Raw genomic sequence first — 72,089 nt, forward strand, 5'->3', positions numbered from 1 at the left:
TGATACCATAGTGCTCTAGTTTTCCCAGAAATATGTCATGGTTAACCATATCAAATGCAGAACTCAGGTCGAGAAAAACTCCTGCTACTTTTTTCTTATTATCTAATTGGCTGACTACATCTGCAACAAAAGTACTAAGGGCCTCATTTGTTCCCTTGCCCTTTTGATACCCATATTGTCTATCACTTAAAATTTCGTTAAGTTGAAGGCGCTTTGTAAATATTTCCTTCATTACTCTCTCCAGTAGTTTTGACAATATAGGTAGAAGAGAGATTGGCGTATAATTCTTTGGGTCGGTTTTGAAACCCTTTTTGTATAATGGGAGTACTTTTGTCACCTTCAGTTGCTCTGGAAATACACAGGCCTCAAAGCACTGATTGCAGAAACTGGCAAGTGGGTCCGCAAGTATTTATATTTATTTATTTAATAAAGTGCAAGCTTACAGTACTACACCAATTCACTTACACACTAGAAAAATATATACATGTCAGAAACATTACAAAAAAACATGCAAACAGACAAAATGTCAAGGAAGATAAAATTTACAAATTCAGTCAATTAAGTAGGTACAATATTTTAGATTTATATAATGTCGACAAAGATAAAATTTACAATTCAGTCAATAACTTACAATGTTTAGAATTAAGAAAGAGTCTAGCAGTATTACATAGGTATGCTAAACTATTAGCGAACATGTCGGCATCTGCGTACTGAGCGAGCATTTAATGTAGGCTCCATAAAGCGCGAGAGGTAGGAGCGTGCCTCGCGTAGCATGTGCGAGCGGAAAGCCGCTGCAACAGGCATGGCCAGCGGCGCGGCGCTACCGCTCCGTAGACATCTTGGGGTATCCTCTTAGGAACTACCAATCCCATCCTCTCCAACACCTCTGGGCTGTCGACTCGATGATGAACGACCGAGAGATATTGAACTAAGAGTAAGAATTTCCTCCTCAGTTTAAGCGTATCCTGCCCGACCATCCCCGACACAAAGATGGAGGGATAGAGGTATGGATAGTACCCATAGGCTTTTTTTATATAACCAGCGAGCAAATTTGCGCTGTATTCTCTCCAACATTAGAGAGTACTTGTCTTCGTAAGGATCCCAGACAATAGCACCGTACTCTAATTTGCTGCGCACATATGCGTTATATAGAATTTTAGCCACTCCAACATGAAACTGTTTTCATATCCGCATAACAAATCCTTAAATTTTACTAGCCCGTTTACTAATATTAATGACATGTGTGTGAAAGTCAAATTTATCCACAAGAATTAAGCCTAAGTCGCGGATTTCGCTAACTCTCTCCAGGGTGACATCAGCTAAACTGTATTGAGTTAGGAGTGGCGAACGTTTACGTGAGAAAGTTATCACCTTACACTTATTTACATTAAAAGGTAGCCTATTTAACACACTCCACTCAGCTGCAGCATCAATATCAGCCTGCAATGCCACACTGTCAGCCACACTACTTATACCTCGGAACAGCTTCAGGTCATCAGCAAAAAGGAGGCATTTAGCAATGCGAGCTACGTCAGGCAAATCATTCACCATAAGGAGAAACAGCGTAGGCCCCAGAGTACTGCCCTGACTTACTCCAGACCGGGTGTAGTTATCCTTTGATTCAAAACCGCTCATCCTGACATACTGTTGCCGGTTGGACATGTAACTCGCGAAGAATTTTAAAAGTTTCGGCGTAAAACCAGCTAGCGCTAGTTTCCCCAACAGAATGTCGTTATCGACCAGGTCGCAGGCCTTCCTGAAATCGAAGTACGCAGCATCAACCTGGCGTCCCTCATCCATCTCTTTGCAGACATAGTCAGCGAGAGCTACGAGATTAGTTGTTGTAGACCGGGACTTACGGAAACCGTGCTGGCTTGGGTGCAGACAATCAGCCACTTGACGACTTATATGGCGGTTAAGTACCATTTCGAAGACTTTTCCGAACACTGGTAGAACTGCTATAGGTCTAAAAGAGGTAACATCAGTGTCCGAACCTCCCATAGGAACTGGCGTAACTCTGGTGGTTTTCCAACAATTTGGGTATCTGGATTGATTTAATGAAAGGTTGTACAAGTGCAACAAAGGAGTCATTAAGGCAGAGGCACAATCTTTAGCAAAAATACAGGGATACCATCTGGCCCTCCAGATGAGCGAGCACTTAATAGCCATCATGAAGTCAGTCTCACAAACAAAGGGAATTGAGATCGACCTTGAGTCGCTCGAGCTGAAGTACTTAGCGAAGGCATCCGCAGCACCCTGCCCACTCACTATCTCAACATCAAAACGAAAAGAGTCATTACCGTGATGTCGTTCCCTTTTTTTGTCCTTAACGTAATCCCAAAACTTTGCCGGACAATAATTCACAATACTATTTTGGAGATTAATTATGTGTTGCTTATAAGTTTTATCAATTAAGTATCTCACGTGCGCTCTATAATATTTAAACAAATGTCTATTGAAATCTTTGCCCTCACTCCTGAATCGCTTCAAAGGGAAATATTTGAGTTTGATGTAATGTATAATCTCTTTAGTGTACCATTTTGGATAAACGTATTTGGAATGGTATCTAGAGCGTTTTTTTAGGGGAACAAAACTATTGATGCAGGAGTAAAGTTTGGCATAGAACATTTCAGCAGCAATATCGACATTATTGGCGTCTAAGAGATCGGTCCAATCAATAGCAGAAAGGGCCAAATACAGTGATTCATAGTCTGCCTTACGCCAGTCCCAGTCTGGACAGGAACTAGCGCGCGGGCACGGTGCCACCACCGGCAGCGGCGAACGTATGCCGCACGGCAGTGTGGCTGAAACCATATGTGGCGGGTGGTATGCATCCATAGGAACTAACATTTCATCAACTCCCGCGTACACCGTGACTCTATTCCCATCCAGATCACTCAGCAGGAGATCCAACATACCTCCATGTTCATTCACAATGTTATACTGAGTCAGCTTACAAAAATTACAGAAAATGTCAAAGTCAGATTTTACATTAGTACTACACGAATTAAGATTAAAATCACCGAACATTATAAAACACAGATCAGGATACATACGTACTAAATTTTCAATACAAGTCAAAACATTCAAATATTGTTCGGCATTATAGCTTGGCGGCAAATATACAACATAAAAATTGAATATTCTTAAAAGTAACAATAGCAAATAACAATTCCATGTCTAGCGTCCCATCCCATCCCCCCATCGATATCAGGGGGAAAGCTCGCCGTCGCTAACAGAACTTGTCAAGAATGTTTCCGTTAACGCAATAATGTCACAACCACACTGGCTAACATTCATAAAAAAACATATCTGTTTTCGATCGCAATCCCCGAAAATTTTGATATAAAACGAAAGTTTTTTGTGCCGGGGGCGGGCCGCTGACGCGGCTGTTCCCCCGGCCCGAACGAAAGTTCTGTCGCCAATATTTGACACATATTCCTTCGGCCGGTTATTAGCTGACAGCACCAGCTCAGAGAACTTTGTGGGAACCAAGTTTAAATGACGAATAGTTCCCACGGGGCTTAAGGGATTCAACCGTACACACATCACTTTCGCAGATAGTGTTCAGATGCTCACGTACTTGCTCCGCTGTAGTACCCTCCTGGACGTAGCACAGATGCAGTTGTTGCAGACGCTCCGCGGCAGATAAGAGAGTTGTGCCGGGCGGAGCCGTGCCGCGGCAAATGCCACCTTCGGCGCCCGCTCAACCCACTGTGTGTCCGTTGACTCTGCTACCACGTCTGTGCCCACGGTCATCGCTGCCAGGATGGCTGCCACCCCCGGAAACCCTTGCGGTACCATTACGACCTTGAACTCCATCGGAGGGTGTGTTTGACATGACGTCCTTGTCACAAAACAGGACAGAGTCTCCTTCTAGGTCAGTATTTTTTACACCTTCCTGTGGGACATGTATCAAAGGGCAGCTGGCAGGCTTTTCAGGCGTGGATTTCGCTCCGTCGGAGAGTGCTTCACCTATTGCAATATCCGACCTTGAACCTGCTGGTGCGGGTTCTTCTGTTATGACAGTTTCCTCTGTTATCTGTCCCCGCTTCTTTGCCTTGTTTGCCTTCTGCTTTCGGACCCGCTTTGGACTAGGTTGCGAAGCCATCGTTTTATTCTGAAGGTCACTTATGATAAGATCTTTCGCTGCAATTTTCTCCTCGTATTCTTCAACCTTACGCTGCAAGAAAGATGTAACCATCACTTGTGCTTTTAGTTCTTGCAGTTCAAGTTTTAAATTACTGAGGTCTCGTACTTCTTTCCGCAGCTCACGAACTTCTAGGACTAGTGCAGAACAAACGGAAATGTCTTCATTTTTTGTCAATGGAGAAGGTGGTAGTATCGGGAGGAGTGGGCGAGAGCCCCGGAACATGGTGACACTATCTCTTGCCGTGTAGCCATCAATGGATTGGCGGTCACGAACTGGGGTGTGACTATTGTCTCCTCTTGGACGGGCCGATAAAGTATGTCGATATGGTCTTTTATTACCGTTATAGGATTATCATCATATCCACATGATATTTTGGGCTTTAAGGATTTAACTATCATTTTAATTTCTGCTGGATTTGTCTTCTCAAAAATCAAATCATTTTCAACTAGTGATACTTTAGTCCGTAGCAGTGATAGAGCATGATCATAGGTGGTTTTATTGTCCTTACCGTGACTAAATTTCTCTAGTGGAAGTCTTCTTATGGAAAAAATGGGAATAAAAAACAGTGACGTAGTTTAAAGCGACTGGTCAGGTAAGTGCATTGCTGATAGTACCTACTTATACCTTACACAGTAGATTAAGGAAGATTGTTGAGTGCTACCGTTCGCCAACAAACTGTCATGCAGTTTGGCGAAAAAATATGTTTAATGGATTACTGTGTATTTTTTATTGAGTAAAAAAAAATGTTTATTTATTATACGAACAAAAAAAGCCATCCTACGAGGCTATTATTAAATAAAAAACCGGACAAGTGCGAATCACTCGCCCACCGAGGGTTCCGTACTTTTTAGTATTTGTTGTTATAGCGGCAACAGAAATACATCATCTGTGAAAATTTCAACTGCCTAGCTATCACGGTTCATGAGATACAGCCTGGTGACAGACGGACGGACGGACGGACGGACAGCGGAGTCTTAGGGCGATTGTGCACTACAATGAATTTTACTGTCCGGAAGTCTGAGTTTTCATGGTCCGATATGGCATGAAAAAAACGGATGATTGGCTTGTGCACTTGTCCGTCTTTTTACTCGCAGTTGTGGCGCAGTGGCATGAAACAATACTATATACATTTAATGGCGTGCCATATCGGACCGTAAAAACTCGGACTGCCGAACAGTAAAATTCATTGTAGTGCACAATCGCCCTTAGTAATAGGGTCCCGTTTTTACCCTTTGGGTACGGAACCCTAAAAAACGAGATCCAGCGATTACTTTTTGGATTATAATCTTAATTACCATACAAAATTAACACATAAATTGTTAGAGTTCAATAAAGCTTCTCTTTATATTTATAGTATTCTATTTATACTGTTTTTATTACTATTGAACTGTAACAAAATGTTGGTGGTAACTATGTACTAGGAAAAAAAATCCCACATTTTACCATTGGTAACTCATCATCTTCCTCGCGTTATCCCGGCATTTTTGCCACGGGTCATGGGAGCCTGGGGTCCGCTTGACAACTTTTTTAGTACTTAACTAACAAATTTCGTGTCATAAGAATTGTATGTACTTATAAGAAAAAATAATGATAACCATATTGTTGGTTATTATATAAATATAAGTGATTTTGATCATATTATTATGAATATTATAAAGGCTGAGTACTGGGTACACAGAGGCTGCTTACTGGATTTTGGAGGCTGACTACTGGAGAAAAGTGCCACTTTTTGTTTAAATTTAATTAGAGATATTATAAAGAGGATTGTTATTTTTTAGATATTTTGTTTTAAAATTATGATAAACAATTGATCTAACTATGTTATTTGTTTAATTATCCGACTAATCCTGTAGAAATGCCGAACGTTCAAACTTTAAAAAGTCGTTATAAGGCTGACTACTGGTGCCTTTACCCTATGTCCGGATGTTCTCCTCTACAGGTCGCAATTCTTAACCGATTCTCGTGAAATTTTGTAACCGAATTCTATGAACCGACAATTTTTTTTTGTCGAGCCGGTTTTTGAAATTTTTTCAAAATGGAAAAGTTGTGATAGCTCGCGCTCATACAAATAGTCGTATCGGTATCCTAAGAGTGTATTCTTTTTGAGACATGTTTAGAGATTAAATGTCAAAAAATTAAAAAAATTTATTTCGCTGGTTTTGGAGGTAGTAAGATATTTAGTTTTGTATGTCCGGATGTTCTCCTCTACAGGTCGCAATTCTTAACCGATTCTCGTGAAATTTTGTAACCGATTTCTATGAACCGATATTTTTTTTTTGTCGAGCCGGTTTTTGAAAATTTTTCAAAATCGAAAAGTTGTGATAGCTCGCGCTCATACAAATAGTCGTATCGGTATCATAAGAGTGTATTCTTTTTGAGACATGTTTACAGATTAAATGTCAAAAAATTCAGAAAATTTATTTCGCTGGTTTTGGAGGTTAATAAGATATTTAGTTTTTACTTGAGAATGAGTAGCTAAATTTCGTCACCTTAAGTAAGAATCATCATGGCGTATTTTGCAAACGTTCGCTTTTTTTGTTTGCACAGAAGGTCTGGGTTCGATCCCCAGTAATTATATGCTGGGATATAACTTTTTGTATTTTTTTTACACTTTTCGTATTGTTTTTTTTTTATTTACTATATTTTCATCGTGCCCAATAAGATATGCTCGCGAGGTTTACAGCTCACAGAGCCACTAGTTTTAGATTCTTATCAATAGGCATCGATCGAATCATCGAGAGTTTTCATCGCACGGTAAGACGTTAGCGAGCTATGTAGTCTACATTAGCAATAACATTAAACTCGTATTAATTCCTACACATACTCATTCATTTATTTAATTCTAAAATGCCTTTTAGCAGTTGTAATTAAAAATCGAATTCAAATTTTAATAAAATTATTTTTCTATTAGATTACAAACTCATAGCTTTTATTATTTTAACATACAACTAGTACCGAATACACAAACCTACCAACTTATTTTAAGATACATATTGTTTTTTTATAAAACGTAATAGGTAATACTGTAATACCTCTGTTTATTACTACATAAATACTATGATAAATAAAATGTAATATAATCTGCAGTAATTAATTTACTTATATACCTAGCCGATATGTCTCATCGAAGTCTATTGCCTAGATAATAAGAGTGACGTCAGGTGACTTACTAGGCTACCAGAAGCAAGTGAGTGGTTAGATATTGACAAACTACAATAAAAATAATTCAATTCCTCTTGGGGCCCATGGTGCGAAAGGAACTAGATAAAACCTACTTAGACATTTAATGGCCTAACTCTCAGTTGGTTTTTGGACCCAGGTTCCATACAAAGATGCCCATGGTCCTTTGTCCTGGTTATCTATATGCTTAGGCGGAAAATGTTATCATGCCCATAAGAATTCTCATTAAATTTTCTTTTAAAACATTTTACAATAAGATTTAGACTCTTAATAATGTCAATTACTTACTTGGCTTATAGGGAATTAAAGCAAATACGATTAGCTCTAATATCAATTTGATCTTATTTATATAAAAACAGCCAAACCGTCGAATAAAAAAAATAAAACTTAAACAACGTTTGCTGTAGAAAAGTATGTATGAACAATTTTGCCATCACAAACTACGCTAGAAAGACGTATTTGCTAATTCTTATTTTTTATGCTTTTTTTGTGTTACATCTAAGAATAGCATATATTTTTAAGAAAATAAGTAAACTCTATATCAATATAATTAGCAATTTACCTCTAATCTTAGGTTAACCTAAATGTATTGTCCTAAGAGTTTTAAAAACATATTAAAAAAAAATTAGAAGTGCGAAATGTCACGGACCGTGTAGTGTAACTTCCCCGGATTTTGTGTTTTTTTTTTTAAACTTTGAAGTGATATTGCAATAATTTATATCAAATATAAAACACTAATCTCTGTTCTACAACGCTGTTTAAAAATTGTATGCATATATAACGACTTTATATAAATTTAAACAACATATATTTTGTGATCAGTTTTCGTGTCACCGCCGCGTGTAGTAATATAAACATGCGGTACTCGGTAGAAAATTATCTTTACTACTGGCTGCCTTATTAAAGTTTTTTTTAGAACAGCAACACTGTGTTGTTGTCAGGTTTGCGAATGGCTGAAGGGAGAAGTTTTGTCGAAAATTTATTATTTGTGTTCATTTGAAAAAAACGGTCAACCTTATCGCGTCACCGCCGTGTTAGAGTTTTAAAAGTAAGTTGCAGTTTCACGTTATTGTTTGTAATATAAGATATAGCTCATACATTGCAGATTAAGCTAATTATTTAACATTTGCAAAATCAAAGTAAATGTTTATGTAATGTCGAACATGTTCCAAATTATCACGACCGTGGCCTCAAAAATCTGTCACCGCCACGGACTTTTGAGTCCACGTTCGTAACATATAGACACGTGGTCGTGTCATTCTTAATTCGTTTTATTAGTTTAGAGGCACATGCACTCTTCAGAAATGCATTAGCTCAGACACATCATTTACTATTATTGCCCGACTGCCAAAGCAAAAATATGTTTTTCGCTTGTATGTGTGTATGATGTGTATCGAATTCTTTGTCACGCTCTACAGCCTTTAAAGTTTGACGGATTTCAACGTTTGAGCTGTCATTAGGTTTGTCATAGTCATAGGAGTGACTTAGGCTATGTTAAAATTACTATATATATCAAAATAGACGAGTTGGCCACCAAAATGCCGAAATGTCACGACTGAGGGACACTTTGTCATAACCGTGTTTATGTACTCATTTTATTTATCTTTCCTGAGGGTATTAAGCTTGACTATATGAATCAAAAAATTGCTTTTTGTATGTACTTTTGATATATGTAATAACTAGCTGTGCCCGCGGCTCCGCCCGCGTGGAATTCGGTCTGTGTCAGTAAGCGGCTAATTTCTAATCCTAATTTCTCTCCCTCACCCCTGGAGGCGGAACTTGAAGTAAAGTTGACTCTTGAATTACACATTGTTCGATTTTATTAAAAAAAAAACCCGAATGATGTATGAGTGTGTCGGCTATTGTCCGATTAATGCAATTTCGCAACCGCGGCGGCGCGCGAACCCGACACCTCACGTGGCAGGGTCGCCATGTGGTGCGGGAAGTTGGAGGAGCAATTAAACAAGTGAATGCTGATTAAGGACTAAAGTTTTATTCAATAAACACGTAATTTATAGCTACAAAAACAGCAAGGTTGCATTATTACTTACTTATGAACTAACTCCTTACATGTGGTGCGGGAAGTTGGAGGAGCAATTAAACAAGTGAATGCTGATTAAGGACTAAAGTTTTATTCAATAAACACGTAATTTATAGCTACAAAAACAGCAAGGTTGCATTATTACTTACTTATGAACTAACTCCTTACATCTCCCACGGAAAAGAGAAAAAAAAATTACATAAGTTTTTTTTTTTTTTTTTTTTTTACATTGGTGTAAAATAAAACTTAGTTCTATTTTTATGAACTAACAATGGTTTACCATTAATTTCTATCTCTACATTAGGTGAAAGATCTTTCAATACTTTATATGGGCCCAAGTATATACTATCTAACTTACTGCCTACTTCATTTTTTATTAAAATTAAATCATTGGGCTTATACATAATAGAACCGTTTTTCCCCCGAAGGGTAAAAAACGGATATTTAGGTTCCTGCCGAAGCTTGAACCACATTATGAGATAACACCCTTGTAACTCAGCCCTAATCAAGCGAATTCATCAACTAGTAGCGCCATCTATCGCGCTACCCAAGTACTAATGTCGACCGGTTGCCAGCGCTCGGCTGCTTTCTCTTCAGTACCACATAAGCCGGCAAGGCCCTTAGGTGTGGTTCAAGCTTCGGCAGGAACCTAAATATCCGTTTTTTACCCTTCGGGGGAAAAACGGTTCTATTTAGGTGTCCGTGCCTTCGCTTGAACCACATTATGAGACGTGTTTAAACCTCTGCCGGCGCTGGCCCGGGCGTACTGTGACTGATAATATTTAAATTTATGCAAAAATCACTTGATAAGAATATGGGCTTGAAATTTATTCCGTATTGATATACTAAAGGATTGTTTACGTCAAACCTTAACTAGATTTTCCTTATTTGTAATTACCGATAGATGAGACAATTGTTAGCACTAACTGGCAACATAAGTTATCCATTGCGACTATAAAACTACTTAACTTTTTATATAAAACAAAACTGTGTGACTATTAGTTGAAAGACTGTCCCTAAAATCATAATTAAAGACATAAGTAGGTACTTGTAGGTCGTACATATTTAAGTGTAACCACTATCTGAAGTAGTAGCTCTGATGCGTGTAACGTGAACCTCATCGAGTGAGTTTTACATTAAACCCGTCCAAACTACCTGATTCTTTCCTTACAATAGCCCACTAGGTGATAAAAAGGATTTGTTGTATGATGTAATGATATTACTACTACTTATCTACTGCTTAACACAAATAAAGCACTGCGGCCCATCCACTGTTTAAAATTCTTGTAACTAATTGGAAAAGCTTGGGTCCTCTCTGATTTATCGTATTTTCCAACAATTTAATGTAAATTGGTAAGTTGCATCATAGGCCAGATGTAATGTAATATGACTTTTAATGTGGACAAATAACCAAAGGTTTGTATAGGTACCCACTACAATACGATATTGACATTATTTAGATATTAATACATAGTTATTGACTAGGTATACCAGGTTTATTTGTTAATGGGCTATCATTACATAAGGACAACATATTCCGTAAATGTGTTCAAAATTATAAACATGATGTTCTTATTTGTGGAAGCAATTGAGATTTATTTCGAATCAAGTACTCCTCTGCCTGAAAGTAACGTCAGAAAGTGAAGAAGAAAATACAACACTTCATGATTTAATGTATGCGTTACTAACAAGTAACAACTCTCAACACCCTAGCAGTAGTTTCAACTGAGGCGATAATACATCCTTCCTTACTGATTAGTTTTAGGTGAGGGTTGCTTTAAAAAAAAAACAACCATATTAATAGTAAGCCATGAATAGATATTAATTCTTATATGAAATGGTAGGCTCCTACCTATTTTAAGTGTCAATTATGCTGCTAAATTTATTACTCCCCACAGATAACTGAAAACTTGCCAATTAGGCTGGTGCCAGGTCAACCAAGCTTCTATTATATGCTTGTCAGTCATGCAAGCGAATGTAACTAATGAACAGAATCACTGACACGAAGGTGACAATCGTATGGAGGCGATGATTATGAATTTAAAGTGATGCAGACAACTCCAGTTGTTGTGGATGGCATCTCACCATGATGTTGTGCGTAGACTGAAGATCCGTCTACCAAGTAGGATATTATAGAAGATTTTTTAATCTTTGAATAATTCCAATGCCTTCACCCATAATTTTTAGGCTAATTATAATAAAGGCTTGTAATTGTAGGTTGTTTAATGTTCACTCTTTCTGGTGGCAAGCTGATTCCCAAACTGAAGATTTTATGGTTCGCGCGCTGGTAATGGATTGTGCTTTATTGTTAGACTTAGCACGTTGTGTGAGTTTTTAATGCTTTCGTATACATACGATCTTCTAATAAGAGTGTAAAAACCTCTTGACTGACGATGAAAGACTCTTTGAGTAAGAGTAGAGGAGGTGGACCTATCCACTTTAAATTGTAGTGCAACCTTTTCAAACCAATTGCGGAACTTTCGTAACATCCAGACAGATTAAAACATTATTATTATTTGTATATTGGTCCGAACCAGTAAGTTCTTGGCATTATACCATTGCAGTGGCACAAACCACGGGTGTCTCATGATGTCATCTAATCTCAAGTGCTGCCAGCACCGGCGCGCGCGGGCGATGCTGTGGCACAATTCCTGTCAAACCTTAACACGTGTAGACGTGTTCATTACCAAATATTAATTTGATTTCTTAATTTGTACTTTGAAGCCCCAATCCGCATTAGGCCAGCGTGGGGACTATAGCCCAAGCCCTCTCGCGAGTGAGAAGTGGCCTGTGCCCAGTAGTGGGACGTATATAGGCTGAATTATTATTATTATTAATTTGTAGGTACTTTTGATTAGAAATTTAGCAATACAAGGACGTTGTATGTTGTTTATTGGCTTTCGTGCAATCAAGTTGTGTATCATTTGATGATCTTGAGGGAACCCTAGGGTTAATTAGGCATCATGATGCCCACAAATAAACAATTATTTGATAATCTAGGCCTTTCTGCGACATATTATATTCATGTCACTACCTTGACGTAATCATAGAATAAATAATAGTATGTACTATTACGACAGATTATGACCGCAAGGTGGCGCCAGCGCGAGCAGGCGTCCGTTCCATAGCGGTGCGCGGCAACTACTAGTGCTAGACACCAAAATTGGTGTGGGCCGCATGTACTTCTAGCGACGCGACGAAATCGCGGAGTGAGCTACGCCTGACGTAACGTTGATATATGTCTACTGACATCTCATATTTACTGTATTTAATGATATAAGCTTATTATCATGAATATATAAATATATGAATTGTAGTTGTCTTCACAACTAATGCTGTAATTCTATTAGCAGAGCATCTGCGTTATAATTAGGGCTTGCAAATATTCGAAACTTTCAGGTATTCGAATATTCGACTATTTCTGACGACATATTCGAATATTCGAATAATTATTCGAATATTATAAAAAATAAGAAAAAGAACGAGAAATCGGTTTATTATCGTTTTATTCAAAAGCTTATTTCACATATTGCTAAAACTAATGATATTTTGCAGAAATCCACTTAATTGACTAGATTTTATCATCCTACTATGAGATGCCCACATTTATAAAAACAAGTAAAACGCCAAAATAAGACGTATTCAATATTTCTAGATAAAACTTTTATTATAAATGCGCCGTTGAGTGAAATAATATAACTTTAATCATCTAAACCAAACCTAGGTATGTAAGAAATTTTTTTTAGTAGGTAATTATTTTCTGATTTAAATTAACTTGTAGTCACTCAGAGGCCTTAATTAATGGTCGGCTTAATTATATAATATTGGAATATTTAAGGGAAAAAGTTAGTTGACTACTGGATTATTTGTCAGCTAAAGGTGCATAGTTAGATTACCTAGTTGGGCACTTGGGCAGGTTTGGTATGATCAAATTTGAGAATTGCGATAAGTGCGGGCAAGGTTTAGTCTTAATAAACAGAATGACCCTTTAACTTAAAACTTATGCACCGTAAAAATAACATACTTTTTGATTTCGTTTTCTTTCAAATTGAGTTAGGTTTCACTGTATTCACGAAGTCTATCGAGAGGAATACAGTAAAAAAAAATATTAAAAGGAGACAGATGACAATTGCGTGCGACGTCATGCTACGTCACCACCACCACCCCTCTCACAAGCCTTTATAAGCGGGAGCACACCTCAGACCGGTCTCTTTTTCTGCACCAGCAACGTGGAGTAAGGGTTGTTTAGGGAAGCCTTTGTCAATTCTGTACATTTTTTAGATTTTAGTTATTCATTATTAAGATTAGTTTTAATGTTAAGGATCATAATTGTGTAATTTAAAATAAATAAGTCGATTTGTTTTTAATATTTTTATTTAAATCCTGGCCATCGCTAAAATCAGAAATGGGATAGTGCCTATAGCCTATCGTAGTTTTTGATTAGCAGCGAACATTGATTTAAATCTTTTTATAAATTAACAATGGCCGAAAGATCCACTCGTAATAGGGGTAGGAGTAGGCAGAATAATCAATCAGTTCCAGGAACGGACGGCCTCGAAGAGCAGCTTGGCGAAATATTGGCGCGCCTTCACGCCCTTGAGGGGGAGCGCGCCGGTGGTCCCGAGCCCGGCCAATGGAGCCACCAGCCACGTGGAGCCGGACGCCAGCCACGTGGACGCGGCCAGCCGCCTGGACATCGCTGCTCCCGGATCCAGCACGCAGGCTCCGTCGTTGACACCCGGGGCAAGTGCTAGCACCGTCGGCGAACCAAATGGGAGTTCTTCCGCAGCACCTGATGCTACTGACCGTCTCATTGGGGCCCTTACCGCATTAACTAAAGTAAGATCTAACCATTACTACATTTCAAATTTTGATCCAAGTTTGCATGACATCGATTCTTGGTGTGAAGAGGTTGAAAGAGCACGTGATATCAATCGTTGGGATGACAATGAGTGCCTTTCTAGGATAGCTAACTGTTTGAAAGGGGACGCTCGTAGTTGGCTTAACGAGTGGGTTACCAACGATCGTTCGTGGACGAACTTTAAATTCGAATTTAAACCGTTGTGCTCGCGAAGAATCGATGTTGCTAATATTTTATTTAGCGTCATGTCTACAAATTCCGACAGTTATACCACGTATGCAGAATATGCAAGACGTTCGTTACTAAGATTGAACATAGTAAAAGGTTTAAGCGACGAGTTAACGGTTGCTATTGTTATACGAGGTATAACTGATGCTCAGATTCGGGCTGCCGCGACTAACGCTCAACTATTGCCCAGAGATCTTGTCGAGTTTCTTTCTATTTATACCAAACCTAATTCAAATATTGCTCAATCATCCACACGCCAATCACGCAGTAGGCAAATTGAATCAAATAACCTAAAACGCGGTAATAATTTTAATACGCCCAATCGTGAATTAAAATGTTATTCATGTTTTGAAATAGGCCACCTGCAACGATTTTGCCCTAAACGATTTAAACAGCTTGAGGACCAGAAAAAGCCTTCTGACACTTCGTCTAATACCACTGCGAACGTTTGCTCGTTTTGTAAAAAACCGGGTCATGACGACACTGTGTGCTTTGCTAAGAAGCGATCCGAATCACGAAATTAAAACCATGTTAAGTTTTTGTCGAGAATTAACGGGTAGTTCGGACGAGTGATATTACGAATACCTACGGATATTTTGATTGACAGTAATGACAGTGACTCTCGCTTTTATTTAATCAGTATATCCGTGCTTAAATATTTCGAATACACTTTCAAGTTTTGCGCGGTATTGGCAGCAATATCGTTAGCACTAGTGGTGCAACATTCCTAGTTGAACTGTGATTACGCTTTGAATGTTTTATCTATTTATGTGTTCCCCTGAGTATAATACTAGTGTGCCCGTGATAATTGGGACAATTGCTTTGATTGGCAACTGAGTATAGCATATCTTCTGGCTTGAATGGTAAACATTACCTACGTTATTTCCTTTTTCTAATACTAACGGTAAAAAGGACGTGTTACGTGTACAATTCAGTAATCCACTACCGATCAATAGTCCGCTTACCGGGTGAGGTTATGAGAAATTTTCGCAATTATTTATAACTGTAACGACCGTTTGGTTGAGTTTTGGTTGATACGACTGTTACAGACGGGATGTAGATTGAATTGACAAGTAACATTCCTATTGATTTATAGATCATACAAAATGTCTATCGACGAGAATTTGATAGTGCACGTGACAGTTCGTGATCTATCTAGTTATTATTCACGAGTCAGTCACAGTACGCTAGCGCGCTAAAAACAGTAAAGACGCGACGGAAAAGACCATACGTGCGTTGATTACCGTGCGTTGAATGCCATTACGGTGAAAGATCGCTTTCCACTGCCTCTGATCGAGGACCACATACACCGTCTTGGTAAAAGCTTGTAGATACTTTGTTTGGATATGGCCACTAGCTTCCATCAGATAGCATTGGATAGCGATTTTGAATACCTAAAGGTCTTGTATGGCCCTTATAACGCACATATGTACACCAGCGAATAATAACAATGACACTCTCGGCTGGGTTATCAATTACCTAACTTTAAGTCGTAGGAAATCACGTCAGGTTAGGCCGAGGGAAAAATCTTTGATTGACTCTCAATGTACTACAAACGTACGTCAAATACGACAATTCTTGGGCTAGTCTGTTATTTCTGGCAATACATGCCCGAATATGCAGTTACGATGGTTTCCTGAATTTTCTTTCTGAAGTTTCTTTTTTAAATAATAACATACATAGCGCATCGTTTGATTTGTTTACATCATACTGCCTGACTCGAAAGGTTTTAAATGAGTTTCATTAATAGTCTATGCATTTCAAATATTGTTTGCCTAATGACTAAAGACGACTCTAATTTGATTTATTTTGACAATAGGATTGTTAAAGTATGTCAATTTAAGTATGCAAAATTGTTTTCCTAATAAGTACGTTTGGATATTGTTTTAGGGTTATGTTAAGAGTATAGGGCCTAGCATACATTGTATAACTCCTCAATTGCACGGTGAAAATGGACAAGTGGAGCGATACTGTAGTTGCTACATAACATGCTTCGTGGAGGTCACTAACTAAAAATCGTCTGAAGCGAATATTTAAATAAGATAGTTTTTATAATTAAAACTTCGCAGATGACTGGCAAGCTCAACTCCGAGTGCGTGGACCTTACCACGTCACGGGAGTGTGTGATCCACACGGTTGCTACAACCTGCGACTGGTGGCCCGGCTCCTACGGCAAAACACAAACTGCAGCTGAGCGTTTGTTTATTTGGCGCGAAAAATGGACACCAGAGTCATGTGCCGCCTTCTTTGACAGTGAGTAAATGAAATTGCATTCTATGTAGCTGTACATGCAAACAAGGTGCCTCTGTATTTGGTGCTACATAGATAGACACGCTAACTTGGTGCCTCTGTCCGTGTATGGTTGTTTAAGGATACGCTAACTTGGTGCCTCTGTCCGTGTTTGGTTGTTTAAGGATACGCTAACTTGGTGCCTCTGTCCGTGTTTGGTTGTTTAAGGATACGCTAACTTGGTGCCTCTGTCCGTGTTTGGTTGTTTAAGGATACGCTAACTTGGTGCCTCTGTCCGTGTTTGGTTGTTTAAGGATACGGTAACTTGGTGCCTCTGTCCGTGTATTAACATATAAGGGTTAAGCTAACTTTGTGCCTCTACCCATAAGGAGACAGTATTATTGGATAAGCAAACTAGGTGCCTCTATCCTTTTATGAGACAGACATGCAAACTAGGTGCCTCTGTCTTTCAAGTTGATTAATGAACTGTCTTTTAATTTATTTTGTTATCAATTCCAGGTGACGAGGACACTGCACCTGGCACGATCTTTGACTCAAGCGCTGAAACTGTCAGCCCACCTGCCGATGAGTCAGCCGGGTCCAACTACTAGCGCCGCACCTCCTGAACCTAACATCCAGGAGAGCCAAGCCGTAGAACGCACGAGCCGCCACCTACCATCTGCCAGTCACACAATAGAGAGCTTCGCCAGACTTATAGATAACGGCGACAATGACGTTCGTGACGCTAAAGCGCAGGAGCCTAGACGACCATGTGGTCGAGGGCGACCACGTGTCAGGAGAGGCCGTAAAAGGAGACAGATGACAATTGCGTGCGACGTCATGCTACGTCACCACCACCACCCCTCTCACAAGCCTTTATAAGCGGGAGCACACCTCAGACCGGTCTCTTTTTCTGCACCAGCAACGTGGAGTAAGGGTTGTTTAGGGAAGCCTTTGTCAATTCTGTACATTTTTTAGATTTTAGTTATTCATTATTAAGATTAGTTTTAATGTTAAGGATCATAATTGTGTAATTTAAAATAAATAAGTCGATTTGTTTTTAATATTTTTATTTAAATCCTGGCCATCGCTAAAAATATTATTTCCTTCGTATTTGGGTACCTACCATTACTCATTCACTGTAAATACCCGGAAAACACACAGAAACTGTAACTGCAGCGGATTAAATAGATTTTTTATAGTAATAAAAAATATTCGAATATTCGAAACCTGAGCGGCCGAATATTCGAATATCAAAACAGGCCGAATATTCGACAAATTCGAATATTCGAATATTCGAATTGCAAGCCCTACCTATAACCAAGACACGATGATTTTGTAGGGTACTACACCTGGAACTCTAATTGATTGCATTGACGATGACGTTTCCAATTACATGCCCTACGAGACCTGTTACAACAGTATGCTGTAAACCCTGGACTACTAGCTTTCAGCTAAGCTTATTGTATTTAGATCTGGCAATGACAGCAGAACTAGTGTTGATTTTCAGAGTAAATTGCAGGCTCTATTTAACCGGCGAACATATTTGTAGTCATGACTGTCATGAGTCACTACTGGGATCATATTTCGCTTAGATCTTGCATTTTTTCCTGAACCACCGTATGTTGTTGTTCTTTTATAAAATCACGTGAGTACTTCCTTATCTGCAAAGGAAACCTCTCATCTGGAAATCGAAAGAAGGATATTTCTGATCCGTGTTCTTTCAGAATCCGGTATCTGCTATCGGTGACTGCCTGCAAATATTTTCTACATATTACGCATGTGTGTACGGTTACGTACGTTGTACGTTTGTATGTACGTTGGCTTGCCCCGCAGTCCACATGGTTTCAAAGTTTCTGAAGTGACTTCATTTTAATTTGTCTATTTGGCGAAATTAAACAATCATCGTTTAGATGTAAAGCCGTGGACCGTGGCTATTGGTTCGACAGCTTAGTTCTCTTAGGCGGCTTCACCTTTAATTCAATTCGCGATTTTTCGAAACAGAATCAGTAACTCCACTCTAACTAAACTACCGAAAAATCTTTTCATAAATTCTTTATTTATGTACATAACTTGAAGGGCCGCCTCATCTTCTACATAGGCATAACATTTACCACTAAAGAAACCGATGTTTCACCTATTGAACAATCATGGGTAACTATGCGGATTGCCATACTAATTTAATATTTTACTAGTTGGTCCTTTTAGACATTCTGTGAAAGCACCTCCTACAAATACCGTCTGTTTCCGATAGTTATATTACCAGTAAGAGTTCATTTCCTTTGAAATTGAACTATGTAACATTTATGGTCAACGTTTTATGATGTATGATTGTTATACCAACGGCAGGTCGATTGACAACCCGCTGCTTAGATAATCTTCCGAAGTGGAGCTTGTTACTTGAATTTTGAACCTGGAAATTCCCAAGTTTCTACCTGACTGATGTGAATAGAGCACTAATTACATTATAAATGCCTTTGTCAGTTCGGTCTATTGGACGGAAGACGGAATGCGATTGAAGGTACTTGCTGTTTTCTACGTGTTAGTCTTAGTTCAGTGGTCTCTGTTTCACAGCTACATAGTAGACGATTTAAAGTAAGTAAAAGATTTCTCTTTGTAACAGGCCGCAATTTTTTAGCTAATGGTCAATATTTAGAGAGTATACAGGAGATGCTTCAGTATTCCCAAAGACACTATTAACCTGACTAGTCATTCATCATTCAAAAGAGGGATTTAGTGCGATGATTTTTCACTAATATATATGAGTATCATAAACTCTATTCTTTTCAGGTTTAGAGCCGCAATAAAGAGTTATCTCTTGTTAGCCTATGACAGAGCCGTAAATGAATTGGCATTATACTTGTATTGGTATTCCTATTCAGAAGAGAGAGTTTTAGTTTTCTTTCCTTCTTTAAGGCTAACGTCAATTTTCTTGCCTCCCCCTCTCTCTTTTTGACATAGGATCTAGTTGGGCAAAGTATAACACAAGGTTTTTCACTTTGTACTTTTCCCTTTTCACAGTTTTTTAACTGCTATTTTTCATGGCCGGTTAGTCATACAGTTTAGGATCCTCAGAATGTATATTTTTGGTTTGTTTGGTATCTCACGGGAATTGTTTGTTATCGACCCAGACCAACATTTGTACACGACCAAGACGGAAACCTTCCTTTTTCCTGGCAGGTTGAGACAATTATTGTAACTGCATTTCCTTATCAATTTCGCGCCAAACCCGCTAATAGCAATTCTGCTGCTCGTCGTTCTAAAAGGTGACACACCATTTGGTCGGCTACAATGATGATAACGCCCACTAAGTCGTGCATTGGTTCATGACCATGCAGATCTTAAATGCGAGGCCGACTGTGCAGACATCGAACGATAAAGCGACCAATAAGACGTCCGCTACCGTATTAATGGTAGACCATGAGACAACGGTTTTTGTTTAACAAGACAACATCATTTCAATGTCATTTCAGAGGACGATGCGATATCATCTCATAGGACGACGCATTAATGTCTCACGATACGACAAAATGTAGTCTTATGAAACAATGCAACGCAACGTCTATGGGACGCAATATCCTCTCACGGGACGATACCACAGGATGGCGCAATGTCTTCTCACATGATGACGTAACTCATCGCGATGCCTGTCGTATCACAGGATGACGCCTTACTGCTTTACAGGACGACGCTTGATGTCCCACAGGAAGATGTCATGTCATCTCACGGGACTACGCTATGTCGTCTCACGCAACGACGCTTGTCGTCCAACGGGACGACGCTGTGTGCCATTTATACCCGTAGGTATTCTTTTTATGATGATGGCTATAAGAGCTCACTTAGTCTCATCGCTGGGCCACGGGCACTGAGCGGAATGTAACAAGGTCTTTTAACGAGACGATGCTCGTCGTCTTACAAGACGCTGCCATGTCGTCTGTCAGGACAATACCAAGTCGTGTGTCAGGACGATACCACGGGACGACGCCATGTCGTCTCACGGGACGACGCCTTGTCGTCTCACGGGACGATGTCTTGTCGTCTCACGGTACGACGCCTTGTCGTCTCACGGGACGACGCCTTGTCGTCTCACGGGACGACGCCTTGTCGTCTCACGGGTTGACGCCATGTCGTCTTACGGGACGACGCCATGTCGTCTCACGGGTCGACGCCATGTCGTCTCACGGGACGACGCCTTGTCGTCTCACGGGACGACGCCTTGTCGTCTCACGGGACGACGCCTTGTCGTCTCACGGGACGACGCCTTGTCGTCTCACGGGACGACGCTCGTCGTCTCACGGGACGACGCCATGTCGTCTCACGGGACGACGCTTGTTGTCCCACAGGACGAAGCCATAAGGCGTAAGTACCCGTGTACTTTTTATGACGGTGCCTGTAGGAAGGTCACTGCGTCTCGTCGCTGGGCCATGGGCACCGAGCGGAATGTCACGAAGTCGGAGGTTTTCAAAATATCTTTACGATTTAAATTTCTTGATCTTTTTAAACTTGCTTTGTAAACGTGTTGCTCGGCTGAGTTACAAAAGCGTACTGAAGAGAAAGCAGCCGAGCGCTGGCATCCGGTCGACATTAGTACTTGGGTAGCGCGATAGATGGCGCTACTAGTTGATGAATTCGCTTGATTAGGGCTGAGTTACAAGGGTGTTATCTCATAATGTGGTTCAAGCGAAGGCACGGACACCTAAATAGGTTTCTTATTACAATCATATTTTTCTTTTCTTTTCATTTTTGATTGTATCAAGTTATCTCTAGCCTCTTTTTGAGATACCTGGAGTCTATATTTTAACTCTTTAGGGTAGCTTTCGTGATTGTACAAAGGTTCTACAATATTACCCATTAAATTGCTAGGAAGTGAGCATTTCCTACCGTATACAAGTTCAAATGGCGTGTATTTAGTTTCAGTGTGAACTGAAGTGTTAAAAGAAAAACTCCAGAAAGGCAGCCATGTACTCCATGTTTGTGGATGCTTTTCTGATTGTATACGTAAAAAAGCAGCCAAGTGCTTGTGTGTATTTTCCAACGCACCTATGCTTTGATGGTGGTAGGCTGTAGAGTTCAATTGGTCTATATTTAGAAGTTTACTTACCTCTTTGAAAGTAGCTGACAGGAACTCTGTACCCTTGTCGGTCGCTATCCGTTTCGGAATGCCATATCTAAGTAAGAAATTGTTGACAAATACTCGAGCGACTTCCTCACTCTTCTTTGAAACCAATGGATACGCTTCAATATATTTAGTTAATTCGCACTGTACGGTCAGTATATAAGTATAATTATTCTCATCGAGTTCGACTGGGCCTATTAAATCTAAGAAAACTTTTTCGAACGCGTACGTGGCGGTTGTGGTAATAACCATGGGTTCTTTTATTGGAATTGAGTACTTATGTTTTTGGCATTTATCACAACTCCTTACAAATTTCCGTATATCTTCCTCCATATTGGGCCAAAAATAATATTTTTTAACGTTATTGTACATCCGTCTCATACCCGCGTGGCCACTGGTGGGTAAAAGATGGAAATCATTCAATATTACCTTTCTTTGATCTTTGTCGTCTACTCTTATTAAATCTTTTAAAATACATAGTCTTAAGTTCGAACTGCAGTCTGACTTTTTAAATTCATGCAATAATTTCTCTATAAATATGTAGTTATTATTATTTTTCTTTATATATATCACGTTAACGTTTATTTTCCTACAAAAATTATCTAACTCTTTCACAAATTCGCCTGGCGATAATTGCGATGAAGAATCTAGATATTTAATAAACAATATTTTCTTTAATGAATCATAGAGAAATATTTTATTTTCCACGCACACTTGTATATGATTCCGTTTCTTAATTAATTCTTGTCGTGTCAAAAATTGTAATTCTACCGACTTCTGAGGTTTACTATGTGTTTCCACGATTTTCGGTTGATCAGGCCGATCATCTGTAGAATCAATAGTCTGCCTAGAAGTAGCAGAAGCCTTCCTAAACTGTGATCTTGTTATTACATTAATACTTTCATTCATTTCCTTTAATTCATCGCTATTTATACAAATACGTGACAATGCATCGGCCGGTGCGTTATCCGATCCCTTCACATACTCCACTTTGAAATCATACTCCTCTAGCGCTAGCCTGAACTTGAGTAATCGACTTGAGGGATCGCGCATGCTAAATAAATAAACTAATGGTTTATGATCCGTTCTGATTATGAACTTACGCCCATATAAATAAGGTCTAAAATGTTTTATGCTCCATACTATGCCAAGTAGTTCTTTATCTACGGTCGGGTAGTGCTTTTCGGCTTTATTTAATGTTCTACTGGCAAATGCTACTGGCCTATTATCAAAATTACTTAAGGTAGCTCCAAGTGCGTATGCTGACGCATCAGTTTGCACAATAAATGTGTTATTTTCTGATAAATCTGGGTATTGCAATACAGGTGTCGATGTCATAGCTTCTTTAAGTTTTTCAAAAGATTTTTGACAGTTATTATCCCAATTAAATGTTACATTTTTACGTGATAAGTGGTTTAATGGCAAAGCAATTTCTGCGAAATTTCGAATAAATTTTCGATAATAATTAGCGAATGCAACGAATCTTTTTACTTGGTCTGAACTAGTCGGTGTTGGATAGTTTTTAATTGCACTTATTTTTTCTGGATCGGGTAACACACCGTTAGATGACACTACGTGTCCTAAATACAATATTTCTTTTTTTAAGAACTCACACTTACTTGGATTTAACTTAAGGTTGACTTTCCGTAATCTTTTAAAAACATCCATTAAATTAGAATTGTGGTTATCTAGATTCTTTCCGAAAACGATTAAATCGTCCAAATAAATTAGACACTTGTCATATGTTAAACCAGACATTGCTAAATTCATCATTCTAGAAAAAGAATTTGGAGATGACTTGAGACCTTGGGGCATGCGAGTCATGCGCCACTGGCCTGAGGCAAAGGCTGTATAATTTCGACTGTTTTGGTCTAAATTGCATTGATAATATCCGTTTGCCAAGTCTAAATGTGTAAAATATACGCAACCTGATAAAGAATCAATAATTTCGGTAATATTGGGAAGTGGAAATTTATCATCTTGAATGCAGTTATTTAATTTTCGGTAGTCTACAACAATACGCCATTTTTTCTCACCACTTTTATCTAATTTTTTGGGAACTATTAGAAGTGGGCTAGACCACTCACTTGAACATTTCTCTATTATGCCTTGTTTTAGCATACTTTCTAACTCAGTGTTTATTAAGTCTTTCTGAGCGTGTGGTAACCTATACGGTTTCGTATAAATAGGACTAGTGTTCTCTTTAAATGTTATTGAGTGATTGTAAATATTTGTCGTTGTTAACTTGTCACCGGGTAAATAAAAAATATCGGAATATTTGGCACATAAGTTTTCTACAGAAATCTGTTCTTCTTTGTTAAGGTTTTCTAATTTTAAATGAGTAAATAAATCCTTTACACGATCTACACTTTTTGAGTCGCATTTATCAAAACAACAAATATCATAATCACTCGCTTTATGTATTACTAGCTTTAAATCACTTAGTTTAATCTCTTTTTCGGTCGTGTTTAATATTTTTATAGGTAATTTTCCATTGGAAGGTCTAACTATTGAACTAGCCAAAAATATACCGTCTTGCAATTCTGATGAAAACACTACGCAATCTTCTTCTAAGTTTGTAGTCACGAAATGTAATGATTCGGTTCTTGGTGGAAGAGTTAAATGAGTTCTATCATTTTCAAAAGGTATACAAACTGTCTCATTCTTACTTGATTCTAAGGTCAATTCCATATTTCGTAAATCTATCAAAGCGCGGTATTTTAAAAGAAAATCTTTACCTATTATTCCGTCCCACGTGGTTGAAAAGAAGTCGTCAAAAATATAAAACTTATGTTGAAATACATGGTCACGTTCCGTTAATTCAATGTAAGCATATCCGATTGCTTGTTTTGTTCCACCTATTCCGTTAATAATTAACTTGTCTTTATAAATCGGAATATCTAATTTCAAAGCGATCGCCAACTTCAAAGCACAGATCGAGGCACCGGTGTCACATAACCATAATTGTCTTTTGTTTTGCACATTGAAATAAACTAAACATGTATCATTACTTGCAAATATAGATTCATTATCCACGAAAAAACTGATTTGGGCTCACATTTTTATCAGTTTCAGTTTCAGCCGTAAAAATACGGTTGTTGCGATATCCATTGTTTCCATGAAAAGTGTTAGACTTACCTCGGTTTCCTTGATAGTTTCTGCCTCGGTGATTGCTCTGGAACTGGTAGCCTCCTCTGCCAGCTCCTCTGCTCCTGTAGTTGTATGATGCTCCTGTTGCCGAATGTCCTGGGTTGTGTAGCGTCCTTGCGCCTGAAGAGTAGTGTGGTTGCCCCCTATAAGAGCCACGCCCTCGAACGTACCCTCTACTGAAATAAGTTGTTTTACGATGGTTAAAAGAAAATACATCACTTGACGTATTGCTTGAAGTCGTCTCTTCGTCCTTGGCACCCTGTATGGCGTCTTTTAAAGAGTCGTAATCGCGAGCTGCAATAATTGTACTTACTCGACGATTGCGCAATCCGTCCGCGAATCTTTTAATCGCTTGTTTTTCATTAAGACCTTTTAATACTTTAAATGCATTTGAGTCACCGTCTGATTGCGCGATCGTGAGATCTACAAACATTTTCGACAATTTTTGACCAAAGTCATCAATCGAAGACTCTCCTTGTCTCAAGGTCTGCAATTTATTTTGAATAGCTGTGGCTGATTTTTTAGGCAACAATAGTTTTTTCATATCTGTCACTAAATTTTGGACAGAAGTGTATGACGAACTTAACTTTAATTTAGCTACTTGTGTAAGTCTATTTTTCAAGACAAAGTTTATGAACTGTTGTTTCGCGTCACTTTTTAAGGTAGAGTCGTAGTATTCTATAGAGTCTATTAATTGATTAATTGCAACTTCATCGTCAGTCATGGACGGTATTAATGAAAGCGCTATTTTCAAGTTAAACTCGCCCATTTTGAAATTTTTATTAGACGGTGGATTTGAACTTGTATAGGTTTTGTGACAAAAATCCTCTATTTGCTTATACAAACTCCTAATATGTTCATAAAAATTCTGAATATCCAATAAGCTTTGACCAGTCAGTTTTTTCTTATCGATATCTACCTGGACTTGTTCACAAATTTTTAGATAGTTAGAATATATTAAAAATGCCTCTTCTAACTTTGCATTAAGGACTTCAGGCGTCCTTCTATCATAACTAAGCTTAACTAAATATTCTTTAATGGTTTTTAAATCACCAAGTAACTCTTGCAATTTACTTATCATATCAAATTAACATTAAAAAAATCTTACGATCATGAAAATGAAGTATGCAGACAATCCTTGCTGAGAAATAAAGAAAACTTACGCGTAGGTACGCTCTAATTACCGTTCATGCCGATTTTTACACTAATTTCACTTCACATTATCGAATACGCGCACTTCACTTTCACTCTGGAATCGCCGTAATGTCCTGATGCTGGATACTGGGTCACTCGTTCATCTTGTTTGTTGAATAAGAAACACCTCGAGCAGGCCCACATTGATGGCAGTGAGTGTGTGTCTCGCGAAGATCTCGATTGAAAGAGCGGCGAAGGTTGTATTGCACGATCAAGTCTCTTGACCATTTGTCGTGGCACTTCTTGTATATCTTATAGCAAGCGTAGAGTACTCCGATGGCCAATAGTGCACAAATCACTATCATAACAATGCTGATCGACGATAAATGATTTTTCATCTCGTGCAGATGAGCGTCGTTGGCAGATTTCCCCTCAGCATTTTGGTTGATGAAAATATCTTCTTTTTCGACTCTTGAATTACACATTGTTCGATTTTATTAAAAAAAAAACCGATATGCTAGAGGACTGAAGTTCAGATAAAATATTTTACAATTAGGTACCACTAAATAAAACTACACAGAGTAGTAGGTGTATATCGGACGATACAGTACCTAAGCCGTAAAGGGGCCCACTGATTAACAGTCCGCCGGACGGTATCGACCTGTCAGTTGTTCGGAACTGTCAAAATTTTGTTTCTTCTTCAGACTCCTGAGGAAGACCACGTGCCCCTTGTAACCTCAATGCGTTGCGAGACTTTCGGGAATGATTCGTTTTTTTCACGCATGGTAATGCGTATAAAATGCGAGTCCCAAATCGTTTGACTCTGCAAACGACCAGTGCCGGATTAACATATTTTGATGCCCTAAGCATTTCTAGACCATAGTGCTCCCTCTCCCTAGGGTCATCAAGATTACATTGAATTTTTTTGGTTAATTGAGTGACGTTCATTGCCGCATTACAGCTGAGAATGGAAATTAATCACATCATTTTATCACGACAATTGACAGTGTCGCAGCAGTAACGTTGCAACAGTGTACCTAATGCTGCTGCAGTCGCCACCCGAATGTCACCTTAACATATCTTAGAATGTTATTGAAAACGCGAGCGAAGCGAGCGCGAAAATATTTCGATATAAATCGCAATTTTATAGACAGTTGTACATTTTTACTTTTATATAGTATGGAAATCAGTCACATAATTTAATCACGAAAATTGACAGTGCTGCAGCAGTAACGTTGCAACAGAGTAATACTGCTGCAGTCGCCATAGCTTAGAAAGTGATTAAAATCGCGAGCGAAGCGAGCGCGAAAATTTTTCGATATAAAAACGCAATCTGATAGGCAGAGTTGTACATTTTTACTTTTAGTATGGAAATCAGTCACATCATTTTATCACGAAAATTAATAGTGCTACAGCAGTATCGTTGTAACAGAGTAGTGCTGCTGCAGTTGCCATATCTTAGAAATAGATTGTAAACGCGAGCGAAGCGAGCGCGAAATTTTTTCGATATAAATAGGCAATTTGATAGACAGTTGTACATTTTTACTTTTAGTATGGAAATCAATCACATCATTTTATCACGAAAATTGATAGCGCTGCAGCAGTAACGTTGCAACAGAGTAATGCTGCTGCAGTCGCCATGTCTTAGAAAGTACTAGAAAACGCGAGCGAAGCGAGCGCGAAAATTTTTCGATATAAAAACGCAATTTGATAGACAGTTAGACAGTTGTACATTTTTACTTTTAGTATGGAAGTCAGTCACATCATTTTATCACGAAAATTGCCAGTACTGCAGCAGCAACGTTGCAACAGAGTAATGCTGCTGCAGTCGCCATATCTTAGAAAGTTATTGAAAACGCGAGCGAAGCGAGCGCGAACATTTTTCGATATATTATTAATTTATTAAATCAACATAATTATTCAATTATTTTTGTTGATATCCGTGTCTTCTAAACTTAGAGTTAATTTGGCAAAATCTTTCCTCGGTAGCTTATTCATGTCACAACGTATTAAATTCAGCGCCATCTGTTAGTTTACCAGGGTACTCAATAGTGGTAGCACATATTTGAAAAAGTTTGCCCCTCCTTCCTAAGTAGCGCCATAAGATTCAGGGGCAAACTTAAGTCAATCGAGTGTTGTGACTACCCCCCCTTTTAGGGGTTGAATTTTTATAGCCTATAGCCTGGCCGGGGATTTTCTCGACAGATTAGTAAAGTTTTCATCAAAATCCGTTCAGCCGTTTTCACGTGATGCGCGTTCAAATAAACAGACAAACAGATAAACAGATAAACAGACAAACAGACAAAAATTCTAAAAACTTTTGGAACGTGTTCTGTTATCGATTCTAAGTATCCCCAGCCAACTTTTTTTCAAATATCTTCCATGTACAGACTTTCGACCGTCTTCAGCTTTATTATATGTATAGATATGCGAAAAATAAAAACGTTTATAAAAAAAAGTTTTTTGGACACAATTTAAGAATCACCCATTTGCTGTCGAGCGAAAGTATTTGCGAGACAATGTAAAAGTATATACCTTGATAAAAATGATAATACTTGAAGGTACTAATTGTAAACACTACATATTATTGATAACACACGATTATAATGCAATAATAAAGTATTTTATTTACACACACATCATAAACCCTCTATGATGACATCAAAATCCGTAAATAATGACCCACATTACGATAAACTGTTTTGTTACAGCAAACTTCTTATGTGTGAAAATGTTGTAATAGCTTCATTACTATATCAAAATCGATTTGGTAATGCATTCAAATTTCGAACATAAAGCAATTTGATGTGACCCCTATTCTAATATCAGTCGAGATGACGTTTTATTCGAAATAAAATGACAATTGCTTACAATATTGACAAATCTCGCATGTTAGTTGGTATCGAACGATATGGCAATCGACCCCGACTCTAGTTTGTCCCTGAATTAAAAAAAAAACGACGGATGCGTGACGTGCGTGAAAAAAGCTTTCATTTGCCGCGATTTGACGTACAGTATATCTTTTAATTAGTTTGCAAGTAAAAAATAATTTGTTTTGTTGTTTTTAAAGTAACTATAACAAAAGTTTCGTGTAAAATGTGCGATAAAGATATTTCGGAGCCGCCACCTCATATCCGCGAGTTCCGCTAGAGAGCGAAGTGCCCCAATATCGGCTGTAATATGAGGTTAGTGAATATATCATAGAAAGTTTATAATATGTGTGTAGATAAAGCAGTGTATGTAACTGTACATAATTAGGCATTAAAACACTCGTGTTAAACATAATTAGGCATTAAAACACTCACTGCGTTCGTTTCATAAACCCACACTCGAGTTTTAATGCCGGCCTTTCATTATGTAACAGTCCATAAACTACTATTTCACCACACCAAATGGTAAAGGCTCTCTTGATTGTTCAAAAACCGATAGCAAAGTTGCATTTTATTCACATGTGAGGCAAAGTAATCAAATGCAAATTTTGAGTTGTTTTCTTATGTTTGCTGGTAGAATTGACTTTTAAATGATACATATTTAATAACATTCATTTGGATTTGATTTGGTTTGATTTTGTTTGATATCTTACAGTTCATATTTTCTTGGGGTTGGTGTGGTGAAAAGTATTTTTCTCAAAAATGGACGGCAAAGTCGACTTTGCCGTTTAAAAAATAGGTTGCGAAGCGCGTAGTTTATGGTCAGTCAAAAATTAAAAAGTTATAAACATTGCAGTCTCGATTTTGGGACTGCAATGTTGCATACAAATTCCATTATTTGTCGAGTTCCAAACTTTTTAAAAGTTGAAATGGCCATATCAAATGAAGGCACAGGCCCATTAAACAGCCAAACAGATGATTAGTACCGCGACTATTTAGCTGTCTCAAATAGGTTGGCGTATTTTCGGCAGAAAAATACACTTCTATTTTTTTATTAAAAAAATAAAAAGGCGGCAAAGCTAATTTTTTCAATTCTTTCTACTTTTTTCTGTGAAAATATATACGTAAGAAAGTTGCTTTTGTAAAATATTTCTATGATATTTATATTTCTTGCACCATTTTTGAGAAAAGCACTATATATGACTCGGCTGGAAGGCTACTTGCTGGCTTCGGATTCAATTAAACGGACTCCCAAGGTCGTCCGTTTAAAACGAATCCTCAGCCTGCAAGTAGCTATTTCCGAGCCTCGACAATAATGTACTATTTCTTACCTTGGCGTTCGGTCAACATTTCGCGCGCAAAAAGCCACCTCCGCTCGCATTCCGGCAGCCAAAAGCCAGCGCCGGCGCCGGCGGCTGACGGCTTTTACTACGGCTAATAAGGTGTCTTTCGGCGCGCGGGGGGCATGACGAAGGTTGGAGCATATACTGCGTTATAGACTAGTTAGACGCACTTTCAACCATTATTGTCGAGGCTCGGAAGTAGCTACTTGCAGGCTGAGGATTCGTATTAAACGGACGACCTTGGGAGTCCGTTTAAATGAATCCGAAGCCAGCAAGTAGCCTTCCAGCCGAGTCATATATAGTGCTTTTCTCAAAAATGGTGCAAGAAATATAAATATAATAGAAATATTTCACAGAAGCAACGTTCTCACGTATATATTTTCACAGAAAAAAGTAGAATCAATTGAAATAATTAGCTTTGCCGCCTTTTATTTTTTTAATTAAAAAATAAAAGTGTATTTTTCTGCCGAAAATACGCCAACCTATTTGAGACAGCTAAATAGTCGCGGTACCAACATTATAATTATACGTACTAATCATCTGTTTGGCTGTTTAATGGGCCTGTGCCTTCATTTGATATGGCCATTTTAACTTTTAAAAAGTTTGGAACACGACTAATAATGGAATTTGAATGCAACATTGCAGTCCCAAAATCGAGACTGCAATGTTTTTAACTTTTTAATTTTCGACTGGCCATAAACTTCGCGCTTCGCGACCAATTTTTTAAACGGCAAAGTCGACTTTGCCGTCCATTTTTGAGAAAAGACTATTAATGTTGACGTAGAAAAGTTTAAGTGATACTAGGCTTAAATGACGTATAAGACATTTAAACAGAAAAAAATACTATACGATTTTTTAGACTAGTAATCAGATTTAAAATTTTGCTAAAGATCCTAAGTTTAAAGTGCGTATAGCGTCTTTTACGTATTTTGGCTTAGTTTTTGTCTTATACGTACTTTTAGGCTAGACATTGTGAATAAGATTTCACGCAAACCAGAGCGTAAAAAAAATAGCTGCATATACGTTGATTTAGCCTGGCTTTGTCAAATAGTCGCTTGTTAGACTAGGAACGCTTGGAAAATTAGTGCAAATACGGCCTTTTTACGATATTTTTCTCGAAAACTAACCCACTTATCGGAAAACGGGACAGAGTGGTCGATTCAGCTCGATCTGTACATTACGAATATAACAAAAAGTCAATTTCAGCAAAATGTCGAAAAACTGCCTTTTACACTAGGAGGGCAGAAAAAACAGAAACAGAAAAAAATATATACGATTTTTTTAGACTAGTATCAGATCTAAAATTTTGCTAAAGATCCTAATCTTAAAGTGCGTATAGTGTCTTTTACGTATTTTTTGCTTAGTTTTTGTCTTATACGTACTTTTAGGCTAGATATGGTGAATAAGATTTCACGCAAACCAGAGCGTAAAAAACGTATAACTGCATATACGTTGATTTAGCCTGGCTTTGTCAAATAGTCGCTTTTTAGACTAGGAACTCTTGGAAAATTAGTGCAAATACGGCCTTTTTACGATATTTTCTCGAAAACGAATCCACTTATCGGAAAACGGGTCAGAGTGGTCGATGCAGCTCGATCTGTACATTACGAATACCATAAAAAGTCAATTTCGGAAAAATGTCGAAAAACTGCCTTTTACACTAGGAGGGCAGCACAGTTTTACCTGTACAGTTCAAGAGGCCACAGGTAAAAAATATCTATTTTCATATTTGATACGCCCGAGACACTCGCATCTCTGGAAGCTAAGCATCCGCCAGCCTTTCCAACGTCGAACTTTCCCGATCCGCCGGACTCTGCCCTACCTTTTTTGCAAACTAGCGAGGATCCAGTCATGGCAGCTATAATGTCCTTTAAGAATGGATCACCTTAAAGATCTCATTCTCGGCGTTCCTGGTGGCAGGAACGACGATTTACTCGCGAGTATTACCCGCTTTGTCAATCTCATGCTTGCCGGAAATGTTTGTGCAGAGGTAGTCCCAACTCTGTACGGGGTCAGTCTCTGCGCTTTGCGTAAAAAGGATGGCGGCATTCGTCCCATTGCCATTGGCTCAACATTCCGGAGGCTTGCTTCCAAAGTCGCCTGCAAAAGTATCGCCGAAGGCCTGGAGCACATGTTCCAGCCAACTCCATTGGGTTTCGGCTCCAAGAGAGGATGTGAGGCTGCAGTTCATGCGTGCCGAACTTTTTTACATCGTTGCGAGGACCAAGTACTTCTAAAATTACACATCAGAAACGCTTTTAACTCGGTGGACCGTGGCGCCATGTTGACGGAGGTGCAGAGGAATATCCCTGGTCTATACCCGTACCTCTGGCAGTGCTATAGGTACACCTCAAACCTGATGTATGGACCTCACAATATTCTCTCTGCAGTTGGGTGTCAGCAGGGAGATCCGATGGGGCTGGCCATCTTCAGCCTCGCAATTCATCCAATAATTACAACTCTTAATTCAAAATTTAACTGTTGGTATCTGAATGACGGCACTTTAGGCGGTGAGGCAAGCTCGGTCCTTGAAGATCTACGGTCTTTAACCGTGAAGCTTGGTGAGGTTGGCCTGGAGCTGAATACGAGCAAATGTGAGCTCTACATAAGCTCCGACAATCCGAACAGATCTCAGATCTTGGGGGAGTTTGAGGTTGAATGTCCAGGAATAAAGTCGGTGTCGAAGAGCTCCCTTCATCTTCTTGGAGCCCCAGTTTTCGGCGAGCCGATCCCGGATTTCATTGATAGCCAATTACATCGTTTCTCTGAGCATTCTGACCGCCTACTGAAAATTAACGCCCACTTGGCCTTTTTTATTATCCGGTTTTGCCTTTTCGTCCCGAAACTTACTTATGCAATGAGGTGCAGTCCATTCTTTAGGCATTCTCATTTGTGTCAAGTGATCGACAGTACTATACATGTCGAAATACAAAAAATATTTAATATTAGGCTCGATGATAGGCAGTTTCTACAAGCAACTTTACTGATCCGCTTCGGCGGTTTGGGTATAAGGCGCATTTCTAGTGTTGCGTTGCCTGCGTTTCTGTCATCCGTCCATGGTACGCTATCCCTCGTAGGAAAGATACTCACTCCGTCAATACCTGACTTCGAGGTGGCGTACCTGTCGGATGCAGTGAATGCTTGGCGTTTGGCCCGGATGTGGACCTGCCTTCCAAAGGACACATTCAGAGGACGTGGGATGAACCTTTCTGTCGCCAGGTTCAACCTTCACTCCTTGATTCTGCTGCTTCAAGTGAGGAGAAAGCCCGTCTCCTAGCTTCTTCCAAAACGGAGTCAGGTTATTGGCTTCATGCGTATCCCTCCAGTAACTGCGCTACCCTTTTGGACAATAACTCCCTACGATTGGCGGTCGGTCTCCGCACAGGGGCTGATTTAGTTGTCCCTCATCGCTGTCCTTGCGGAATGGAGGTTGATAGTCGCGGTTACCACGGCCTTTCCTGCCGGAAGAGCGCTGGTCGCTTTTCCCGCCATGCCAGCCTTAACGATGTTATCCGCCGGGCTCTTGTCAGTGTGGGCGTGCCATCCGTGTTGGAGCCTCCCGGTCTTGTGCGCGACGACGGAAAGAGGCCCGACGGAATGACCCTTATTCCCTGGCGGATGGGACGGCCGCTTATCAGGGATGCAACTTGCGTGGATACTCTGGCGCCGCTCCATTTAGCCGCTAGGTACTTCGTTAAGGCCTGGCGGAGCGGCGGCAGCAGCTGAAGCTCTAAAACGCCGCAAATATGCTGGACTATCGGGCAATCACTTATTTTCGGCATTTGCGGTTGAAACTTTGGGACCTTGGTGTCAGGATGCGCTTAGTTTGTATAAAGATTTAAAGAAGATGCTCCTTGACACCACCAGGGATCCTAGGGCTCATTCCTTGGCCAAAGAATTGGAGTTGCCATTCAGCGGGGGAATGTAGCCAGCATTATGGGCACCCTTCCGCAGGGATCGGATCTGGGGGACTATTTGTGTTAGTTGTAATTTAGTTTTTATTTAATTGTAAGTTATTTTATAAGGTGAATTTTAGATCTATCAATGTGTGGAAATGTATTTGTTTTTGTATTTTGTGATTTTACAATGAAATAAAAAGATATAACAAGTTTTTTTCATTAAATTTAACATCTATTTGTTACAGATATACTTGATTCCTATAATTATTTTTATTTATGAAGTATTTTTTATCCCAACAAAAACATAAATGTGAAATGAGAGCCAAGTTCAATATTAAGAATATGTGTCGTTGTTGACTCGCCGACAAAAGAATTGAGATCTATATGGGTGCCAAGTTCTGTGCTGTGTAGAAAATCCTGAAATTATAAAGGATTTGTCTTGGCTAGTTTTTAACAATAAACCAAATTTTTAAAAAAGTAACATAGATAAATATATATTACCTATATGCCTATACGTAAAAACTAGCCAAGACAAATCCTTTATAATTTCAGGATTTTCTACACACACACAGTTTATATAGTTAATCACATATGGTTATCTTGCCAGGGTACTTCCTGGAGATGGACATGTGGGATTTTTATAATCACATTACAAGCTACTTAGTTTTTTTTAAAATAATAATTACTTAGTCCCCTAAAAATATATATATAATATTTACAGAACTTTAACACATAATGTATGAGTTTCAGCAATGGAGTCCGATGACGAAACCAATCATGAGCGCCAGAGTAGAAGCCGTGCTAAAAGTATCATCTTGAGGCCTCATAGACAACGGCGCCTGAAAACTCCAGAGCGAAATCCTGTGAGGCCCAGCCGTTTGGATCAGGAGGTACGCAGTGATCATCAGAGACGTCCACGTACTCGTAGTCGCAGCCCGCTAAGGAGATTACGGGAACAAGAAGAGGAGCTGGAGTCACAGAAAAGAAGAGTTGCAGCCTTATTGAGCCAGCTTGAGAACGAGAGCGCGAAACGACGACGACATGACAGCGAGCGACGTGACAGCGAGCGACGTGACAGCGAGCGACGTGAGAGCGAGCGACGTGAGAGCGAGCGACGTGAACCACCAACAACAAGGCTTGACCCACCCCAAGAGCGATCAAGGTATGATTCGGCATCTTCTTTTCTTGATGAGCTAGTTAAAATGATGAAAAATAGGCCCAGTGAACGTGAAAGCTTTGCTACCATCAATAACGTTATTCCCGAATTTGATCCCTTATCTAAAGAACAAACAATTAGTGTATGGCTAGACAAAGTAGATGAATGCGCTGAGATCTATGGTTGGACCGATAGGCAGGTAGTACACTATGCGTTACCTAAATTAGTAGGACAGGCAAAGGTTTGGTACCAGGGTCTACCGTCTCTCAAACGCACCTGGGTTGAATGGAAGGTACTGTTGAAGGAATCCTTTCCGTCAAACGAAAATTATGCAGAGCTTTTAAATGAGATGTTGAAGAAACGGGCTCGTTTCGGAGAGTCGTTAGAAATGTATTATTATGCTAAAGTAAATTTACTAAACCGCTGCAAAATTTTCGGAAAGAACGCTGTCGACTGCATAGTTCACGGGGTAGATGACAGGAATGTTAGGGTAGGTGCACAAGCAGCGAAATTCGAAAAACCCGAATACGTCTTAGAATTCTTCAAAACTTTGCGTTATAACAATGATAGAAAGGAAACACGCAGTTCAACACAAAACACGTCAGCAAATACAAAGACTAATGATCAGTCGAGTTCATCAAAACCTGTTCACAGTTCATCCCAACTAACTTGTTTTAACTGTAATCAAAAAGGACATCCTAGCTTTAGATGTCCTAAACCGTTGATAAAATGCACTTACTGTAACTTGATGGGACATACCGAAATAGATTGTCGTAAAAAGAAAAGGGCTCCACCTTCGGAGACAAAAGAAAAAGCTGTCATGAAGGTTTTGATGGACTCTGAGCCTGATCTTGGGCTAGGGTTACCTGAAAGTGTTAATAAAGATTACGGTGATATTTGTAAAACTGTTAACACGAGTGAAAAGTATAAGTTGCCAATAAAAGTAAATAATAATTTTATATTGGGGCAACTAGATCTTGGGAGCGAGGCAACATTAATTCGGAAATCCGATGCTGAGAAATTAAACTTGAAATGGGTTCCAGTAAATAGTCCATACTTACGTGGGTTAGGCAACGTGCCGTATTTGCCAGTAGGTGTCGTGTATGTTACAATGGGGGTGCAAGAAGTAGTAGAGGCGAATGTTGAGCTCTACATAGTAGATGACCACCTTATAAATAGTCCAGTTTTAGTTGGGCATTCATTTAGCGAGCGTCCTACTTTGCGTATTATAAAAACTGCGACCGAAGTCTTAATTGAAAATGTTGAGAAAGATGATGTTATGAAGGTTCCTCTAATTGCTTCTTGTGATTCGATTATACCAGTAGGTACATTTACATCGATTTGTGTAAAGTCCCCGGGACTATATAGTGGCACAATCTATATACCTGGTACAGTTCGAGGCGGCCCTACTACCGAGTATTACTTACTGCCAGGGGAATATCATTTAACTAAGGGTACATGTCATGTCCTAGTACACGGATTAGGCGAAAACCCTGTGACTCTACAGAAAGGTTCACTAATAACTCGGGCCAAACATCTTGCGTCAGAGGTAAGAGTTGATCTTGCAGCAGAAGATGTGTGTAACCCAAAATTTATTATAAATTCTGATAAGGACCTTTCTTTAGAGGACCAGAAGAGCTTAGAAGATTTACTAGTTAAATATAAGACTTGTTTCTCCTGGGGCATGCACGACTTGGGTTATACTACGGAGACTGAAATGGTTATACAGTTAAAGGATTCCGAGCCAGTTGTGTATAGGCCATATAGGCTATCTTTTCATGAGCGAGAATTAGTTAGGGGAATGGTGCGCGAAATGATAGAAAACAATATAGTTCGCGAATCAAGTTCACCATACGCCAGTCCCATCGTTTTAGTGCAAAAAAAATCGGGCGACAAACGGTTGTGCGTCGACTATCGAGCACTTAATAACAAAACAAAAAGGGATCATTATCCCTTGCCAAGGATAGACGACCTCCTCGATCAATTATCAGGGCAGGCTATTTTTACAACCCTTGACTTGGCATCCGGGTACCATCAAATACCGATAGCTGAGGAATCTAAGGAGAAGACTGCATTCGTTACCCCGGACGGGCAATACGAGTATAACCGTATGCCGTTCGGGCTAGCGAATGCACCTGCAGTATTCCAACGACTCATACACAAGGTTCTTAATAACGCTCAGATTAGACATTCCATCGTATACATGGATGATATACTTATTCCGTCTACAACTGTTGCCGAAGGTATGAGTCGCTTGGAAGAGGTTTTAGTTGCGTTACGACAAAGCGGTCTCACATTAAAACTAGAAAAATGCCATTTCTTCAAAAGAACTATAGACTTTTTGGGCTTTGAAGTAAGCAATGGCGAGATCAGACCGGGATCGCAAAAAACACTAGCAGTTGCTAGCTTTAAAGCCCCAAGTAATCAACATGAGGTTAGAAGATTTCTTGGACTTGCCAGTTTCTTCAGACGGTTTGTCAAGGACTTCGCTACTATAGCGAGGCCATTGACGGGCCTTCTGAAGAAGCAAGCTTCTTGGAGGTGGACTGATGACGAAGCAAAAGCATTCGAGACCTTAAAGCGCAATCTGATTCAGCGGCCAGTATTAGCGTTGTATGATCACACCGCAGAAACGCAGCTTCATACGGACGCTAGTAAGGTTGGCCTTGCTGGAATTTTATTGCAACGAAAGGGCTCAATGCCGTTTAGACCAGTGGCTTACTTCAGTCGTCAGACCACCGCTGACGAGCAAAAATATCACTCCTTTGAATTGGAGACGCTGGCGGTGATAAATTCCCTTAACAAATTTAGAAATTATCTCTTGGGTATAAAGTTCACCATAATAACAGATTGTCATGCCTTGCGTTCTACCTTTACGAAAAGAGATCTGGTGCCGCGCATATCTAGGTGGTGGATCCAGTTTTTGGAATATGACTGCAATATTGAATATCGTGCGGGAGCAAAAATGTCTCATGTGGATTGTCTAAGTAGGAATCCAATCATAGAACATAGCGCTGAATCTCATATTCTTGACGTTCTACCTGTCAATTCCGAAGACTGGATCACCACAGTTCAGCTAGGGGACGCAGAAATTAAGCGAATTAAAGATATTCTCGAGGATCCGGAAACAGCTAAGGTTGCATCAATATATAAAGAATACAGGGTTAAAAATGGCAAAGTATTTAGAATTCTAGACGACAAGACCGAACGCTGGGTAGTACCACGAGGGGTTCGCTGGCAGTTACTCAAGTCAAATCACGATGACGTTGGTCACTTTGGGTTTGAAAAAACCCTCGAAAGAATTCGCTCGTTTTACTGGTTTCCTAAAATGCGCAAGTTTATAAAAAAATATGTGTCTTCATGCTTAGCCTGTGCTCATCATAAACTCCCTTCAGGAGCAAAAGAAGGTCTATTGCACCCAATTCCGAAGGTAGAAATACCCTTCCACACAATCCACGCTGACCACCTCGGACCATTTGTGCGAAGTAAAAGGAAAAACTCTTATATTTTAGTAATCATTGACTCGTTTACGAAATATGTGAACTTGACACCAGTACGTTCTACCAAAACGAAAGCCAGCATCAAGGTGTTTCAAGCATTTTTTAATTTATTTGGCGTTCCAACACGGCTAATTACCGATCGGGGTACAAGCTTTACGAGCAAGAAGTTTGGAAAATATGTCAAATCTAAAGGAATAAAACATGTGCTAAATTCAGTTTCCACACCTCGCGCAAATGGTCAGGTGGAAAGATATAACAGAACGATCTTGTCCGCACTTGGAGCCATGACACATGACAAGAATCCTGAGTCATGGGACGAGTACGTACAAGAGATACAGCTTGGTATAAATACAACTGTACACGAAGTTACTAAAATGACCCCAACTGAACTACTTTTTGGGCGAAAAACGTCAGGCCCATCCCAAGGAATCTTAAACCAAATTTCAGACGAAATAGGGAGTGGAGTAATTGATAGCTCACTAAGCGATGCTAGGAATGAGGCTAGTCAGGCTATACAAAAACACCAGGAGATAAACAAAAGACGTTATGATCACTCTCGGAAGCCTGCTAGGTCTTATAAAGTAGGCGATCTTATACGAGTAATTAGGGCCATACCATCCGGGTCAGGTCAGTCCAAGAAGTTAGAGCCTAAATGTCAAGGTCCCTACAAGATTAAAAAGGTATTACCACACGATCGTTTCATCGTGGAAGACACGCCTCTTACCAGAAAGGGTAGACGATATGAAGGAGTAGTAGCTATAGACAAAATATTTCCCTGGTTGAGTTACGGTGTTGATTATTCTTCAAGTAGTGAAAGTGACGAGGAATGTTTTGATAAATAGTTGGTCCAGGCGTTCGCATTCACTGGTCGATCTTCATATACTTACATAATAATATAACTCTGATTGTTAAGTTGCTGATGCCTAATCATATCTATAGAGATAAAGAGCGAAATATCATTAGAGATGATATTCATAAATCGGGGTCATTAGAGATGAACCCTAGAAAAAAAAAAATCAAGTGATTATGATAACTGATAGTTAATTACCTAATTTAATTTTCTAAGATTAATTGAATAATTTTGTCATTACGTTTTTTCAGTGCCATTGGTCGAACAGTACATTAGCCTTTCGTATTCGTATATCCTGCCTCATGCCCGTCCCAATTGTTGGACTAAAAAAAAATTAAATCTGTAGCTCATTTTAAGTATTCAATAACAATTGTTGTCAGCATACGAAGGTTAATGTTCCGTACACGTATGTACTGTGGGTTGTGTGTTTATTATTAATATCACTGATGTTTAAGTTATTATTGCACACAGAATGGAATTAATGAATCATGTAAAATGATTGCTTTCAAACCGTTCTTATCAGAAATAATTAGCATTAACAGTTGCACATCCGCTATAAGGTATTACTTGTATTGAACTTAAAAGTATATTAATAATTAAAAAAAAACGAGGGGACTCGTTTCGAGCAGGATGACCGACTGTAACAACCCGCCTACCCTTTTTTCCAATACAATTACTGGTTCACTACCGGTCGGTATATTGAGGGTAGATACAACTCGGATAGAACCAGTTGGGGTGCTACCAGAGGTTATAAAAGGCCGTTATCCAGCTCGGAACGGGCACTTCGTGTCTAACCTTAGACCCGTTCGGTTTAATTATAAAAGTGTTATATTGAGAATTGAAGTGAATAAAAAAAGAAGTGATTTTAAAACCCAAGTGTATTAATTATCATTGTTCCTGGAGTTCTCCTCATTGAAGGTTTCAATAGTATTCATCATGAAAGCAGTTTGCCTAAGCTGAAAAGGAGACCCTCGCTAACGCGCGGTTAGTTGTCAAAAAGTTTCAGTTTTCAGATTTTTTCTTTTGTATACGCCTAATAGTCTACCTTCGTGCCAAATATCAAGTTTTTAAGTGATCTAGAAGTGGGTTAGGTTTTTGGTCTATAAGTATTAATAATGTTTTTTCCATCGAAATATCTATAATTTCCAGTTTTCAGATTTTCTCCTCTATATACACCTAATAGTCTATCTTGATGCCAAATATCAAGTTTCTAGGTCATCTAGAAGTGTGTTAGGTTTTTGGTCCATAAGTATTAATTATTATTTTTCCATCGAAATATCTATAATTTCCAGTTTTCAGATTTTTCCGTCTATATACAGCTAATAGTCTACCTTGTTACCAAATATCAAGTTTCTAAGTGATCTAGCAGTGGGTAAGGTTTTTGGTCTATAAGTAATAATATTTTTTTTTCCATCGAAATATCTATAATTTCCAGTTTTCAGATTTTTTCCTCTATATGCACCTACTAGTCGACCTTGATGCCAAATATCAAGTTTCTAAGTCATCTAGACGTGGGTTAGGTTTTTAGTCTATAAGTATTAATTATTATTTTTCCATCGAAATATGTATAATTTCCAGTTTTCCGATTTTTCCCTCTATATACAGCTAATAGTCTACCTTGATGCCAAATATCAAGTTTCTAAGTCATCTAAAAGTGGGTTAGGTTTTTGGTCTATAAGTATTAATTATTTATTTTTTCCATCGAAATATCTATAATTTCCAGTTTTCAGATTTTTCCCTCTATATGCACCTAATAGTCTACCTTGATACCAAATATCAAGTTTCTAAGTCATCTAGAAGTGGGTTAGGTTTTTGGTCTATAAGTATTTTTTTTTTTCTATCGAAATATCTATAATTTCCAGTTTTCAGATTTTTCCCTCTATATGCACCTAATAGTCTACCGGTTAGGTTTTTGGTCTATAAGTATAATTTTTTTTTTGCATCGAAATATCAATAATTTCCAGTTTTCAGAGTTTTCCCTCTATATACACCTAATAGTCTACGTTGATGCCAATAGCGACGCCGAAGGGCGAAATTTGACGCTTATTTAAACATATAATGTAACACTTTCTTTGCAGTAAAATGATACTTCTCGTAATCAATAACATCGTTACTTTTGCACCAGAATGTCTAAAAAAATAAGTCATATAATTTTTTACACTAGCATTTTCCTTGTTTTTCATGAAATTGCTGCTTAATATGAAATTTTGGAATTATATTATTTAATTTCAATAAAATGTACACATATTAGTGAAATAGTATATTTAAATAACTCATTAAAATTTACCTTTATTTATTTCTTTAGCGGCTGGGTAGAGGGCTAAAAGTAGTGTTTATTATGAAACTGTAATTGTAATTTATTGTGTAATAGATTTAAGCTATGTACAGCACATTAATTACATTAATAACTTATATACCTAACTAAAATCTTACCTTTTCAGGCATTTACATATTACATAACTAATACTATCAAAACAATTAATTCAATTCAAATAAATAGTGCTATTACAACTATATTAATTTAAATGTACAATAATACATGAATTAAATAAAAATAAATTAATAACAATTAGGTAAGTCAAAGTACATTTCATAGTCATTCAGATCATTAAAAACTAATTAGAGTTCATTGACATTTGATCAACTTGATATAAACACTATAATCTACATAACAAACTGCAACTTTTTGTACCGGTTCCGCATTGAAAATCAAATTTTTATTTTTTCCCATACAACGACGCTCCACCTTCATGCAGACGCTAGCAAACGATTATTTTAACAAGCTTAAAAATGTTTCAATTTATTTAAATTTCGGCAACATAATTTTTACAACATTTTATGAATGTAAATAAATAATAACTATGCCACTTTGTTTGATTTTTTTTATTTTTCAAATAGGTATTGAGTTAACAGATTTTAATTAATTGCATGGAATTAGTATTTTTCTCCTAAATCTTATACCTAATAATAATAAATCAAAAAGAGGCAAACAAAGGAGCATAGCTATGGTTAATATACCTACATTAAATTGTTTAAAATATTTTCCATAATGTCAATATTTAGGGAGGAAAATGGGGGAAGTGGTTGTCCATTATCCTCTTACATATGTGTTCCCTTAATTTTGAACGTCTAAAATATACGCGCCCCACGAGGCTTAGAACGTGTTAAAGGTGCATTGCACCGAACATCTTGCGGGGGGGCAAACGATGAGATGAGATGAAAATGTTAAAAGAATGATACAAGGTGATTGTACAATCGACTTAAAACTAGAATATTATTCATTGAATGATATTTTTCTTAAAATTGGGGAGCTTCCCCTGTCCATATGTGTCGATTGACTCATCTCGCGTGTATGACATGTAAGTACTTTCACTCGCGCACTATTTATTTCTCCTTCACTCACACTTTTCGCTCGATATCGCGCACTAACACTGCACTTAACATTACTACAAAAAATGTCACCGGTGCTGGTGCGACGTGCACTGCACGGCGTGGAGGCCGCGCTCGCGCTTGCTTGGGGCGGCGGCGGCGGCGGCGGCTGGTTCGGTCGGCGTCTCTCGAAGATGTTGTCGGATGCTGCTGGATCCTCTGGATTCGTTGGGGTTGCCGGAGCTCTTAGAAGTCTCCATTGGCAACGGTTTTTGTCGGCAAATTAGCACTGTATTGTATGCGACGCATATATGTTATGTGAACTGTACTTTAGGTTTATTATTTTTTATTGTTTTTGGTTAACTTTGGTACTTGTAATGCCATCTAATGTAAACTATTCTAATTAAAGCTACATAAAAACAATGGACGGTAGCGAGCCCAAGTCATGCGCTGCACCTATATGTAACGTAAGGTAAAAGTACATTTCCAAAATTCACACCCGCCGCGTTGACTCCTCGCTCGTACCACAGTTTTGGCCTTGTATTTTGCGAATTTACGTCTTTTATTTAACCTGTCACCTACAAGCACGATTGCCATTATGATCATTGTGATCCAAAGGCAGTATATGGTAGTGTAGTGGTGTACATCATGTATAGAATAGTCGTTCTCGTCGGGTAGTTGACTTTCCTTTAGCGCTTTTATTCTTTCTTGAATGTTTTTATCTTCATTTCTTTCCATAAAGTTCAAGCTGTTGTTTTCGAATTTTTCGACTGTAATGTTTATTATGTGGTTTATTGGGTCGATTTCGGGTGTAGGTATGCCGTATTTTAAATCTGCTTTACTTTGCATATTCATGTGCGTGTGAATTGCAAAGTTATCTGTTTTTACAATGCAATTCTCCTCGATATAAATAATGTTAGCGCGTGTCAATGTTTGTGCCGTAACTCGATCTGTGCATAGTGTGCATATTGTTCGAAACTGACACCGATCGCAACAAAAATATAAGTAATAATTTGGGTTTGATAAACTAATCCACTTGTTTTGGCACGCGGCTATGCTTGTTTTGCATTGTAAATTCTCCTTTTCGTCCTTTATACACAAATCCTGGTCTGTGTTCATTTTGTATATAGGGACCTTAAGCACATATACGTAAACGTGTCTCGTATGATACAAACTTCAAAATCTCTTTCCTGTAATGGCATGTATGTGTCCTTTTGAAGGTTCATTGCTACGTATTTTTCTATGGGGTTAACAGATATCATATTTCTGTTTGAGCTATGCGGGACCGGAATAATGTTATAAAGATCGTAACGATCACGAGTTATTAATGGAATGCATATCTCAAATATCATATATTGGTCAGTCATTCTAGCTTTAACTTTTAATACTTTGTAGATGTTTTGAAGGTTTGTTTGTGTGTTGTCGATTGGTACGGTAAGGTCGCTTAGAAGTTGACCAGAGATAATGTTTAATTCTTTCTGTAGTTGCTCGGGGCTAATAATACAAATACAAATACAAATTATTTATTGTTTGAATGTGAGTGGTTAATTGGTTATAAATGGTGGTAGGGTTAGTATTTGGTTACATCACAATCAACCAGAATTTGGCGTACAATACTTTGACTTTCAATATGCATGTCATCAAAACCAATTAAAAATAAAATTATAGCAATGTCAGACTAAACAATAAGGTTTAATAATAATATAAAAAATAATAATAACAGGTCAATGTCATGCATATAGAAAAATGGCAAACACAAGATTTTAATAATAATTCATAATATTTACATGTCAAACTAATACAGTACCTAAAAAGTAATTATAATAATAAAATAGAATAAAAACATTATTAGGCATTGGTAGAAACAAAGTGTTCATTAACTGAGTAGAACATTTTTTGCAAACACCACTTAAATAATTTGTTTTTAAAACCTTGACAATCCAAGGATTTTAGGTCATTTGTCAAATGGTTGAAGATTTATATGTATTTTCAATGTTCATTTTATCATTGTAAATGTTAGTTATGGTCTCTAATAACATGTCTTGGATTGTTTTAAGGTGGCTTAATAAATTATTTGCAGCCATGACCACGACTGTAAATTGAGATATTTCATTTCATTTATTCAAGATACATAATAAACTTACAGTAAAGTCACCAAATCGTTTACATGTTAATTCTTAATTCTAACACAAAATAAAAATGTCAAAAAATGTGATACATACCTACAAACGTCAGTGTAAAAAATAATCAAATATAATTTAAAACCAATAAAAAATTCAAATAAAAAAAAATTAGATACAAATTTATACACACAAAAATCATCAGGGAAATAGAACATTTAAAATTTGGTAACATTTTCTGCGAAATCCACCAGCACTATCCGCAAATATATCGATATCATGACCCTCAACAGCCATCATATTTAGTAACGCCAGTGCCCTAGCCGTGGGCGCGTTATCAGCTTGCCGGGTGCGCGCGCGCAGCCACGCGTACAAGCGGCGGCGGCGCCGCGGCGGCATCTCCAGCTCAGGCAACCCTCGCCACGCAGGCACGTGCAAGCCCATTCGCTCCAGCACAGACGAATTGTTTATCCTATTGTTAATGATGCCATAATAGTGCTCCATTAACAACATTTTCCGCCTCAGTTCCAGAGTGTCAAGGCCTACCATCCCCGATACGAAAAGGGAGGGATATAGATAAGGGTAGTAACCAAAACACTTGCTATATAAATACCTTGCGAATTTCTTTTGTATTTTTTCAATCATAGTGATATACTTTGATTCATATGGGTCCCATGTAATAGCTCCGAATTCTAGTTTACTACGTACATATGCGTTAAATAGCATCAGCGCTACCCTTATGTTACTAAACAGATAAGTCATCCTAATAATAAAACCTAAAGTTTTAGACGCACTTTTACAGATGGTCATAATATGCTTACGTAAATTAAGTTGTACATCTAAAGTAAGCCCCAGATCGCGGATTTCATGAACCCGCTCAAGCTGGACCCCTTGGAGAACATAAGTAGAAGTAATGGGTGATTTGACTCTAGAAAACGTCATGACTTTGCATTTGGAAACATTGAAGTGCAGATTGTTTTTGACGCTCCACTCAGCAACGGCATCAATATCACTTTGGAGTTTAATGCAATCCTCGCTGTGTCCTACCTCTAAGCAAAGCTTCAAGTCATCCGCATACATGAGGCAAGTAGCCGCTCTTACAACGCTTGGCAAATCGTTAATCATGATGAGAAACTGGGTAGGTCCCAGTGTACTACCTTGGCTTACTCCTGACCTTGTATAGTATGGTTTTGACTGGAACCCACCGAGCCTCACGTACTGACTACGATCGCGCAAGTAGTCTGCAAAAAAGTGAATAAGCTTAGGCATGAATCCGAGCTTTGCAAATTTTTGCAACAATAGATCATTGTCCACTAGATCGAAAGCCTTCTTAAAATCGAAGTATGCCACATCAATCTGTCGACAACGATCCATTGCTGATGCCGCACAGTCCACAAAACATACGTGATTGGTAGTTGTAGATCTACCGCTACGAAAACCATGCTGAGCCTCATCGAGACTAGAAGAAATCTGTTGATTAATGCGCACATCTATGATAGTTTCAAATATTTTACCAAATACTGAGAGTATTGCAATAGGTCTGTATTGTGTAATATCCGAGCCGGCGCAGCCCTTTGGCACAGGGGTCACTCTAGAGATTTTCCAACACCGAGGATACCTAGCTTGCTTCAGAGCCAAGTTAAATATGTAGAGTAGTGGTCTCTCAAGAACAGATACACAGTCTTTGGCAATAAAAGGTGGGATACCGTCAGGCCCCGCTGCCGAGCGCGGTTTGAGTTTGCTAGTTGCTCTCCTTATCTCCCTCGCACTTACATCATCAACCACAACACAGGTCGCGTTAGCGTCGGCGCATCGTGCGGCCGCTTCCGCGTTCAGTTGCGGTACTCTGTTTTGGAAAACGGAGCCAAAGTACTCAGCGAAGGCATCAGCGGCCGCCTGTCCCTTAACAGCCCCATCTTTGTAATATAATTCACTACATGATTGTCTATCTTTACGCTTATTTTTGACGAAATCCCAGAACTTTGCTGGTTCATTACATATATTGTTTTCAATATTGCGAATATATTCTCTATACGCTGAGTCAATAAGTGTTTTGGCACGTCCCCTATAGTATTTAAAAAGTTCTTTATTAAATTCCAAACCAAGTTGTTTATATTTTTTTAAATGAAAGTACTTATCCTTTATAGTTTTAATTATATCAGGAGTGTACCAACATGGATAATTGTATCGGCTATTATGAGTGCTGTTTGGCTTTTTCAGAGGCACGCATTGCGAAATGCATTCATTTAGTTTCAAGTAGAACACCTCCGTAGCCAAGTCTACATTATTAGAATTCATTACATCAGTCCAATCTATAGCTGCTATATTCGTATAAAGTTGTCCTAGGTCAGCTTTGCGATAGTTCCGTTCTAGTTGTACTAAGTGACCGGGCGAGGAGTGTGGGATCGGCGGCGGCGGCGGACAGCCCCGCGGTAGCGCGACCGTCACCTCGAGCGGCGGGTGATACGCGTCCGCCGGCACCAGCGGCTCCGCCTCGCCAGACACGCTAACTCTCTCCGGCCGCAGCCCGCTTAACACAAGATCCAATAAACCTCCATACTCATTACAAATAGTATTATGTTGGTGGAATTCGCAGAATTCTAAAAAGATTGAAAATTGCTCTTTAACATTTGCACTACATGAGTTGAGGTTAAAATCTCCAATTAGTATAAAGTCAAGTTCAGAATATTTACCCACAGCGTTTTCAAGGTACGTTAAAACATTTATGTATTGGGCATCGCTATAATTTGGCGGCAAGTACACCACCCCGCACAAAAAAGTAACATTTTTCCATTGAACTAATACTAACAACAGTTCCATATTGTCTTCCATTTCAGTAAGAACATCGGTAACCAAACGCAAATTGTAGGAATTACGTGCCGCCAGTAAAACTCCACCCCATCCAGCGTTACCCGCGCGGTCTTTGCGTAACACGGTGTATCCTGGGGGAAAGAGCTCCGCGTCTCTAACCGAACTTGTCAAAAATGTTTCGGTTAAAGCGATGAAATCACATGGGCATAGCAGAACATTATTAAAAAATGACAGGGTTTTTGATCTCAAACCTCGCACATTTTGATAAAAGATAGTTATGTTTTTTACCATTCTATTTTTTTTCACTTTTGGCCCGAAAGTTCTGTCTCCACGGCTTTACACATATGTCCCTCGCCTAGTTTTCACTAGCCATTACTCGTTCTGCCAGAGTTGATAGTACGCAGATTTTGAAAGATGCGTAATCCCCCCGCGCATTGAGCGCTTCCACAGTGCGGGCATTACTGTTGCAGATGGTAAGCAAATGTTGTTGTACCTGCTCTACAGTGGTTCCCTGCTTCACGTAGTACAGATGAAGGTAAAGTTTTCTTTCCGATGCTTCCAACAAAGTGGTACCGGCGCCTGCTGTACCTCTGGTGACGCCTAATACAGATGATTGAGATAATCGACCACGTGAAAGACCTGGGTTTCCGGTCGATTCAGCTGACCTCCAATTTGCGGACGGTGATACCGCATTTGACGATGTCAGTCTGTCTCTTACCTTTACCGGTTCTTCTAACTGCTGTGAACAAAGATTTGATGTAGTATTTCTATCTTTTGTTTTGCTGGGATTACGCCTTGCTGCAGCTCCTTTGGGTTTGCTTTGGGATGCTTTATCCCGGCCCGCGGTTCCTGGTAGTGAGATTGAGCGACTTAGATTTTTGTTCTGTTCACTCAGCGAGGTGCACGAGGGTTCCGCAGACGGTGGTTCTAATGTACTAGGGGCTGGCTTCTCCTGTTCAATAACTCCTACAGCATTCAGAAGCGCACCCGCGTAGGTGACCGGCTTTTCGGTCGAAGTCTTTTCACTACTCTTCTGCTCTCTGCGGCTGTGATTTCTTTCTCCATTGCAGTGGTGTCCTTTTCTAAAGAAAGTAAATGTTGGTGTATTAATTTGTGTTGCTTTTGTATTGTATCTTTGGTTCTCAAGAGCATGTTATATTCGGCTTCTACGATTGATGTTGTGACGTCCAGGCTCCGTTCTGTACTGGGTGATCAAATGAAACAACTGTTATCACTCGTGCACTCCGCCAGCCACCCGCATGCCATGACACTTCTCCACGGAGTGAAGCTAGCGGGTAGTTGCGTCGTACCGTTTATTGTGTAATCGTCACATCTCTCCTTTTTTATAACGATTTCTTTATTTTACTTTATATATTTATCATGCAACAATAGTTCAGTTTATCGTATTATCTTATACTCGCTAGGTTAATTTATTTTTCCAATCTAGGTATACTACCACCGGTTCGGAAAGGTTAACCTCAGACCCGAGAAGAACCGGCGTAAGAAACTCGGCGAGGTGTGGATTTACAACAGTTAAATAATAAATATTTTTCAACACTAGCAAGCCTTTAAATCTGTAAAACTATTATTTTACTTTTTCAATTGTATTGTATGTCTCCCAAACCAAGCACGTTATATGATTTATAATTCTATTGTAAAGCCACATATCGATTATCTAATCGAGATATGGGGTACAGCTGTAGCAGCTCAAATAAATACAATACAAAGAGCACAAAACAAATTAATTAAAGTATTATTTCATTTCGATCGTCTAACACCGACAGATTATATTTACAAAAAAACTAAAATCATGAATATACGCCAATCATACACTTACTATACTTGTATGCTAATACGCAAAATTATACAGAGAGACCTACATATAAAAATATCTTTTACGAAAAAACATGAAGTGCAAAGAATAAAACTAAGAAATGCTAATGATTTGATCCTTCGTGCACCACGTACAAATTATGGCAGGAAAACTATACTTTATGAAGGTGCTGATTTATATAATAAATTGCCAAAAGATATAAAAGACGCCAAGTCCTTTATCACATTTAAAAGGTTGCTGAAACATTATATTACTAATAAATAGCCCCCTCATTATTTTTAATATTAATATGCAAATACTATAGCTACCTATATAATATAACATAGATATACATCTACTTATTCTGTTCATCTACTTATAACTAAATAAACGAAATATAATATAACTAAATTATTACATCTATCGAAACACACCAACACTGCATTAAACTAGAAGAAGCGCTTTGTCACCTCCACGCTCTTTATATCCGTGTAAGTAACTACGTATCCTTATCTTATCTCTGTTACTATGAGCCAGCCGGTCCGGGCCGTAGCAACTACGCTCGCATTCCATTGCATCTTTTGTTTATAAGTTAAGTATTGATTTACCCGAAAAAAAAAGTGTATTTAGTTTAATTTTGTTTAAGTCATAATATGTAAGTACCTACAGTATTAAGTGGTTATATGTAATTATAAGTTAAGTGTGCGCTCACCGAAAAATATGTATTTTGCATGAAAAAAGAAATAAGAAATTCTCGTGTAAGTGAATATTATGTATTCTTATGAGAAATAAAGATCTTTAAACCTAATTTCTTCTTAGGTGTCAGTCCCTCTCCTTCTCCTATTTGCAGTTTTGATTTTTTTATTCAATTGCTTATAACTCAGAGATTTACCTTAAACGCCTTAATTACTACATTTTCCTTTTGATGCTTACACATTTCCAGGTATTTCCATTAGCATACAATATAATATTTTACTAATTAATACCTATTTCATGATTTAGGTACAATAACATTGTAAGCTTGCCAAGCGTCTTGGACATTAGTTACTTATTGGCAATAACTGATTGACTCAGTTTTACTTGTCTTGTATGATGTTAATATATATAATGCAATTTAAAATACTTGTAGATAATCCAAGGTCAAATAAAGTAGGAATGTTACATTCGTTGTAGAGGTACCACGTCAAGTATGATTAGTTTTACTTGTGAATAGGTTAAGCAAACAATAATCTATATAAATAGATTTATATATTATTAATTTGTTAGGTACCTACTAAGATTTACCTGCCTATTTGACCATTATTATTATTAATTGCATTGCATACATATATCTAATTATCGTTCTTTAATTATAATACTTGAATAATATAATCTTGACATCAATTAATCCAAATATTTATTTTATTCATTTTATTGCTCAAAAAGTAACACAGCAAATATAATATCGAATGTAATATTATTCTAGCAACTTACTTATGCGAAGAATCATAATTACAATTTATGTTATGAAAATAACGTAACACTTTACTAATTGAAAGCTGATTTTTCAATTGAATTGTGACCAGTAAGTATTGTATTATTATTTCCACAATAATTACTGTCAGACTGTCACATAAATATTATTATTTGTACTTATACACTTTTTCTTCGGTTTATTTCAATTACTTGCAACATATTTTAAACCTGAAACATAGGTATACACCTTGTATGTCTGCTTCCTATATCCTGCCATTGGTAAGTATGTCATTTAACTTCAATAAACATCTTCCAACGAACCAATGGAATTCCATTATTCTAACCATGATCCCATGAAATACTGAGTACACCAGAGTACAGTTCGAATGTTTAGGTACTTTACCATTTTATCGTTACGTTTAACGTTTCTAAATGATAAGACCTAGGTTTTTGGTCTTTTGAGTCTTAGTGCTCAATTAGTACAATAAATGTGTACTCTTGGGTAGATCAATGAAGTGGTTCAAGCTACAACTTTAATCTACTAGTTTTACTTAATTAGTTAGCCTCAACAAATTAAACATCAGGCAAACTGTCATTGAGAGCGATCAAAATCACGGTTAATTCGAATACTTATTGTTTTTATTTTATAATGTGTAGGTACCTACACATAGTATTTAGTTATTTATTTCTGTTTTGATGTAATGTATCGGTTCTGAGACTATGTATAATTTCTAATGTATGTATTGTCTCAACCGCATACCTAAGAGTTTTGGCATCCTTAATTATTGTAAGTTTAATGCATGTGACTGAAATAAGGAAATATATTTTCCGGTAAAGTGCCTTTTTAATTAGACTTAATAAGGTAGTTAAAAAGGGACTTCGTCATCTACACTGTTAACCGACAAAAGTCGTATGTCTATTTACAAGACATTAGGTTAACTGCTGGTCACTAGAGTTTTTGCTGTTAGTACCTTAGTCATGGTTGCCTTGGGTATAGTTTCGTAGTTTAGTTAAGTAAGCAGTGCTTCCTCACCGTGTAAGGCTCCCCGCATCGCCACTTCAGTTTTTACAGCATTGACTTTAGGTACTACATGACATGATGTATTATGACAGGCCCAGCGTCTATTTACGTACCTGTTGTACTTGGGTTTGTAATTGAGCTTTGCCCTGATTATTATTCTATAGAATCATGTATTCCGGCTCTAAAATAGATTGGAATTGGGATTTATTATATGAAATCTGGGTCATATACGATTTTGAAGAATTGTATATCCTCATCTTTTTATAGGTTTTGGGCAGTTTAGGCATGCCTCTATGTCTCTTGGCAGAGCGGTACAGAGAACGGGTGGAGGCCAGAAACAATGACGATCGTCTGGCTCCACAAGAGATAGATGCGAGGCGAAAGGCGGCAGCCAAAAGGGAGCGGGACCAGTGGAAAGACCAGCTGGAGGACGCCCGATATGGTACCCGCACCATAGCGGCGCTTCTCCCGTCTTTCGACAACTGGCTGGACCGGAAAAGAGGGAGCCTAACGTATAGGCTGGTGCAGGTTATGACTGGACATGGCTGCTTTGGTCATTATCTGTACCAAATTCAGCGGGAACCGTCAACAGTCTGCCATCACTGTGGCGAGGAGGACGACACTGCCCAGCACACCCTTGCGGATTGCCCAAGCTGGGTTTTAGAGCGCCACGAAATGGTGGCGATATTGGGGGTGGATGATCTCTCTCTGCACAGTGTGGTGTCTAGCATGTTGAGCAGCGAGAGATCGTGGGATGCCGTCTCAAAATTCTGCGAAGAGGTCTTGCAGAAAAAAGAGGTAGCGGAACGGGAGCGCGAAGAGCGAGCAAATGCGCACCCGCTCCGGCGTAGACGGATGGGGAGAAGGCGGTTACAATATATCAATCGCCTACTCCCCCAGTAGGGCCTGTGGGCTGGGGACCCACGTTAAAGGGCCCTCTCGACGTCTGGGGGAAGGATCAGTGCGTTGCTGATCCTTCCCTCGAATAAAGTGAGGGTGCCCCCGGTATAGTATCCGGGGCAGCCGGGGGGACGACACGGTGGAATGGTCTGCGAACCCGTGGCGTCCCCCAATAACGGTAACGCGGGCAACGCCGCAGGGGATGTTAGTGGGTATTCTCTTCCCCTCCCTCTGCTTAGCAGAGGGAGTTATGGGAGGAGCGAGTCCCACATACCACCCCCTCCCCCTTGGGGGTGAGATGCCTAAATGCATTTACCCCTGCGTCAAAAAAAAAAAAAAAAAAAAGGCATGCCTCTATGTTCCACAATTTCCACGGCTACTTACGCAGAATGCATTATTTCTCTTATCCTGGTCACCTGCTTGTTTCTCTTAAACTATAATTTAACCTGTCTTCTAACTGTTCCAACAGGATTGCTACAACAATCTTTAACCGGAATACCGTCTAAGTCGTCGTATAATATATTTTTATATATACTTTGTTCGTTTTTATTTAAGCTGATACATTAAGTTCTTACCCATACGAACATCTGCAAAATGCAGTAAATTTATGATACGGGTATAGGTTAGAAGAAGGTTAAATTGTAATACTTTACAGGAAATGTTTTCCAACTGGCGTATTTTTTTTTTTGTATAATTGAAATCTACCCTGAATCTACATTAGTAGATATGCCTATTCCCGAGGCCATCCATCTATACCTACGCCTTAAGTTAACTGGAACAGTAGGCAGGGGCACTAAACTGCTTATTATATAATTTCGAATTCAATAAATACATTACATAATAGGAGGTCACTCTATACTAACATAATGTCAGTTTATGACTATTTTGCCTCCCTATTAAGTTTTGGTGGGCTAAAGAATCCGTCTAATGGTGGTATCTAGGACATTTTGGATGACCTAAAACAAGATACTATCGTTAGTACCAACCAACACTATATCGCGTCAGTTTACTTTTAAGTACTATGTTGTACTAATTTGGACGACCTATAACAAAAGGTCCTATCGTTAGTACCAACCACCACTATCGCGTCTACTAGACTAGTTACTAGGTACATTTGACTCTTTTGGTTTGTTAGTACCAGTTCAACATTCAACTTACTAATTATTCTCTGTTTGTATCGTAGGTAAGTGTTCTGATTTTGCTTATCATTTCTTTTGTTTTGCTAGTACTAGTTGAACATTCAACCCACTACTTATTTATTTTGCTAGTACCAGTTGAAAGTTCCAACCTACTAATTATTTGTTTTGCTAGTACCAGTTGAAAGTTCCAACCTCCTAATTATTTGTTTTGCCAGTACCAGTTGAAAGTTCCAACCTACTAATTATTTGTTTTGCTAGCAACAGTTGAACAATCAACCTACTAATTATTTGTTTTGCTAGTACCAGTTGAACAATCAACCTACTAATTATTTGTTTTGCTAGTACCGGTTGAAAGTTTCAACCTACTAATTATTTGGTTTGCTAGTACCGGTTGAAAGTTTCAACCCACTAACTATTTGTTTTGCTAGTACCAGTTGAAAGTTTCAACCTACTAATTATTTGTTTTGCTAGTACCAGTTGAACATTTCAACCTACTAATTATTTGTTTTGCTAGTACCGGTTGAAAGTTTCAACCTACTAATTATTTGTTTTGCTAGTACCGGTTGAAAGTTTCAACCTACTAATTATTTGTTTTGCTAGTACCAGTTGAAAGTTTCAACCTACTAATTATTTGTTTTGCTTGTACCAGTTGAACGTTTCAACCTACTAATTATTTGTTTTGCTAGTACCAGTTGAACGTTTCAACCTACTAATTATTTGTTTTGCTAGTACCGGTTCAAAGTTTCAACCTACTAATTATTTGTTTTGCTAGTACCGGTTGAAAGTTTCAACCTACTAATTATTTGTTTTGCTAGTACCAGTTGAACATTTCAACCTACTAATTATTTGTTTTGCTAGTACCGGTTGAAAGTTTCAACCTACTAATTATTTGTTTTGCTAGTACCGGTTGAAAATTTCAACCTACTAATTATTTGTTTTGCTAGTACCAGTTGAACGTTTCAACCTACTAATTATTACTTATACCAACTGCAGCATAGATGTGATGTACAGTTTACTTCTTGCAATTTATTTTTCTTGTTAGTCCGACTCCGACTTACTACTCAATTCATTTGATGCTGAGTTTACGTGTCTACTCCTACAGTAAAACAATAACAAAGCCCTCGGCATTCATCAGTCTAAGTACGCTATCTATAGTTCTTGACTCACTTGACATCGTAACGGTCCTTGATAATTTAACTGGTCCCCCAACTAGCAAAAAAGTCTCAGATTGCGCACTTTATAAGGGTAGTGAGCTTATAGCGCTCTTATTTTTGTTTTGAACTTATCATCGCTCTTATATTAGTCTTAGACAAGCTAATACGCACTTTTGTCGTCAAGCTCACCATACTTGTTAACCTATCGAATGAGATGATGCCTTTACTGATACTGGTTAGCAATATGTAATCATACTACATACCTATATGAGGCCTGGACGTTAGTGAGATGACGATTCACTCATTGCTGGTGTCCTACTTTATTACCTGCATATAAAATAAGTTTCACCTGATTATCCACCTGGTTTCTTGAACCTCATAGTCGCCTCCAAACCTCCCCTTATAGCGACCCCATTCCTCACACTAAGTTTACCATAAGTTCATATTAGCCATCAACAATTCCCTCGGATCACTGTTCACTCTGAATACTGATATACGTTAGTCACAATTTACTTGAGGCACATCATTAATCTAATAACACCATAAGAAAGCCGTTGAGTTGATCCCCAAAGCAAAATTCTCCCCCCGTAGATCTGTTCGCACATAACCTCCCTTTCTTACTATCGTTCGGCGTCTACCCTCTTGTCTTTTCCTAAAAAATCACAATAACCTAGAAGCGGTTATTTTAACTTAAACGTGACTGCAAGCGCCATCTACCCCATGACGCTGGCAACTATTAGCCGGTTCGCGTGTTCGCGACACTCCCGCCCCGCAGGAAAAAGCTACTCTTTTAATTGAAATTAGATGTCCATAGGCAAACATGTAGATAAATCAACAATTAGATAATAAGAACACTAATGTGAATAATAATGTATTTGAGCTGTTCATCCTCTGAATGCCTCTCTAGGCTTTGGCGCTGTGAATCGGCATGACCTGAGATTTCGTACAATTTCTGATGATGTTGTAGAGATGTGCTGAGGCACACCGTTTCTGAGACTGATCCGATTGTTCATCTATATTTGTGCTGAGCTGATAAAGAACAGGATTCTGAGACTGGTCTGAGCATTCATCAATGTTTGTGCTGAGCTGATTAATAATTTGATCCTGAGATTGGTCTGAGCATTCATCAAGGTTTGTGCTGAGTTGATTAATAATATGATATTGGGACTGATCTGAGCATTCATTGTTATCTGTGCTAAACTAACTGATCTCTGATTTGAGAATGAAAGCAGTATCCTGAGATTGGTGTGAGCGACTGAGCGTTTATCGGTGTCTGAGCTGAGCTGAGTAGGATCACGGCTGCGATTTGTCATCTCTGGTCCGTTACTTATCATCTCTCTGTCTACCTATATCTATGTCCTATGTCTATGTGTATTTCCCACAATCTCGCGCGTTCGGTTCCAAATTGCTCCGAGCAGTCCTTAATTACAACGTGGCAACACCGATTTGATATCGAACATCGGTGTTGGTAGACAGTGAGAACTCAATTCTCGCTATATTTTATCTATGACTACCATCTGTGATGTTCTGATGTTATATGCTGCTTTGCTCTTATGATATCGTTAATAACTTGTTTCACTACTTCAAGGGTCAGAACTTCTACTACAGCAGACGTATACATGATGACCAGCATAATTTGCGTAATTAAACAACTGTAACTTTATTAAACACCGCGGCAACCGCGCGATCGAACCATAGTTATTACACAGACAAAAGCGACCGTCTTATCCAAACGTGACGTGTATATGTAACCTAAGTTCCCACTTCTCTTCACTTATTTATTCCCACTTCTCTTCACTTATACTACTGGCAGTAATCTACTATGTGAATTATTTTAATATACTTGCTTATTCATTAAACCTACTGCTGACATATCCATCTCTTCGTGTATCTACTTCATGTCCGGCAGCCCTCCCCAGCCAAGGAAGGATTACGCTATTCTCATTTAATCACAACACAAATCAACATGTAAAAGAAAGAACCTATCTACAACTCAAGAGAACCACATTCTTTTTTATTTTCTTAAGCTAAGCTAAGGATATTTAACAGACTTGTCAAATCACGCACTTATTTCGAGTCAAGTCACCTTTTCTTGTAGTTCATTCTGATTTATTAAATAGATATTGTGCCAAAAATTACTGCAGTTTTTATTTTTCTAATCATTTTCTGATGCTGGTGTGAAATAATCTAGTTTAAAAAGGTTGGGACAGTCGTGTCAGCCTCTCTATTAGGTATGAAAGCCATCAATGCATTTAACCTGAGCTACACTCAAATAATATAAACTGAGCACTTTATTTTCATCTTGGTTAGTTACAAAACCTGTCAACAACTCTTTTTTACTGCGTTACATTTACGTTACCGTGTACCTAAATATACCTAACCTATATATATATATCATGCTAAGGATCGTAGAAACAGCATAGCAAACTGTACCTACCGAGGTACCGATTCATTACGACTTTACATGACTATTCTTTAATTAATGTAACCGATCAGATCTTCAAGTGTAATAATCGCCCGCTTCCCGTACTACGGTATTTTCACTGCTGTGTCTATCAAATTGACCCACTAAGTTTCCTTTATTCACGAATTTTCACTTCACAGCTTTGATAACCATGAGAGACATTGAAGGGTACTCACTCAGTACTCTCAGTAGCAAATACTCAATGTGTGGCAATTAATAGAGAATACAGTGGGCACGGCGTCTGTATACTCTTTAAAGGCTTTCGCAAAGACTTTTGATTTCCTTAACTGGAGTAAAATGTCAGGGTTATGAGCGAAATGGGGATAACACGCCGAGTTATCTTTTTAAAGTTGACCAAGGAGTGCAACTGTTTACTAACATCGGTGAATACATAATGAGTATTGGAAGGCTGTTAGGGTGGTGTCTGAGTTGGTATGAGACTGCGTCCATAAAAGCCGATTCCCACCGGCTTGCCTGTTTTTGGACGTTTGAGCAGAGTTGTAAAGGAAATATGTAAGCCAATTAGCCCCGGCTTGCCTATGGATATGTTTGACGCGCCGCCACTGGTTGATAGCCAACTTATCAATAACCTCAGTTTTGCAAATGACATGACTATAATTAGATTAAGTGTCTGTGGAAAATAACTTGCGGTTCTGTTTCTAAAATTGAGCATGTCAGATATGAGTCCATAACTCCATACTCAGGATTCAGACCAGATTCATACCCCAGGATCAAAAGAAATAAGACGAAGTTGATGCATGTCGATCTACCTGGTAAAATGAAGAGTACCAATACATTGCACGATCTAGAGGCAAGTTGTTGGTTTACTTGGGATCTTAAATAAGCGACGATGGCGTTTTCGACCAAAGGGTGGTCAGAAGAGATCAGATAGCCAAAGCTGCGGTGAAACGACTCGCCAGGGTATGCATATGGGAGAACATACAACCAGTATCACACTAATGCGGACGCCTTGTTTTCTCGATCTTTCTGTACATGTCCAAACCTAGACCATTAAAACTGAAACCCATCATAGGACAGATGCAATTGAGAGGTGGTGCTGGCGAAGAATGCTTGAACGCAGTAGGTGAAATTGCATCAAGTCTCGACGAACTCAACATCAAACCGAGGTTATCCACTATTTGTACTCATCGCGCACGTACTTTCTTCTGCTATCGAGGCAGAAGAGGATCCTATAGTCTGGAGAAGCTCATAATCACTGGCCACATGGCAAGGAAGCGTAGGGATAGGCATGGACGTATGGCCACACGGTGGGCGAACAGAAAAAATAATAAAGACAAAGCCACATTACAGGCTAGCATATCTAGGTACTGCAGATGGTGAGCACTGGTGAAGAACCACACAGGACAGGTGTCCAACTGTCCACTGTGACCCAAGAGGATAGGGACACGAATAAAACTGATAACTCTGCCTTGTGACTATTGCTCCTGTAGTAGTCGTACATAAAACAAATACCATGTCCTTAACACTACGATATTTCACAGCAATATTAAAATTAATGAAGAAAGATACATATAGAACTTCATTATATGACATCTGATTCTAATTGTGATTCTGATTCTTGTGTAGCTCCAGCCTCCAGCCTGCATTTTATATCTCAATATTCTGATTAAATCTGATAATCAAGCTAACAGTTGAGGCCACGATCATATACCAATAATTATTTGGCTCATGATTGATCTCTTCCTTTTACTATAACATAAAAAGTTTAATACTTAATTGAAGTTACCTATCACCCTTTCCTTCCTTCTTCACAGGTTTAAATCAACACATTTTATGTTAAAAATAATGTTCACTCGCATCACAATGTCTGTTGTGATAGACGACAGACAACTCTACGTGCCAAAGGTATGCTTTTACCGAGTTTTCAATAACAGGCATTATAACTACATAATATTACAAACACCTAATGTTGGTACACACTGTATTATCCACACTATTTTATTAACATCTGAGCAAAATCTGTGTTGACAGACGAGATAAAATAATTAGCCGATACGCTGTTGAGCCTGGAATAAATATAATATGATATAAAAGGCTAATTTCTAGCCTAGTGTTAAAAATAAAAAATATTAATTATTATTAATGTTTCGTCTAGACCATCTAGTATTATTACAGTTTACCACACAACATCTATCGTGGCCCATTTTTATTGTAAATATGATTTTTAAGGCAAAAAGAAACGTGAACAAAATAACTGAAAAGTATGTGAATTGACAGAAACACTGCTTGCTAACTTGTCATATTGTCATTTAGCCACATCAAGCGCTGAGTTTGTTTCGGCTCCCCCCACCACTTGCCTTGCACGCAGCGAATACCTACTATTCCTTTTCGTTACCTAGACATAGGTAATATACTCTGTAACAAATGCTCATGTGTCTTTGTCATTATGCCATTATTTAATTTCAGAACTACTTGCACAGAGTGGTATAATGACTACTATCATAGTTAAAAAATACGTTATCACATTTATTTAAATAACCGAATACTTGAGAATTTCTCTTATTCAGAAACCTATCCACCATGGTCTTACTACCGTCTCTATAATTATTATGAATATGTAGGTTCGTATTCTTTAGTATTTAGTATCTCGATTGGGTAGGCGATATCAATTAATATGTGTTGCTTGATTCCAATTCATTTAACCAAATCAAATTAGTTATGCATGGCTAATGGCTATTCTTTAAATTATCTACCACTCCCTTATCCATTTCTGTTCGAGTAAAAGTAAAGTATGTACTATGTACTTGGAAGTATCTAAATCAGTTAGCAGATAATATAGAAACCACTAGCCCATTCAATCAGTATGACTTTCACTGGGAGTCTTTTCAATAATAACTTCTTTTAGCATTTTTAACACTTTAGGTTTGGGTCATCGTATGTACATACATACACAATTCAGAAGTTTAGTTAATCTTTATCTAATCACTAATCTATGGACTTTCCACACTAAGAATCAATGGTTCAGTAATAATAGGAAGTCATTATACCTTAGGGTATTGCTTAAGTGCAAACATATTAGTGGTGGCTTATACTAAACAGTTTTGCCTTTGTCATTTACATATCCAAGTTGATATTTACTGATTCTCTGATAACAATCTATATTGAAATGTTAATTGGGAATAAATTAAGATACTATGCTTTATTACATCAACAGACAAGTCTTTGGAACCTTAATGTAACGCTGATTAAACGCAATCCATAAAGTAAGTGAATATTGTTTAAATGAATTCGGTAGTTTTTTATTCGTTTACAATCATTTTACCCGTTTATTCTTTCAGAACAGAAATACCATGCATGCCAATTGAGTATGTTACTATTGTTAAATCTAGCGAGCCCCATTTTTGGCCGTTTGCTGGTACCATTGGAATGGCTGAGTGATTCTGATTGAGTTCCAATGATGTTCCTGGTCCTTTGAGTTTGAGTAGTATGTACCTACATTGTACATATGACGTCAAATTGTAATCTGATTTCAAGTGCCTCCTGCATTTTCATTCAGGCACATTACAACTAAATTGTACTGACTTCCAAGAAACCAATCCGTTACAATTCCTTACGATTGTAACAACAAACAACGATGAGGCAAGAAATTCCATATTAACATCTCTTATGATATGAGTGGTTCTAGTCCTTCAAACGAGGTGAGTGTTAAATTCGAGTTTTTAATTAAACTCAATGGTTCTGATTAAAGCCCAGTGAAAATATGGATCCGCAAAACATACCATTATAATAGCCTGGTTTGTTTGTCTGGAAGATATCAATTTTTTAGCGATAAGACCGCCCGTTGTGCACCATAGTATAAGTGATATGTGTTAAGTTCCTTTACATATTGGTGAGCAATAAAGAATATTGTGTTGTTGTAAAAATATTGATCATATAAGTATAAGGCTAATACGTTAAACATGATACATTCGTTTCATGAAAAGATACGCAGTATAAATTGATGTCATTTCACCACACTTGCGCTCACGACTAGTTTAATCATAGCTGAGCTGATAATTTAAGGTTAAACAAACTTACCTGAAGTGAAGTTTGACCATAATTATACGAGACGTTACATCCGAAAAGATTTATTGTCACTCTGTAGTTCACTCTCAATGTATCAGGCATTGCACATTAGTTTAAAGCTAGAAAATGGAATAAAAAGTACTAAAATGACTACCTTCCCCCACTCCTGCCTCACCGTCACCCGGTTCTTGCGCCCGAGTTCGTGTCATTGTTTTAGAGATACTTAAGTGCCATTTTGCGACAGTTTTGGGTATCATTTTTTGAGCCTCGGAGAAAAAAATTGCAGGGCAGGGCGGGTGATAAATCTTTTCGGATGTAACGTCTCGTATAATTATGGTCAAACTTCACTTCAGGTAAGTTTGTTTAACCTTAAATTATACTACGACGTTACATCCTCAAGATTTATTGTCACTCTGTAGATGTTTAGCGCCGAGCAAAAACTGGCACTTAAGGGAAAGTAGCAAGACCGAATAAAATAAATGTATATGTGTAATCAAATTTGTATTTTCGAATTTAGCATTAATTCGTTAAATTACATACAGTGCCTATTATAGTAAACTAATACTAGGTATTTACTAATCAACGACTTGTACTACAGTATCATTGTCCCCATTACATACAGCCTCTGCAAAAATGTTGCTATCTTCTTCAATTACCGGCCTATTATAAAACTTTGCGAATACCAGAGAATTCTTTGACCAGCCAGCTGACTTTTTGATAAGGTCTACAGATACCCCTTTTCGACTGGCTGCTGATGTAGACGCATGACGACAACTGTAGGCTGAAAAAACTGAAGTATCTATTCCGCTTGCTGCCAATACAGACTTTATACTCCAGTAAAGATACGGTTAAGTTAAACATTAATTAGTAATAGGCAATTTTTTTTTTATTCCTGTTCTTTAGATCATTTTAAGATACTTTATTTTCGAATCCAACAAACTTTCTGTCCGGAAGTGGGTAAAAAAAAATAGTTAAAAAAAAGAGCCGTTCTTGTTTGTTAAAAATAGTAATAGTATTTTTAGTTCGTAAACGTGACGAAAATAATATTTATAATGAGTCGACAATGGAATCAGTCAAAATATTAACACGGAAAATAACTAATTCAATAAATGGCGGGGCCTCACGGATATACGTCGTAACTTGATAAAAAAAAAAAGTAATAATTAGGTCTTTGATTGAATTACCATAAAACTACCTCATTAAGCTATTTATCCGAGAATCCGACATCAATATTATTTGTATCACTTGTATATATATTAACGCCTTAAACATGCTAGAAAAAATTGTTATAGATATAATTTCTTGCAGACTTTGTTCTGATAACGTTCAAAGTGATATTCAATACATAATCACACAAAAATATGGTCAATGTAATAAATATGTGCATTTTAACAAATTCGCTAAATGAAACTACCAAATTTGAACTCTTTGCGCTAATGCTAAGGATTACACTTCCTTGCGGCGCGCGGGGACAGTTTCAATGCGGGCGGTGGCGGGAGTTCGTGCCAAGGACGCGTGGATAGTATGTAGGTAAGTATGTACTTACCTACAAGTTGCTACAAGTGACAGGCCAATTCGAACGTGCGCGGGCGTCTCGTTCGCACCAAATATTTGTGCGGCCAAGTCTGAGCAAAATGAACGCGCGCGTGAATGATAGCTGATTAAAAATAACTGATATCATTTCCAATATTATTGGTTGATGTTCAAATTATATTCGTAATTATATACGTCAATTATGACCCACTACAAAAATAAAAATTGCGCATGACTATCTATCGTTCTTATTTAATTTCAGAATGGCATAGTGTGGAGTGGCATTATAAAAGGAATACTTATTATCGTAGTCATTTGACAGTTTTGGTGACACTTTCACATTCTGTCACAGCGAAGTGTGTAGGCCCACTCTTTAATTTGATATTAACGTCTATCCAACAACTTTGTCAGTAGAAAAAGGCGCGAAATTCAAATTTTCTATGAGACAATAACCCTTCGCGCCTAAGCGTCTGTAGACTTTTTTTTTTCAACAAACGTATTATATTGACTATTTCGTGCTCTTTCAATTCATAGTTTACGTTCCATAATAAGTATAACATAGTAAGTTCCATAATAAGTATAACATAGTATAATAAGAGTCGACGTGAAATATATGTTTACACTTTTGCACCTTACTCCTTTGCAATAAGGCGAAAAGTACGGCTTTAAAATGACAGCGTTTTACACAAAAATAAAACGCTAATTAAATAACTTATCATATTCGGAACCTAAGAACAAATAATATTGAGAGTGGCAACACTGTCGTAGGGGTCTATTCATAAATTTAAGTCATTTCAAATTTGGGGGGGGGGGGCTCTGGACATCGGATGATGGTAGCATGACGCAGGAGGAAACGGTGTCATTCGAAGCATGATTTTTTGATGATTTTAGGGGAGGGGGGGGCGACAAAAATCGTCAAAAATAGATGACGTCATGTATGGACAGCCCCTAGGTCGTATTGTCTTTTTCTAGCATATACCTCCCTCTCTCCCCCACACTCCTACCACACAGGCAGGTTGCTTTGTCAGTTATACAAGACAAATTTTCAAGTCATTGTCTCAAAATTATACATATTTGCACCATGCAGGATTAAAACTTTAGGTTCCGAATAGAGATGCACCGGATATTCGGTTACTATCCGGTATCCTATCTCGCCCTTATTTTAATATCCGGACGGATACCGGATACTAAAATAAGGGTACTAAATAACTATGCTTGATATCGGAATATAATCGTACTCGATTATTATTTTAAAACAATTTAAACGTTCCATTCACTAGCTCGCGCACTAATTTCGTACCTAGTGATAGACCTATATACCGCGCGAAAGTTCATTACGAAACAGGCCAAAACTTCCACAATGCGCACCTGAAAAACCTGAATATTTCCGCCGGCCGAATATTCGGCGGCTGAATACCGAATATTCGGCCTATGGTCAGGCCGTACATCCGGTATCCTGTATGCGGCCAAACAACTATCCGTTGCATCTGTAGTTCCGAATATGATAAGTTATTTAATTAGCGTTTTATTTTTGTGTAAATGCTGTCATTAAACAGCTGTACCGATATTCGGAACATAAGAATAATATTGAAACATGTTTGTTATCGCCTGGTGGTGGGAAGACGCCAAACCAATGTGATTATACATATCCTATGATATACTTATTATGTGTATGTAATATAATTATATTATGAGTGTTTAATTAATTATGTAGTACGTACACCCTTTATTGTAACACCTGTGAGGAGAGAGATATTTAGTAAAGTATACAACTTGACAGGTACATTTTGTAAAATTAACATTTATTGTATTTATTTATTTATTTCAAATAACAAATTGCACCTTACAGCTAATGCCAAAGCGGCACAATTTGGAACACATTAACAACATAAAGCATTTTTAACATTATTTATAACAATACAATATACAGCTAAGACACATGTATTCATTATGGTATGCTACTCTTAGGCATCTCTCTTTCTAATATCCTCTTGCACTTTCACATCACTATTCCGGATCGTTTTTATTTGCTAGATAATTTAATGGACAACTATAGTACATTGTAGGAGAGGACGGGAAACCGCTAAAAGATGGACGAGTGAGTTTGAGGGCCGACACGTTGGTGGAGGCCCTCGAATAATACGACTCCATCTTTAGCGTTTCCGGCCGAGGCATTACATAGTGCTTTTCACGACTACTGCGAGGAAATAAGGAAACATTTGGATAACTATAAGTACTAGCCCGCGATTTCTCTGGTAGCAAATTACTAGCCACTGCCTGTGCTGTCTCTTGAATTTCGGTAGGCGTCAGCGTAAGAATATTATTTTCTTCACTAGAAGAACTCATCTTTATAGCGAGCGTAGATACGTGTTTCTTATATTTTATAGTACTATCCAATTCAGTGAGAATTTTCCGATCCCGCCTTTTATCTTTTTTATCACATTTAAGAGGCGTTTTTATGTTGTTTGCTTTTCAAACAGACTCTAAACTTAGAAGCGATTTTGCTAAAAAACCACAAACAGCTACAAAAGTAAAAAACACCTTAAGCGTGAATCGAATGAACTGACTGAATGAATGAATAGTTTGACATTTCGTTTTTTTTTAAACAAGAAATTGGTCCCATAAATAACCTAAATTTATTTTTGAAGGAAAAAGTTGCGCCAAAAAAGACCTTTTATTGATTTTTATGTTTTAAATTATACTCATTGCTGTAGCGAACTGTCACCAATGACAGATGATGATAATAATGAAACATTGTAGTAGTGGTGGTTCAGGTGCTACAGCTATTGCCTACTTTCCAGCTTGGTTTTAGACCATCTATTGCCACATTTCCGAACAGTGGCGTGAAAAATTTAATTATTTATTTCACACCAGCTCGGAAAGGCTTACTTTGCACTTCAAAAACTGAGAGCAAAGTTTCATTTTATTCACAAGTGAGGCAAAGGAATCAAATGCAAATTTTGAGTTGTTTTCTTATGTTTGCTGGTAGAATTGACGTTTAAGTCATAAATATTTAATAAAATTCATTTGTATTTTATTTTGTATGATATTTTTACATTTAATATTTGCTTTGGGTTGGTGTGGTGAAACATTTTGTGTTTCACTTGGGGCAAATTTTGTTTAACCCTCGTGCTTTGAAACCCTCGCAACGCTCAAGATTCCGTTTCGAATGTTTTACTTGCTCCAGTATCAATATTAGCACGAGCGGTTAAACAACAACTTTGCCCCCTTGTAAAATAAATAACTATTTCAATATAGTCAGCTAAACTGAGGTACAAATTCAAAAAATCACCAGCAGTTTAGCTTCACGACCTTCCAGGTGGAAAAACAGCAAGCCAATGACTTGAAAATTTGCCTTGTATAACTGACAAAGCAACCTGCCTGTGTGGTGGGAGTGTAGGAGCGAGGGACGTATATGCTAGAAAAGGGCAATACGACCTACGATAGTGTTGCCACTCTCAATTAGAAATGCAATGGATAGTTGTTTGGTCGGATACCGGATATTTGGCCTGACCGTCGGCCAAATATTCGGTATCCGACCGCCGAATCTTCGGCCGGCGGAACAATAAAAAAAATAAAAAATCATTTATTTCAGACCTTGGTTCATACACTTACACCAAAAAACTAATTAACTACAAACTAAATTTAACAATACCTACATTTCGGTTTTTAGGTGCGCATTGTGCAGGTTTTAACCTGTTTCGTGGTGAACGTTGGCGCGGACTCATTTCTATGTTCGAAATGAGTAGGTACCTACGCGTGCAAGTGAGTGGATGTTTAAATTGTTTTGAAATAATAAACGAGTAATGTACAATAGGACCGTGACTGTTTCTTAAATCCAATTTGTTTACTCTGAAATCAAGCAAAGTTACTATCCGGTATCCGGCCGGGTATATTATTCTGAGGTTCCAAATATGGGTACAGTTGTTTAATTGTTGCTTAATTTGGAGATTGACCCCAATTTCATTTCTGATCAAATCGGTCGATTTGATCATCCCGTCTGGACTTCACTTAACAGCCGTAACACATTACCGCGCCGTTCAGGGTCACGGTGCGCCAAACCATAGCCTGATGTCATGTAGGTATGTATAATGTACTTAGTCCAAAATTATGTTATTTATATGCATTAAACGTTAAAGGGTGGATTTCATCACCAAAAATTTCACCATACAAAAAAATATATTTTTTAAATGTTTAATTTAACACGATTCTAGCTGGGTAAAGTAATAGGGGGCTGTATATTGAGGATATTTATGGTATTTATACAATCATTTGTGGCTTATATTTGAAGTTATCGCTTTCGGAAAATAAAAACGCAAGATGGTGATGACAATCATGGTATGGTAATGACTCTTTTATAGACGGTAATGACACTGCATGTACGGTAATGACGATTTGGGAACGAATTTATATATGTATTAAAAACGTATTAAAAAAACAAAAACTTTTTTTAATTGTAAGGCTTTAGAACTTTAATAAACATTACAAATAACATGTTTTTGAACATAAGACTAGCTACATAAATTATTTTTAGAAAATTATAAAAAATACATTTTATTCATATAAATAAATATATAACAAGTATTTTTATTGTATAATTTTAAATAATTTATATTCCGAAATAGGCAATTTATGTATTCATTTATTTTTTTGGGTTTTTTCAATGTTAAATCATATTAACAATATTGTACTTTTATTATCAGTTTAAACCCGCATCTTCTTTTATCTACTGCATAACTTGGTATTTATATCATATTATAAAATTGCTGGTTTACCAGTGAGCTTAATTTTTATGATATATTACTTTTTTTTGATAATTTTATTCATTGCATAAGTTTGTATTTTTGTTGTTTTATAAATTAACTTTAAAAATAGCTATAATTATTTAAATCCATATATATATTGTTTAATAGCTAAACATTAATATATAATCAGTGTTTTATAAGTTGCAAGACCCCTACTTGTAATGCATGTCATAAGTTACAAAATGTTAGGTATTGGGTCCGGTGACTACCCAATGGTATAATTATTAATTGCTGTAATTATATACATCAATTAATATAATATTATCAAAAAACATAAGGCCATTACGATAGTGAGCCAGTACCGTAGCCTATGGTCGCTTAAAACTTAATATATGTTGCTTGTTTAAATACTTTGTTTTAACACGACTAACATGCAATTACAGACTCTAAGTTGCACGATTTACATTATTAGATAATAAAAAATAAACATTTGTATGTTCTAAGTTCTAAGTGACCTAAATTTTGCCTACTTCAGTCAAAATGTTATTTAAAACTAACCATCCTCTAGTGTGAAAAAAATAGTCATATCTTCTTCTACATTTATAAGGTAGACATTATATAGTGTTAGAAGACATAGAGAACGTTTTTCAAACATACAGCTTAATTTCATGATGAATTATAGCAAAATAACTAGAAAAGTTTCTGAGAACCGTCATCACCATACACATGAAATCATCACCGGTCGTCATTTTTTCCCGGTGATGATGGGTATGGTGTTGACGATTTGAGAGTTTCTTGTTTTTATTTCTAGAATACGAATAATAGTAGTTAATGTCTATGCTACACAATAAACTTCATGTAGTTTGCCATTCATTTCAATAATTATTTCTAATATATCATTTGTAACATTTTTAAACCAAAGCATAACGGTGATGATGCTCTGTTGTGACAAACTACGTTTTACAAATTTGTTCGTAATATTTCTCACGATTCAATGATGTGACTTTATAGTGAAATCATTTTTGGCATTCTATATTAAAGTGAAAAATAGGGCAAGGACCTTTAGCGGTATTTCGTTGTTCATACACGGAGATAAGCTCACATTGACATTACCATGACGGTGTTGACGAATATTCGTGACAAAATTTTAAATATTTTTAAATGTACTTTCTCGGTGAAGGAATTATTACATATTTTCCCATGTGTTAAACAACAACATGGAAAAGATATAAGTAAAAGAAAAATCGCAATCGTACGATAGGTATGCTATAATTTTCACTGCAAACAATAAGGTTCCGATTTTTCCGGTAGACGGTGATGATTTTAGACACATAAAACATTTTATATAAAAAAAACTATTAAGTTATTGAAGATGGTAATTGAAGGAACATGAAGATAATAGTTCTTAAAAACATATAAAAAAGTTGCAACTCGCACAACCCACTAGTTTTTTTTATAAAGACCGAACCATAAGTTTTCGCAGGATTTTGAAATCCACCCTAAATCTGAACCAATTCGATTACTATTCTATAGTGAAACACATTCAGCTTGACTAGAAAAAGCGCGGCAAATTTAAAACATGTATAAGTAAAAAGCATTTAACGTTTCAATAGCGCTCAGAGACCTGACTTTTATCTCGATATCGTAATTTTCTAGCGACAAATCCATTATCTATACAAAACTGTCGCAAAAATGTTATCGCTTCTATATCGTGGTACAGGATAGGATGGAGCCATATACTTTACTACTTGCTTGCAAGTATCGTAATTAAACAGTGCTAAGTAGTTAAATACGCGCAATGTATTTTTATGTCATAAATAATGTATTTATTTAATGTTAATTTAGTATTAATTATAGTATGTATATTGTTTTATCCACAAATATGAATAATTGTAGTTAATTTACCAATAAAACATAATGTATACGGCCACAAATAAAATATTAAATGCTTCTAAAGGCTGTTTGGTTATTTCTACATGGAAACGAAGTCATTTCAAATTATAAAAACATTAACTGAACACCTTATTGCCGCCTGCAGTCACCGCTCGCCGCTCAGCTATCCGCTGTCGTTAATACCACGGCCTTACGTTTTATGACACTGAGTCGCGTCAGGGGAGCGACACGGTTCGGTGCGCTTGCGTTCAGTCGAGTTTTGGAATATTACTGCAAATTTTTGTTGTTTGTTAATTTGTTGGTTATTGTTGTTTGTTAATTTGTTGGTTATGGTGTCGACTTTTATTGCCCTAGTCGCCAAATGACGTTACTAGTGAAATTTTAACCGACACCACACGGTAAAAATAAGTTTAACAATAATTACTTAATTTAAAATTGAATAAAAACGGTATTTCTAATACATAACTTATATTTTTTGCTATTCAATTAAAGAGAGTAACAAAATCCTAACTCAATTAATTAGTGCAAATATTTTAAGGTTTGCGATTCCTGCTCGGCCTTGCGTCGCAAGTTGCCCGGTACCACTGTATTGCAGCAATAACTAGAAATGCTTACTTTGGGGAACATTAGCAACTGTCGTTTTTGATAATTACATTTTAGTGGTGAGGGGTGGTACTTAAATGACCGCTATTGAAATTCTAAATGGTTTAAACTTATAGGCGCGAAGATTTGATTTCCCTAAGAAAATTTTAATTTCGCGTCTTTTTCTGCTATCAAATTGGGTGTGTGTCAGTATAATAGCCCTATATAATTGGCCTATTATTGTATTAAATTTAACGCGCACGCAAAGACGGAAAGCCTGCAATTACGTAAAATTAACTTTCTTATTTACAGCACTCTTGCCCAGATTAAAGCTGATAATTAGTTCGAATCTAGTCTCCCATATTTTTTACGTTCACTGGTACATATGTTTTGACCGAGTAAATAGTAAATATACTAAATACTTTTTTAAATATTCGCGCTCGGGGCGATGGAAGTTTCATCGTTCCGTCGCCCCGCTCCATGCAACGACCAATCGCGTTAGCTCGCTGGCTCGTGCGCGGCAACTTTAAAGCAACGATAACGTTTTTGATGGTTTTTTGTGTTACGAATCATATTTCAAGCCGATTTTTACAGTATTCGACGAAAGAGAACTCATAATAAAAATCCCATATGATATTGATCTATTACCATTTTTAACCAGGCAATTAATGCACAACCCCATAAAACCTACCATACGGTATTATTTAGTGTACGATTAAATTGCAACGCTTGTACTTATTGTAATTTGGAAATAATGAGAGAAAAAATAGCCTATTACCATTTTTGAGGACGGAAATATACTGAATTTTATAATAACCGTAGGTTACTTACTTTAAATGTAGGATACAGAATTATTTTTTGTGTGATTCATGCTTAATGTCATAAAGCAAATATTTCTCTATGAGTATAAATTTAAAAAATGTTATTAATATTTTTTACAAACTTTCTGTGATTTTTTATATTTTTACATTTTTTTTTAAATACCTAAATGTAATATATTTATTTGGATTATGTGTCGACGTAATCACTAGATTTATTATCTGTCCCATACACCGAAAATTTCAGCTATTACTAATTATTTCCATTCCGCCATACTAGCCGAGCGTACCTTTCTTGGCCTATTATCCAACGGCTAATGGTTGAAGGGCTCGCGTTGTGGACTGGACTTTTTGTTGTTAAAATCAACTTGTCTGTTTTGGTTAAATGTCTAAATTGAGTGGTCTTTTCCATATATGCAATTAGGCATTTAGCGGGACATAACTCGACCTTATGAGGAAAAAATGGAATAATTAGCCGGGGCATACCGGTGTGAAGTTAGCAGCCAAAGATAGCAGCCGCCGATAACCCAACCAAA

At 37.9% G+C, this 72,089-nt stretch overlaps 1 protein-coding gene across 1 annotated transcript; it reads right to left on the reverse strand.

The window, feature by feature from the left end:
* Positions 1 to 22,730: 22,730 nt before the first annotated feature.
* Positions 22,731 to 25,992, reverse strand: LOC134805630 (uncharacterized). The gene has a single exon (XM_063778899.1). The coding sequence runs from the start codon at positions 25,725 to 25,727 to the stop codon at positions 24,837 to 24,839; it is 891 nt and encodes a 296-aa protein (XP_063634969.1). The 5' UTR covers positions 25,728 to 25,992; the 3' UTR covers positions 22,731 to 24,836.
* Positions 25,993 to 72,089: the final 46,097 nt, after the last annotated feature.

Source organism: Cydia splendana, unplaced genomic scaffold (assembly GCF_910591565.1).
Source record: "Cydia splendana unplaced genomic scaffold, ilCydSple1.2 scaffold_46_ctg1, whole genome shotgun sequence".
In the NCBI taxonomy this organism is placed as follows: domain Eukaryota; kingdom Metazoa; phylum Arthropoda; class Insecta; order Lepidoptera; family Tortricidae; genus Cydia; species Cydia splendana.

Bases quoted from the DNA above. Each gene is read 5' to 3' on its own strand.
- LOC134805630 (XM_063778899.1), bottom strand. From the start codon at position 25,727: ATGGGCGAGTTTAACTTGAAAATAGCGCTTTCATTAATACCGTCCATG.